This window comes from Tachyglossus aculeatus, chromosome 12, assembly GCF_015852505.1.
Source record: "Tachyglossus aculeatus isolate mTacAcu1 chromosome 12, mTacAcu1.pri, whole genome shotgun sequence".
NCBI lineage: Eukaryota > Metazoa > Chordata > Mammalia > Monotremata > Tachyglossidae > Tachyglossus > Tachyglossus aculeatus.
In genome coordinates this window covers 36579089-36651177 of record NC_052077.1, presented here as the reverse complement: position 1 = coordinate 36651177, position 72089 = coordinate 36579089, and the positions used below count along the sequence as shown (strand labels likewise).

General features: G+C 46.4%; 1 protein-coding gene, 1 long non-coding RNA gene and 1 other non-coding gene across 4 annotated transcripts; 1 reads left to right on the top strand and 2 right to left on the bottom strand.

Annotated features, from left to right (window-relative positions):
• Positions 1-35211: 35211 nt before the first annotated feature.
• Positions 35212-35349, bottom strand: LOC119935916. Its single transcript, XR_005453513.1, has one exon. It is a non-coding gene; the product is annotated as a small nucleolar RNA SNORA7 (small nucleolar RNA).
• A 13362-nt stretch (positions 35350-48711) lies between these two features.
• Positions 48712-56082, bottom strand: LOC119935538. 2 transcript variants are annotated; one of them, XR_005453368.1, is made up of 4 exons: positions 55974-56082; positions 54645-54730; positions 52836-52896; positions 48712-49162 (listed from the first exon to the last, which is right to left on the bottom strand). It is a non-coding gene; the product is annotated as an uncharacterized LOC119935538 (long non-coding RNA). The 2 variants fall into 2 exon arrangements; XR_005453370.1 differs by having other exon boundaries at positions 48712-49154.
• A 1892-nt stretch (positions 56083-57974) lies between these two features.
• On the top strand, positions 57975-62702 carry HAND2 (heart and neural crest derivatives expressed 2). The gene is given in 3 exon segments (XM_038755162.1): positions 57975-58299; positions 58301-58738; positions 61875-62702. Coding segments are annotated over 3 exon segments (723 nt in total). The 5' UTR covers positions 57975-58113; the 3' UTR covers positions 61974-62702.
• The last annotated feature ends 9387 nt before the right edge of the window (positions 62703-72089 follow it).

The following is a 72089-nucleotide window of genomic DNA, read 5'->3' as shown; positions in this document are numbered from 1 at the left end:
TGCTTAGTAAAATGCCTGGCACATAGTAAGCTCTTACATACCATAGCAAACAAACAAAAGGTATGGTTCAAATTCCTCAGAAATGGAAGTTAAGTTTCTGGAGAACTCCTTAGGGGAGAGAAGCCCACAGATTGCCCTCCATGACCCATAAAACTGCCAGAGAATTCAGTAGGATATGGAATTTTTGCTCCTTCAATGATTCCTTGCATGCTCATCAACAAGACATCTCATCACAATAGAAATCAGCTTTGCCATTTTCACATTTCTGCCTGCCGCTGCCTGTGTTAAAAATAAGCTGCAATCTGCCTGCTAGCTATTTGCATAATACATTTCACTTACCAGTATTGAAGAACTCTCAGAATGCTTTGCCAATGGTGTTTATTGGCCCCAATCTTTCCATGCTTACCTCAGCACTTAGAACATTGTTCAGTGCTTAGAACAGTGCTTGGCACATAGTAAGTGCTTAAATACCATTATTATTATTACCTCCTGTTTGTAGGTTATTGCTCATCTATCAATCTATCACTGTGAGCCTGTTTTTGGGTAGGGACTGTATCTGTTGCCAAATTGTACTTTCCAAGTGTTTAGTACAGTGCTCTGCACACAGTAAGCGCTCAATAAATACGATTGAATGAATGAATGAATGCTTACTATGTGTAGAGCACTGAACCAAGTGCTTGGGAGACTGAAATTCTACAGAGTTGGTAGACACGTTCCCTGCCCATAAGGAGCTTCCAATCTAGAAGGGGAGACATACCTTAATATAAATAAATTACAGCTATGTACATAAATGCCATGGACATAAATGCTGCGAGTCATATAGCAGCACTTGCCTGCTGTGTAACCTTGGGCAAATCACTTCTCTGTGCCTCAGTTTCCTCATCTGTAACATGTGGACTCAATACCTGTTCTCCCTCCCCGATAGACTTTGAGTCCCATGTAGGAAAGAGACTGTGTCTGACCTGTTTATGCTGGGAATTTGGTATTCACCCCACCTTCAGCCCCACAGCACTTATGTACATAGCTGTAAAATATGTATTTATATTAATATCTGTCTCTCCCTATAGACTGCAGGCTCGTTGTGGGCAGGGAACATTGTACTGTATTGTACTCTCCCAAGAACTTAATACAGTGCTCTGACCACAGTTAGTGTTCTGCACACAGTAAGTGCTCAGTAAATGCCACTGATTGATTAATTATCTACTCAGTCCCAATCCAGTGCAGCTAGTGGGCTGAAGCAGTGAGGCAGGATGCCTAAAAGCTGCTTAATAAATTCCTGCTTCACTGTTGAAAATACCACCATGGTCTAGTTGTCAGCAAGATCACGTTGACCCAGAAATCCCAACGAAAGGCATGACGATTTATCCCAGTTTCTCCAGCTATGCAAACTTTTCCAACTCTGGTAGAAGTGTGGAAACATTGGAAAAGTGCCCTAGTCAGGGAAAATAGGTATGAAACCAATGGGCCGGTGAATTCTGGGCTGCACCTGGATTCCAGTGGCCTTAATCACTGAAACCTCTGCAGCAACAGAGTTCAGAGCCAGGTAGGGCAGTAACAGGCTGAAGTTCGGATGCTTCTGCTCCTCAAACACCTTCCCCCATCCCTGACTGGAAACATTCCCCAGATCATTATGCCAGTGTATGGACAACTCTGCTGACCCAGACAAGCCTTAGAAACTTAGAAACGAAACTTAGAAAACTAAGTTTTCCCTGAGCACCTTCAGAGAATAAAACACTACCCTCATAATAATAACTCTCTGCTGATCCAGACAAGCCTAGGAAACTTAGAAACAAAACTTAGAAAACTAAGTTTTCCCTGAGCACCTTCAGAGAATAAAACACTACCCTCATAATAATAACTGTGGCATTTCTTAAGCATTTACTCTGAGCCAAGCACTATACTCAGTCCAACTAGATAATCAGGTTGAACACAGCTTCTGTCCCCCGTGGGACTCACAGTCTAAGTAGGAGGGACAACAGGCATTTAATCCCCATTTTATAGATGAGGAAACAGAGGCACAGAGAAGCAAGGTGACTTTCCCAAGTCATACAGCACACAAGTAGTGGAAACAGAATTAGAACCCAGGACCTCTGGCTCCCTGGCCCACACTCTTTCCACTAGACAACACTGCCTGCACTTAGGGTTGGAAAGTTGGAATAGTTTAACAGCAGCAAGACCCATTTCCTGCCTCAAAGGAGGTTATTCTCTAATGGAGAGACAGACAGAGCTCATTAAAAATCGTTGTGGCAGGTAGACGAACAAAGAAATGACAGAGTAGAAAGAAAATCTTGGATATCACTGAACAAATAATTGACTAAACATATGTACACTGGTGCTGAGAATGGCGATAAAATACATGAAGTGAAAAAGGTGGCTATTTGGCTGACCCAGTTTGGGGTACGCAAAGTTAATATGCACAAAGCACCAACCTGCTCATTGTATCTGGATCTTGTCTATCTCGCCACGGACTCCTCACCCATGCTCTGCCTCTGGTCTGGACCTCCCTCCCCTTTCATGTCTGACAAACCACCTGTTCCCCCATCTTCAAAACCTTATTAAAATCATATCTCTTCCAAAAGCACTTCCCCGACTAAGCCTTCACTTCCCCTACTTCCTCTACCTTCTTCATCCCCCTTGCACTTGGATTTGTACCATTCATTCACTCCACCCTCAGCTCCCAAGCACTTATATACACATCAGCAGTTCATTTTAAACTATTTTAAACTGTGGAGGTGAAAAGCAAAGACACTACTCATTGTGCTTCCCCGACTCTTTCACCGTTGCAACTTTTCAAGTCGCAGAATTACCCACCAGACCTTAAGCTCCTTGTGGAACGGAAACATGACCACCAACCCTGTTATACTGTACTCTCCCAAGTGCTTAGTACAGTGCTCTGCAGGAAAACCTCAAAAAATGGCATTGATTGGGATTAAGTACCTGAGAATGTGAGTCCAATGTGGGACAAAGATTGTGTCTGATCTGATTATTTGATAATAATTATTATTATTATTATTATGTTACTAACACTTACTATGTGTCAGGCACTGTTCTAAGCACTGGGGTAGTTACAAGATAATTGGGTAGGATGCAGTCCCTGTCCCACATAGGGCTCACAGTCTTAATCCCCATTTTACAGATGAGGGAACTGAGGCACAGAGGAGCTAAATGACTTGTCCAAGGTCATACAGCATTCATTCGGATTTACTGAGTATTTACTTGTGCAAAGCACTGTACTAAGCGCTTGGGAGACTGTAACAACAACCAGATGCATTCCTGCCCATATGCTCACAATCTAGAGGGAGAAACAGACAAGTGGCAGCACTTAGTAAAGTCACATAATAAGCACCTAATTCCACAATATGATTAAGTTCATAAATTTTCCAAAAGGACATAGCTCGCATTCAGGGAGAAGTGTAGACTTGGGAAAATCCGACTGTCAGAGCACCACCTGGGGGATAACCGAGGTCTTCGGTCTTTGGCCGATGGAAGGGTCAGTTTAATGGAATTCTCCCAAACAGTCTCAAACAACCGCAGAAGGATTTAGAAGGCCAACCGAACAGCACTGTAGGGCCAAGCAATTACCGAAAAGGTTTCCAGACACACATGAAGGCTATCAGACCCTGTTCCAAACTAGAACTTCCTCTACCAATTAGCTCTGCTCATTTGTGTCACTGAGGCTACAAGTCAAAACAACTAGTACAAAAACGAAGTTTACATTTTACTAGTGCTTTACATTCACTGAAACATCTTAGTTGTTATTTGCGTAGTCGGGTGGCATGCTTACCGTGAAATTTCATGTTATTTCTGGGCAAACACTTCTCTAAAAGCAGGCCTGAGTTCAAATGAGTTGTGAAAATGTCACAGACAATAAAATGCACTTAATCAAACGTTGATCTCAAGACTTGAAGCCCAGGGAGAAAGCTTGTAGGAGTAACAAATGAGAGCCCTGAGCCGACCAGGTTTGAAGAGTCTCCTCACTTTCAAACCCGCCTTTAAAAGAAAAGCTTCCCAATCTCACTGGTGGAAATTCTGCGACTTGAAAGGTTGCAAAAGCGAAAGAGTCTGGGAAGCACAATGAGTAGTGTCTTTGCTTTTCACCTCCATAGACTGGAGTTCAAATTCTTGCACAAGTCCCAACCAGACGGCTTTATTTTGTTTCCATTCCATTTAATAATCCCTATTAAAAAACAATCTCTGTTTCATACGATTCATCAGGACCAGAGGTCTCTAGCTACCCCAGGCTGGCAGAGCTGGGGTCAGGCAGGTCAGGACTAAATTTGGATGGAAATATTAAAAAAAAAGTGAGGGGGTAGGAGGAGAATTTGAAGGGGGGAAAAAAATTAAACAAGGCCTTAGACTTGTTCTCCCTCTTTCGAACCCTCTCTCCCTCCATCTACTTCATGCCAGTTGTTTCCTGCAATGTGTCAGAAGCAAAGGAGACATTCTGAAAAAAAAAAAAAATCAACCCGTTGTGCTACTTGGTATTTTTTGAGTGCTTAGCTGCTGGGATCTAAGTTGGTTGTACATCTAAAAGATTTTCAGAGCATAGAACGGAGGTAGATGTTCTGGCCTAGTGGATAGAACACCAGTTTGGGAGTCAGAAGGTTGCAGTTTCTAATCTCCGCTCCACCACTTGTTTGCTATGTGACCTTGGGCAAGTCACTTCACTTCTCTATACCTAGGTTTCCTCAAATGTAAAAAAAAAAGGGATCGAGAATGTGAGCCCCATGTAGGACAGGGACTGTGTCCAACCCTATTTGCTTGTACCCACCACAGCACTTAGTACAGTGCCTGGCACATAGTAAGCACTTAAATACCACAATTATTATTATTATTACTACAAAGTCAGTTTTCCTACCTGAGAATGGGATATCACAGTTCCAGAGCCTGCCACAGACTGGTATTGTAAAGATCAATCATATTAGTGCTTTGAAAGGACTTTGAAGATGAGAAGGACTAATTATTATTAAACCGTGAAGTGGCAGCCAAGACATCCATAATCATTAGAACAAAACAGGAAGAAGGCACCACTCGAAAACTTGGAAGCCATACAGCAACGTATTTATTTCCGAGGAAACCTTTTAATAAGCCTCTAAGCTAATCTTCAGATGAAAAGAGGTTCATATATGTCTTTAATTAGATCATGCTATTGGAACACAATATAGTGATAAAGAAGATTTAATAAAGCATTTGTCCTTTTATTACTTTGATTTTATGCAACATATCTGCTTATCCCTGCAAGATGTTTTACTTCAAAAGAAGTTCTGTATACCCTCCCTCTGCCCAATAAATAACTCCAGGAGGAATAGGAGGAATAAAAAACAATATATTTGTAGCTTTTTTCTTCTTCTGTGGAGGGATGAAATGACCCAATCATTCTCCTCCAACTGGAAATTTGGAGACCGAAATGGGTCCTTCCTTTTATCCTATAAGGAAGTGGCTCTTGAATGCTTGAAAAGTCTCTTGTGGATCAGAAATTATTGAAAACGCAGAATCTTTTGAAAACATTCAAATCACCAAGGACTATTTAAGGAGCCCTTTTTCACCATGATTCTAGGTATACACAGTAGACTTGGGGGATTAAAAGGGAGCCTCAGCTCTGCCCTTGGGACTGTACAACATGAACAGCTTTCAGAGAAAAACTACTACAGAGTTTTAGATCCTGGGTTCTAATCTCACCACATGTCTGCTGTGTGACCTTGGACAAGTCACTTCTCTGGGCCTCAGTCACCTCATCTGTAAAATGGGGATTAAGACTGAGCCCCAGGTGGGACAGGGACTGTGTGCAACCTGATTAGTTTATATTTACCCCAGCTTTTGCACTCTCCTAATCAATCATATTTATTGAGCGCTTACTGTGTGCAGAGCACTCAACTAAGTGCTCGGGAGTGTACAAAGCAACATTCCCTCCCAAGCACTCAGTGGAATATTCTGCCCACAGTAGGCATTCAGTAAATAGTCATGATAAATTGATAGGGTGCCATGGAGTAAGTGAACTTCCACTCCCTGAATGAAATAGAGATGACTTGTTTTCTTCCTCTTCCATTTCCCACACAAATAATTAAGAGCTAGACACAGTAGGGCCAATTTTGCACTAACAAATCTTTACATTACATGATTTGGGTATAATCTGGAGGAGGAAATGGGCAACCTTCTCCAATCGACTCGGTTCTGGGAATAATATAACTTGGCCCAAGTAGACTCAGTGTATGAAGAAATCACTGGGTGCTTGAGTGTGGAATTAGTCAAGGAGTGATACTGCTAAACTTTGTGTTTGCCTCAGCCTCACTACAGTACAGTGCACTTCCTGCAACTTAACAATACTTAAATCAGTAAAAAAATTATGACTGTCCGTCTCTTCACGGACGACAAAATGTGATAGGCATTTCTGCTGAAAAATGTCAGTCACAGAGGTATCTTCAAACCATTTAGTAAGTGAGAATTACTGGGTTACTATAACCCGATTTTCCCATCACATAATATTATTCAAGAATGCAACCCCTGCGTTATAGGAGAGCTAAGTTTGTTTAGATAACTATTTTCATCCCTTGTCTGGCGCCTTTTGCTGTGTCTCTAATTATCTGTTGGCTTACTATAAGCAATTCAGCCCTGACTTTGGCTCTTAAATTGTAAGCTGCTGGAGTAGAGACACCTTGATCATTATCAAGAATTAGAAAGGGTCCATTGGTGTAGAACGCTGGACTGTAAAACATCTTGATTAACAAACCTGAAGGATCATATATGAGAGAACATTCTTTTATGGGAGTTATTTGCACAGAGATATTTTTAAAATATGCAATATTGCATTACTTGTAGACTTCGAGGGTCAACCAAATAATTCCTTGCGTGAGGATCTGGGTTAGAAAGGAGTTTGTGATCAAGAACTAAACATTGGGAAAGTTATAAGGAGCAATAAAAATATGGTTCCTGCCCCAGAGGAGCTCACAAAGAAGCAAACAATGTCTTCAGAGTTTGTGAAACACATATCTAATCAATCGATGCTATTTACTGAGTACTTACTGTGTACAGAGCACTGTACTGGGTGCTGGAGAGAGTTCAACACAATAGTTAGTAAACAGTTTCCCTGCCCACAATGAGTTTACAGACTAGAAGATCTAACTGTTCTTTGTTTAAACTCCCTGAGAGCATGGATTTTATCTACTGCATTGGACTCTCAGCACTTAGGACAGTATTCTACACCCAGTAAGCACTCATAATATACTTTTGTTTTTACAGGTTGACATTTCTGACATTGAGAGTATCCAAGTGTAGGAGTGAGACCAAGAAGATTGATGTGTGATGAACTCTGCCCTTCATTGTGCAGAGAAACATAGTTCTTTGCTAAGCTAATGGGTTTGTACTAGCAGCTAATGGATTTCTACTAGAAGCAGCATGGCGTAGTGAACAGAGGACGGGCCTGAGAGTAAGAAGATCATGAGTTCTAATCCTGGCTCTGCCACTTGTCTGCTTTTTGACCTTGAGGAAGTCACTTCACTTCTCTGTGCCTCAGTTCCCTCATCTGTAAAGTGGGGATTGAGATTGTGAGCCCCAAGACTGTGAACTCATTGCAGGCAGGGAATGTGCCTGTTATATTGTGTCCTCCCAAGCTCTTGATGAAGTTGGTGCTCAATAAACATGATTGACTTAGCACTTACTATGTTCTAGGGACTGTGCTAAGCACTGGGGTAGATGCAGGCTAATCAGGTTGGACACAGTCTGTGTCCCAAATGGGGTTCACAGTCTTCATCCCCATTTTACAGAGGCAGTAACTGAGACACAGAGAACTGAAGCATCATGTCCTAGTGGATGAATCACTGGCCTAGGAGTCAGAAGAATGTGAGTTCTAATCCTGGCTCCACCACTTTTCTGCTGTGTGACCTTGGGCAAACCCCTTCACTTCTCTGTGTCTCAGTTACTGCCTCTGTAAAATGGGGATGAAGACTATGAGCCCCATGTGGGACAGGGACTGTGTCCAACTTGATTAGCTTGTATATACTCCAGTGCTTAGAACAGTGCTTGACACATAGTAAGTGCTTAGCAAATACCATCATCATTACTAGCACTGCCTCAGTGCTTGGGAGCTGACTGCATTCCAGGACAGCTCTGTTGGGCATTTTGGCTTGACTTTTGAGTTCAGCTTAGTTCATGGTTGACAGCGGTGAAATCACTCAAAAAGCTGGAGAGGTCTTCCCTGCTGTGAGGTACGTATCTCTAAGTGTCCTCTTTCCCTAATCAGGTCTTTAAAAAAAAATGATTCCCTATCTTATGAAAATGTTTCTTAACATTCTTCAACAGATGCCTAATTTCTGCTTAATCTGAACATCTATTGCCCAAACCAACCCAACCCCAAAAGGCCAAAGACTAGTGGAAAGAGCCCGGCCCTGGGAGTCAAGGACCTGAGTTCTAATTCTGACTCGGACGCTTGTCTGCTGGGTAACCCTGGGCAAGTCACTTTACTTCTCTGTGTCTTAGTTCCCGCATGTGCAAAATGAGGATTCAGTACCTGTTCTCCCTCCTACTTAGATTGAGAGCCTCCCCAAGGGACCTGATTATCTGGTACCTACCCCGGCGCTTAGTACAGTGTTTGGCAGTATGGTAAGTGCTAAACAAGATTCCTTTTCAGCTGGGAGCAGACTGGCTAAAAAAACAGAAGGAGGAATTAGGCTTAGAGAAGCAGCATGGATAGAGCAAAGGCCTGGCAATCAGAACGTCATGGGTTCTAATCCTAGCTCTACCACCTGTCTGCCATGTGACCTTAGGCAAGTCATTTCACTTCTCTGTCCCTCAGTTACCTAATCTGTAAAATGGGGATTCATTCACTCATTCAGTTGTATTTATTGAGCACTTAGTGTGCACAGCACAGTACTAAGCGTTTGGGAGAGTACAATATGACAACAAAGAGACACATGAGCTCACTCTTCTAGACTGTGAGCCCACTGTTGGGTAGGGGCCGTCTCTATATGTTGCCAACTTGTACTTCCCAAGTGCTTAGTACAGTGCTCTGCACACAGTAAGTGCTCGATAAATATGATTGAATGAATGAATTCCCTGCCCACAATGAGCTCACAATGTAGATAGGGAGATACATTAATATACATAAATAAATAAATTACAGATATATATATAGATATAGATATATGTGTGTATATATTAAGATTGAGACTGTGAGCCCCACGTAGGACAGGAACTGTGTCCAACCCGATTTGCTTGTATCCACCCCAGTGATTAGTACAGTGCCTGCTACATAGTAAGTGCTTAACAAATACCATATTTTTTTTAAGGGAAAGATAGGGGAGGCTTGTGCCCTATTGTAAACCCATGAATTAATGCCCTGGATTTCCCTCCTTGTTTACAACAGCACTCCCTTTCCTTCAGATGGCTATGCCCAAAATTTAATTAAAAATAATATAAAGGTGACTCTTCTATTATGCCCGCTTAGATTGTCTGTCTATAACCAGGTCCATAAACAAGGGTGTGGGAAGAGTTGATGCAATTTTCCATTCAAGCCAATAAAAGGGTGACTTTTACCCACAGTGATATAGACTGATCAAACTCATCCAGTATTTCACTAGATGCTCCAGTGATCTCAGCTCTACCCGGTATTTTAACCTCATTAATTATCCTAGAGAGGAATTATTACACATAATTCTCCTTTCTCACTTCTTCCTTATAAATCAAGAGCTCTCCAAAGGGAGGAAATGACTTTCCCACAATTTCACCCAGTCCCATACTAACCCAGTACCTTCTCAGGGCCCAGTCTGAAGGAAGCAAACATCTTTGTTGCTGACTCTCAACATTGAGATGATGTCTACTGTGGATTATCCCACTAATTGATCCCTCAGAGGAAAATAAAGTTTCTTTCAAGCCAGATTTCAATTCCTTATTTTAAAGGCCTCATTTTCAACCTGATACCCATCGGAATTACTTAGTCAGAAAACATCGACTCTCAAGCATGTTATTTCCCCACTGAAAACTTCTGTTGTACAAAATTTCACCCTTCCCAGAATATTTCATGACCAATTGATATTAAAGAGTGAATACATACTGTGTCCGAGTGGTAATTTAACTGAAGAAAAGCAGAAAAGCGGGAACACTGGGAAAGGGGGGTGGGGGGGATAAAGTTCAGAAAAAAATACGTTTTGTATTACTAAAAAGAGCTTTTCAGCTTGTAACAAAAATCCAATTCAACTTACAAATTAACCTTTTCTGGGTTCACTAATGATCTGAAAATAATGTCTACATTAAGCTAGGAAGCAAAACCATTCTATTAAGGAATAAAAAAAATGTCAACATGAACTGAGTGAACTTTTTTTGATGGTAACTGCATAATAGCCCTTTTGATCATTTATAAAATAAACCCAGGAAGTATTTTGATAGATTAATACTCACTCAGATGAATAGCAAGGGAAATTTCCCCAACACAGTAGCGCAATACATTTTACTGCTCACCGAACCAAAAGCAGCAAACAGGCGAGTTTATTAACAATCTCCACACTGTTCGCTCAGAGCAGGTGGCACACCAGCCTATCAGAGGGTCATCAATGGTATTTATTGAGCGCCTACTGGTGCAGAGCACTGAACTGAGCAAACCGGGAATGATTACTCCAGCTGTTTCCAAGCTGGCAAAGCCTTAATCGGGCCAATTTACAGAGGGTCTCTTTAGCTGTGTGATTATACAATGGGCTTACTCTTTGTTTCTCTTTTGGGTAAATGAGCTCTTCACGTGGGACCAAATAAACCAATCGTGGAAATCAGTGACTGAAGATAAACCAATGCATACCGAGCTCTATTCTTCTGTGACAGGAATGACTGTCGCAGTTTGGTCAAGTCGATTTTCCCCTGTACCCTAAAGACCCAGAAAAGAAAAGAACCTCTTCCTGTCAGTCAGTCGAATGTATTAATTCATTCATTCAATTGTAGTTATTAAGCACTTACTATGTGCAGAGCACTGTACTAAGCACTTGGGAAAGTCCAATACAACAATAAAAGTCCAATGCAAGAATAAACCATGGCATTCCCTGCCCACAATAAGCTCACAGCCTAGAGGGGCTCACAGTCCTAAGTGCTTGGGAGAGTACAATATAACAATAAGCAGGCACGTTCCCTGCCCATGAAGAGCTATGCCAGCTTTACACCCCAAGAACGAATCAGCACCCCATGATTAACTCACCCAGTGCCTTTCAGGGGCAGGCACTTAGACTTCCTTCACACACACACACACACACACACACACACACACACACACACACACACACACACACACTCCCTCCCTCACACCCCCACCCAGGTGCACCCAGACAAGACTTGGACCTTAGAATTGTGCCCGTTTGTGATGATGATGATGATAATGGCATTTATTAAGCACTTACTATGTACAAAGCACTGTTTTAAGTGCTAGGGAGGTTACAAGGTGATCAGGTTATCCCACGGGGGGCTCATAGTCTTAATCCCCATTTTACAGATGAGGTAACTGAGGCACAGAAAAGTGAAGTGACTTGCCCAAAGTCAGCTGACAATTGGCAGAGTCGGGATATGAACCTATGACCTCTAACTCCAAAGCCCGTGCCCTTTCCACTGAGCCACGCTGCTTCTTTGTGCTTTCCCACCTACACTCGACTGGCCCCGGGGAAGTCCTGGATGGGTCACAGTACACAGAATAATAATAGTAATAATAATAATTAAGTGCTTAGTACAGTGCTCTGCACACTAAGTGCTCAAATACAATTGAATGAATGAATAATGATACTTGATAAGCACTTACCATGTGCCAAGCACTGTTCTAAGATCCCTTCTAGACTGTGAGCCCATTGTTTGGTAGGGACTGTCTCTATATGTTGCCAACTTGTACTTCCCAAGCGCTTAGTACAGTGCTCTGCACACAGTAAGTGCTCAATAAATACAATTGAATGAATGAATGAATGAGTAGATACAAATTCATCAGGGTGGACACAGGCCCTGTCCTACATTAGGGCTCACTGCCTAAGTAGAAGGGAGTAGGATTAAAACTCCACTTTACAGATTGGGTAACTGACGCACAGAGAACTTAAGTGACTTGCCCAAAGTCACACAGAAGACATGTGGCAAAGACAGGATAAGGACGTAGGTCGTCTGATTTCTGGACCTGAGCTCTTTCCACTAGACCACATTGCTTCTCTGCATGAGGAATGAACATCTTCATGTTGCAATTGAGAGTACTGTCAGGGGGGAGGTAGTGAAGGCTAGTGGAAGGGACAGAGCAGAGGGAGATTCAGGAGAACTGGGTTCTTAGTCCCAGCTCTGCTACTGCCCTGCTGTGTAAACTTGGGAAAGCTACTTCATCTCTCTGAGTCTATTTCCTCACTTGTAAAATGGAGATAAAATAGATTGTGAATGCCTCCATCATGGGCACAGTCTGTGTCAGATCTTATAACCTTGTGTCTACCTCAGTGGTTGGCTTGTTAAAGACATTTAATAAATGCAATAAGAACTGTGGTGTGTCCAGAGATGTAGGGAATAGGAGCTGTTCCCAAGCCCCATCAATCAAAGGTATTTATTGAGCACTTACTATGTGCAGACCATTGTTCTAAGTGCTCGGAAGAGTAAAATATTGGTAGATATGTCCCCTGCCCAAAAGCTTACAGACTAGATACTGAGTTTAAATCCCTGAGGAACACATGCTAACACTTTCCCCCAAGCCCAATCCCCTCTTCGAGGGACAGAGGAGACAGAATCTTAACTCTTTCAAACCACTAAGTTATCAATGAGGGAAGCAGCATGACCTAGTGGATAGGGCATGGATCTAGGAATCAGAAGGACCTGCGTTCTAATCCCCACCCCACCACTTGTCTGATGTATGAGCTTGAGCAAGTCATTTCACTTCTCTGTGCCTCAGTTACCTCATCTGTAAAATGGGGATTAAGACTGTGAGCCTCACGTGGGACAGGGGCTGTGTCCAACCCAATATGCTTGTATCCATTCCAGCAATTTGTATAGTGCCTGGTAAATAGTAAAAGCTTAATACCGCAATTATTATCATTATTAAATTCATATTTTTACAACCAAATAAATCCATTGATCCCCTAACTTGATAGTCATTCATTCATTCAATCAATCATATTTATACGATTGAATGAATTGAGCCCTTACTGTGTGCAAAGCACTGTACTAAGTGCTTGGAAGACTACAATATAAAACAACGGATATATTCCTGCCCTCATTCATTCATTCATTCAATCATATTTATTGAGCTCTTACTGTGTGCAGAGCACTGTACTAAGCACTTGGGAAGTACAAGTTGGCAACATATAGAGACAGTCCCTACCCAACAGTGGGCTCACTGTCTCAGGGGGAGACAGACAACAAAACAAAACATATTAACAAAATAAAATAAATAGAATAAATATGTACAAGTAAAATAAACAAATAGAGCAATAAATATGTACAAACATATATACATATATATACAATCTCACAGTCCAAAGGGACTGGAGACTCTACTCTAGGGAGAATCTAGTTCTAGGAGAACGAGTGCATGAAGGTTGAATTTGGTCCATGGAAGCAACCTTTCTTGATTTCCCTAATTAACCTGACTAGAAATGGATATCTTTGTCCAGGAGAAAGGAATGCACTTAATAAAATAAACTCAGTCATCTGTCATCTACTAAATTGGGCGAATTCACTCTTTGAAACGGTGAAAAGTGGGGTTTTTTTTACTTTTATTTAAATTTCGACACCATTATCTACAGTTTGCTTTCTTCTTGGGCACAGAAATTCTCACAAGTGTTATCAGTCTAATGCAGTGAGCCTTAAAGAGGCTCTGCTGTAAGGTTTTAAAAATAGTACCTCTACAGTTATTCACAGCCGAATAATGAATTGCATGTCACTCGATGTATGATAGTTATCTTAGAGAAAGTTACAGCTGTGGAGTTATTGGTCTCGCTTATCTAAAAGGCTCAAGGAAGATGACGCAGATTTGGATACACGGTGCAAGATCAAAGACTGCAATAATGGTGCAGGAAACATTTGAAATAAAAAGCTCTATATACATGAGGGCCGGGTTGGTAAAGGTCAAGATTTTTCAAAATGGGGTCCTCTTTTCAGTTGTCTTAAAAAACATGAGACCCAGCTTAAATCAGATCATCAAATCAATTGTATTTATTGAGCAGTTATTGTGTGCAGAGAACTATACTAAGCTCTTGATTGAGTACAATGTAACAGAATCAGTAGGCATGTTCCCTGCCCACAAGGAGCTTATAGTCTCAAGGGAAAGATGTTGAAATAAATTACAGATATGTTCATAAGTGTTGTGGGTCTGAGGATAGTACACATCCAAGTGCAAGGATGACTTAGAAGGGTGAGGGAGGGCTTAGTCAGGGAAGGCCTCTAGGAGGAAATGTGATTTTAATAAGGCCCTGAAGGTGGGGAGTGTGATGGTCTGTTGGATTTGAAGAGGAAGCATGTTCGAGGCCAGAGTCAAGTAGTGGGCAAGAGTTCAGTGGAAAGACAGACAAGAGTGAGGTACAGTGAGTAGGTTGGCATCAGAGGAACAAAGTGAGCAGGCTGAAATGTAGTAGGAAATCAGTAAGTTGTAGGGGTCAAGTTGACAGTGATTTAAAACCAGTAGCAAGGAGTTTCTGTTTGAGGCAGAGGTGGATGGGCAACCTCTGGAAGTTCTTGAGTGGGGAAATATGGAATGAACTTTTTTTCAGAAAAGCAATTCGGGCAGCAGAGTGAAGTATGAACTGGAGGGAGGGAGGGAGAGACAGGAGGCAGGGAGGTCAGCAAAGAGGCTGATGCAGTTGTTAAGGTAGGATATTTTAGGGGACTGTATCAGCATAGTAGTAGTTTAGATGGATAGGAAAGGGCAGATTTTACCGACGTGAAGGTTGAATTGACAGGACTTCGTGATAGATTGGACATGCGGGCAGAATGAGAGGGATGATTTGAGGATAATGTCAAGGTTACAGGCTTGTGAGATGGGAGAATGGTGGTGCTGGCTACAGTGAGGAGAAAGTCACGGGGAGGAGAGGGTTTGGGTGGGAAGAGAAGGAGGTCTACTTTGAATACGTTAAGTTTAAGGTTTTGACGGGACATCCAAGTAGCGATGTCCTGAAGGCAGAAGGAAATATACTACTGAAGAAAAGGAGAAAGATCAGGGATAGAGACGTACAGTTGGGAATCATCCACAGAGAGATGGCAGTTGAAGCCATGGTAGTGATACTAACAATACTAATAACTGTGGTATTTGTTAAGTGCTTACTATGTGCCAAGCACTGGAGTAGGTACAAGATAATTAGATCCCACATGAGGCACACAGTCTAAGTAGGAGGGAAAGCAATTATTGAATCCCCATTTTTCAGATGAGAGAACTGAGGAACAAAGAAATTAAATGATTTGCCCAGGTCACACTGCAGGCAAGTTGAGAATAGAATTCAGGTCCTCTCACTTCCAGGCCCGTGCTCTTTCCACTAGACCATGCTCCTTCTCAATGAGCTCTCCAAAGGAATGAATATAGATGGAAAAATAGAAGGGGACCCAAACCTCAGCCTTAAGGGACACCCACAATTAGGGAATCCCTAATTGTGGGAGTGGAAGGCTGAAGAGGAGCCCACAGAAGAGACAGTGAATGAGTGGCAAGAGAGATAGGAGGAGAACCATGAGTGTGCAATGTCAGTGAAGCCAATGTTGGATAATGTTTCCAGAAGAAGTGGGTGGTCCACAGTGTCAAAGGGAGCTGAGACTTTGAGGAGAATTAGGATGGAGTGGGGGCCATTGGAAGTGGAAAGAAGGAGATCACTGGTGACCTTTGAGAGGGCAGTTTCCATAGAGTGAAGGGAATGAACATTTCCAGACAACAGAATTACAAGTAAACCAGATTTAACTGGCCACCAGGCAACCATGTTTACTGAGTGTCCTTTGCACTATGGAGTAACACCTGTATCAACTCTTGACAGAGTGCAATAGAGTTAGAAGACCTGATCCTTGCTGTCAAAACTGTAAATTCATTGTGGGCAGGGAACATAACTCAATAAATATGAGCCCCAACACGGGACAGGGACTGTGTTCAACCCAATTTGTTTGTATCCACCCCAGCACTTAGTACAGTGCCTGGCACATAGTTAAGCACTTTATACCGCAATTATTATTATTGATTGATTAAGGAGCTAACCCCCTGGTAGGGGAAACAGAAGCAAAACAATTGACAGATTGAAGAAAATGGTATATGTAGATGTGTGGCTGTTTGAATAATCGAATTTAAATAGTAGAGAACCCTGAAAGGTCTTACAACTTCTTAGGGTTCTAAGAGTAATTCATTCAGAAGTAAGCTTATTTTGAATTTAGACCCTTGCAGGAATGAAGCAACCTGGGAGAACACCACTATTTTCTGTGTGAATCATGTCAAATCATATAAAGAAGGCCCTTCAAGTCCTCCCAGTCACACCCCTTGCACAAAGATCTCATTTGTATGTACTACTTCAACTACATCTTTTGATTTAGAAACAAGATATCTCCACCCAGTCCCACATATCCCCTTCAGTGTCACAGGCGGAAAATCACATGGTTTCTGAGTACCTTATTCCAAGCAGGTGTGAGGGAGAAGGTGCACATCAGAGGAACAGATAAGATGAAGTAAGTAGGCACCGGTTTTTTGTTGGGTTTTTTTTTTATGACATTTGTTAAACACTTACTACATGCCAGACACTGTATTAAGCAGCCCAGGTACCACATGGGGCTCACAGTCTTAATTACCATTTTACAGTTGAGACAATTGAGGCACAGAAAAGTTAAGTGATTTGCCCAAGGTCAGGCAGCAGACAACCTCCACTGGTTTTTACCAACTCCTTTATGTTGTACTCTCCCAAGTACTTAATACAGTCAGCTTGCAATAAATTCAATTGATTGGATGTGGGGGTGGAATCACCTGTAGCAATGGAAATCACACCACCTTCCTCACCACTCTATATCAATAAGGAGACTGCTTAGTCATGTTCACATGGCAGCAAGCAAATCTTTGAAGAAGGAGTCAACCAACTTAATATGTGTGAACAAAAGATTCTTAAGATGGAACCAGAGCCAGCCATTTGAAGGAATATTGCACTCTAGCATATTCTGCCACAGCGATTAAGATTGCCATCCAAGTCAGGTGATTAGGAACTAATGAAGACAATCCAACAACCCACTGAGGCTCTGCCCTCAGAATGGCAACAAGCTGAGAGTTCTAGGCCACCAGATACAGCAGGAAAAACCTACCTCAACTGGTAGACACTTTTGTAATCCAAGAAAATGGGAGCTAAGGTGGGTTTAGCAGATGTGTGTCAAGGAATCATTTGGAAAATAGGACAAACTTACTCATGCAAACCATCTTTCAGTCTGCTTATTCCGTTTTGTTACATGCCAAGTGGAAACAGAGCAGGGGAAAATGATTCAGTGAGGCTGGTGAAGTGTTTACATACTCTGGATACTCTTAAAATTCTGCTTATCATAGTCCCACACCCCAGACTCTCAACTACAATCAAGATAGCGCTTTGTGAAAGCAGGTCGGTCACAGCTAACGGTGGGAAAAGTCGGGGTTAAAATCAACACCAGACACTCCGAAATCATCAAAGTCGTACCATTGGCTTAATACCACAATAGAGCAAAAGAGATGAACTCAAATTCTTACACTTCTATAATGTCATTTGCGTTCCTAGGTTGGCTCTAAATACTTACAGGTCAGCTTCACAGAAGAGAAGAGTAGCAAGAGGAAGAGGAAAAAAGCAGAGAAGCCTCTCCTCTCTTGAATTTAAAAGTTCTGCCTGATTTACTGATTGGCTGAGCTCCTCCTAAACTCCTATTAGCCAGTCCTACTTCCTTCTGAAGGTGCTAATTTCCCAGAGGACTGTAAGGGAAGCAGCATGGCTCAGTGGAAAGAGCATGGGCTTTGGAGTCAGAGGTCATGGATTCAAATCCCGGCTCCGCCACCTGTCAGCTGTGTGACTTTGGGCAAGTCACTTCACTTCTCTGGGCCTCAGTTCCCTCATCTATTAAATGGGGATGAAGACTGTGAGCCCCACGTGGGACAACCTGATCACCTTGTATCCTCCCCAGCGCTTAGAACAGTGCTTTGCACATAGTAAGCACTTAATAAATGCCATTATTACTATTAAATGTAGTTCCTCAGCATTCTGAGCAGTAGCAACCTCAGGAAGGAGAGGATTGCAAGAACAGCCTTTCTACTCATTCTTCTGTCTCTCTTGGCCACAGTCCCACCTCCAAAAGGAGCCTAAACATTTTTTTGAGATTCATTTCCTGCCTGGAGAACTCTTAGGCTTTCTGTGGTTATGATGTTGTCAATTCAGATTACCTTCCACCTAGAGAAGAAAGGTGTAGGACAGTAGAATATGGCCTTTGGAGTGGTTCACTCTTCAGTTTTCAAACTCCTTCAATCACCATACTTTTCACGTGGATTACTCATCTTAGTAGACATTCAAAGTCCTTGAAAGGCTAGTGAAGAATTGCATCTAGTGAAGAATTACAAATGAAAGAAGGATGTCCAGATATTTCTTTGTTGAAGCCTATTTTTTGGAGTCCTGGGCAAAATTTCTAATAGCCGAAGTCATCTGATGATTCAAATAATGTTTCCAGGATAATCAACTCAGTGCTTCTTTAGCTTGCAGTGCCTGGAGAAGGTTAGAGAGGATGGCAGGAAAGATAAAAGAATGAAAATGAAAACCAGCTAAAGCCTTCTGCTTGTTCTAAGGGTAAAGCACACTCACTCTGCTAAGATCTAGGAGAAAAGAGTAGCATGCATTACTTAACTCACCGACAGACAGAACAAGGGGCTCAGAATCAGAGACATGGGTTCTAGCACCAATTTAGCCACTGCCCTGTTATATGACATTAAGAAAATATTTTAGCCTCACTTTTCCCATCTGTTAAATGGGGATAAGATACCTGCTCTCCCTCTTAAATCACAAGATCTATATGGAACAAGGACTGAGTACAGTTAGATTATTTGGCATCTAACCCAGTGCTTAGCACATAATAAGCACTTCATAATCTCATCACTATTAATCCAATTTCTCCACGTCCTAGAGATGTTATCACTGACCTGTTTCCTTTTTCCTATTTTTAAGGTGATGGCAGAAGTTGATTGAACTGAATAACCAAGTAGGTGAGATTAATACTGACAATTTTTTAAATCATTTTTGGAATGGAAACTTCCCTAAACTTCCCCTAAACCTGAAATAAGTCAGGGTTAAACATTCTATCTCCCTGGTTATTAAGAGGACTTGAAAACTAAGTTTGAAGCACCAAGAATTTCCCAGATTGATAATCCCTTCAAATATCATAACCTTTAATTTCAAACTTTGTTCTAGTAGACCCAATTAGTCAACAAGGCTAGTTCAATTAAGTCCAATTAAGTGTAATTCTACCCTGTCACTTCATTGCACTATTCATCATTTCTGTTATCATAATTGATTATCCACGGAGGCAAGGGGAGTGTAATTAGATGATTTCACTCCCGTAAATGGCCCCCTTAAAAGAGTTAGGGTGACATGAGAGGGGTAGGATAAACTGAGTCAGTAGGCTGAAGGTTCCATTTCCCACTTCCCTCTGTCAGCTGGAAGACCTGAGAGGCAAGTCTCTTTCCATGGGCCCAACTCAAAGGATCTTCAGCTGCTACCTGGACAAGTTCCTTTCTGACATCTCCCTGATAGAGAAGCATGAAAGGGTTGTTGTGAAACATTTGGACGGAGCCGAGGATCCTAGAGAAAATCTGCTTCAAGGGTGGGGGTCGCCTCTGGAAGACAGCATCCCTTTACTTCAAACAAAAACTCCTCACCACTAGCTTTAAAGCAGTCAATCACCTTACCCCTTCCTACCTCACCTCTCTACTCTCCTACTATAATTCAGCCCACACACTTTGTTCCTTTAATGCTAACCTTCACCTATCTCACCGCCAGCCTCTCTCCCACATCCTACCTCGGGCCTGGAATGCCCTCCCTCCTCATATCAGACAGATAATTGCTCTCTCCCACTTCAAAGCCTTATTGAAGGCACATCTCCTCCAAGAAGCCTTCCCTGACTAAGCCCTCCTCTCCTCTTCTCCCTCTCCCTTCGGCATCACCCTGACTTTTTAGACTGTGAGCCCAATGTTGGGTAGGGACTGTCTCTATATGTTGCCAACTTGTACTTCCCAAGTGCTTAGTACAGTGCTCTGCACACAGTAAGTGCTCAATAAATACGATTGATTGATTGATTGCTCCCTTCATTCATCCTCCCTCCCTTCCGCACAACACATATTTGTGTATACATGTGTGTGTGTGTAATAATAATAATAACAATAATAATGGCATTTATTAAGTGCTTCCTATGTGCAAAGCACTGTTCTAAGCGCTGGGGAGGTTACAAGATAATCAGATTGTCCCACGGGGGGCTCACAGTCTTAATCCTCATTTTACAGATGAGGTAACTGAGGCACAGAGAAGTTAAGTGACTTGCCCAAAGTCACACAGCTGACAATTGGCAGAGTCGGGATTTGAACCCATGACCTCTGACTCCGTAATTTATTTATTTATGTGTATTAATGTCCATCTCCCCCTCTAGACTGTGAGCTCGTTGTGAGCAGGAAATGTGTGTTTGTTGATGTGTTGTACTCTCCCAAGCACTTAGTACAGGGCTTTGCACACAGTAAGCACTCAATACAATTGAATGAATTAATTAATTTTCCATTTCTTAGACTGTAGATTATCATCTGTCACAAACACAAAATTACTTCAGTTCCCTAGAAAAAGAAATGTATCATATGCCCTAGGCACACCAATTTTTTTAATTGTGATAGTATAAACTACAACCTAAAAAAACAAACTGAACTCTAGGATCTCTCTTCTTCATAAAATTGGAAACTTCTGAAGGACAGGGACCAAATTGTTTAATTCTTTTGAATGTTCCCCAAGCCCCTAGCACAGTGTTCTGCACATGGTAGAGGCTGAATCAATATTGTTGATTAATGATGATACTTACTAAGCACTTACTGTAGGGATAAACACAATGCTAAACACTGGGGTAGATACAAGATCATCAGACCCTGTCCCACACAGGTTCACAGTCTAAGAGGAAAGGAGACGATGATACTAATAATAATAATACTTGCTAAGAGCCAAGCACTGTTCTAAGCTCTGGGGTAGATACAAATTAATTAGGTTGGACGCAGTCCCTGCTCCACATGGTGATGATGATGATGGATGAAGATAAGACTATTGATGATGATGATACTGATGAGAATGATGATGACTTTCAGGTGAGATTTATAACAGCTTCCATACCAGGAGAGCTTTACTTCTCCTAAAGCTATTGAAAAGCTTCTGGAAAATTTGTACATGTCTAAGGATATCCAAGAAGACTGACTGCACCTTGTTCTAATTAATATTCCTAATGGTCAGCCTAATCCCCATAATGCTTAATGCTTGAATCAATCCATCAGTGGTATTTATCGAGTGCTTACCATGTGCAGAGCACTGTACTAAGCACTTGAGAGTACAATATAATAACAAAGTTGGTAGACACATTTCCTGCCCACAGGGAGGTTACAGTCTAGAGGAGGGGTGTATTGTCTAGAGGTATACTGATTGAATACTGATTTATCATATCGCTTATCAATTATTTATTATCAATCAACTATTATTATTATTGAAATGGGAAGTCATGTGGGACATGATATTCATCCATTTATCATTAGTGATCATTTTCCAGAATTAGTGTTTCACATGTTTATGTAGAAAACTCCGAAGAAGCTGATGGAATACCTCAGTGGGAACCATAGATTTTCACCCTGAAGTTTCAGGACTGAGACTTTATGCAGATGGATTAAGTTATAGTGCTGGTGATTTGAGCAGCATCATTTACATTCTTCCCTTCCTGCCAGTCATATTCCCAGGAAGACACTGACTGCAACAAGCGAGTAGGCAGGGAGGGTTGCAGAACATCACAAAAAGCATGTGCGGTCTTTACCCACATCAGCCAGCTGCATGCAGAACTGAGACTCGAATCCAGGTCTCCTGATTGTCAGAGTAGTGCTCTTTCTGCTAGCCCAACAGTGAGTTTAAACCATTCTACAAAGGGTAGCAAAGTAACTACGGTTAAACCAAACTTCTTGGTAGTAGGAGTAGCCATAATAACAGTAATAGTAGTAGTAATGGCGTTTATTGAGCAAAGGAGGGAAGTGTGGTCTATTGGAAAGAGCACGGACTTTGGAGTCAGAGGTCATGGGTTCAAATCCCGGCTCCGCCACATGTCAGCTGTGTGACTTTGGGCAAGTCACTTAACTTCTCTGGACCTCAGTTACCTCATCTGTAAAATGGGGATTAAGACTGTGAGCCCCACGTGGGACAACCTGAACACCTTGTAACATCCCCAGCGCTTAGAACAGTGCTTTGCATATAGTAAGCACTTAATAAATGCCATCATCATTGTCATCATCATCAGCAGAGCCCTGGGAGTCAGAGGACCGGGGTTGTAATTCTGGTCTGCCATTTGTCTGCTGTGTGGCCATGAGCAAGTCACTTAACTTATCTATCTGTGCCTCAGTGACCTCATCTGTAAAATGGAGATTGAGACTGTGAGCCCTATGTGGGACAGGGACTGTGTCCAACCCAATTTGCTTGTATCCACCTCAGCACTTAGCCTGGCACATAGTAAGTGCTCAACAAATTCCGCAATTATTATTATTATTATTATTAATAAAATGGGAATTTATGTGGTACATGAACTGTGTTCAACCTGATTATCTTGTATCTAGCCCAGTAATTAGTACAGTGCCTGGCATATACTAAACGCTTAACAAATGCCATTTAAAAAACTACAGAGTGCAATGCATAGAAAGTAAAGAATAGATCTTTGAGGTGGCAGTTCTCAGACTTCCCAGGGGTCCAAGTAAAGAGTCCTTAGTTGCAAACTCCTGCTGCCTCCGCCCATTCATTCATTCATTCAGTCATATTTATTGAGCGCTTACTGTGTGCAGAGCACTGTACTAAGCACTTGGAAGAGTCAGTATAACAATAAACAGACACAATCCCTGTCCACAATGAGCTTATAGTCCAGGGGGGATATATATAAAAAATATGGCTAAAGATATGTATATAAGTGACATGGGCCTGGGATGGACAGCTAGTTTATGCCCAAAAGTCACAGTTGAACATGGGCTTGAGAGTCAGAGGTCGTGGGTTCTAATCCCGGCTCTGCCACTTAGCAGCTGTGTGACGGAGCAAGTCATTTAACTTCTCTGTGCCTCAGTTACCTCATCTGGAAAATGGGGATTAAGACTGTGAGCCCCACGTGGGACAACCTGATAACCTTGTATCTATCCCAGCACTTAACAAATGTGGGACAACCTGATAACCTTGTATCTATCCCAGCACTTAACAAATACCGTCATTATTATCCAAGTGCTTAGAAGAGACGGAAAGGAGACAGGGAAAAGAGGACTTAGAAGGGTGAGCCCACATGGAGGAGCTGTGACCTCAGTGAGGCTTTGAAGGTGGCAGTCTGGTGTCTATAAGGGGGAAGCAGTGTGGCTCAGTGGAAAGAGCATGGGCTTTGGAGTCAGAGGTCAGGGGTTCAAATCCAGGCTCCTCCAATTGTCAGCTGTGTGACTTTGGGCAAGTCACAACTTCTCTGGGCCTCAGTTACCTCATCTGTAAACTGGGGATTAAAACTGTGAGCCCCCTGTTGGACAACCTGATCACCTTGTAACTTACCCAGCACTTAGAACCGTGCTTTGCACATCGTAAGCACTTAACAAATACCATTATTATTATTATTATTATAGAGGGGGAAGGATCTAAGGGACCTATCTCAAAGCCCCAGCTGCCAATCAGGTAAAAGAAGTGGGGCTTTAGAGGCCTGAAATCACTGCCTCAGGGTACACTGGCGCCTTCAGGAAATAGTATAGGACCTGATGGACTTTCAGACCAGGCAGAGCTGAGCTCCTTGTCCACTACAGAGCTGCTCTTGAGGTCATCCAGTCCACCAGAAGCCACTAGTCCCACACACGATGCTACATCCTGTTTTCACAGAACAACTCTGGCTCCGCCTCCACCCAACACCAATTTGTTGCAGCTGTAAGACACCATCTCTGATCCCAGGAGTCTTTAACAAAGCATCTATTTCATGACATTCCTACTGGGAAGAAAAAATGCTTTTGAATAGCTATTTTTTAAAAAAAACACACCTTAGGTGGACTTCCTGGCATCGTTCTTCAGGCCTTTGTTTTAGAGAAAAGTCTATTTCCCCCACCACCCCCAACCAATGTTGGGGAGAACCTTCCTCGTTTCCAGAGGTTAATTACCTGGTTGTAAAATTGCACTCCAGAATGAAATTTGACCTACAAGGTCCCCAACTTTGAGCGAATATTTTTAGCAGTTTCAGAAAGAAAACCATCTGTTTAACCAATTCTAAAATATATACGGGAATAAAAATTAAGGCTGAAGTTCATGGGCTTCGAGCACCTTTGTGCATTTGTAAAACACATCAGGGCTTTGATGCTCAGAAAAAAGACTACGGTGGTAACCCGCTTATAAATCAATGCAGCAAATAAAGGCAAGTTACCAGCAAGGAGAGTCAAAGAAGAACAAGTGTTATTTGATGACCATCAGAAATGTTGATCATTTGTGTGCCACGGAAATAAAGGATTTATTCTTTTCGAAAAGCCTGATTCTTAGAAAGATAAAGCACAAATAATTTAAGAGAACATCAAAAGGATGTTAAGAATGTGTTTCCCATTAATATCACATAACCTTTCCTATAAAACTTTTCCCTTCTCCGCTCTTGCTCCCAACAGGACTATTCTGAGGATGCTGACAGCTCAATGGGAGTAAAGTGTCAGGTCTCCCCTTTTAAGAAACCAGGGCATTCATTCGGTATTATTTTCTCATTTCTCTTCTTGAACCCAATGGATTTAGACAGTCATTATTTGCAGGCATTCTGCGATCATTATTTGCAGACAAATGGCTTCCACCAGGATGGAACCCATAACATAAGGATCCCTGGAATCTGGACTCACCTTTATGGGAATATGAGACTCCTGTTTCCGTTGATATGAATAAGCCAGACTCTCCTCAGATCCCTCCCTGACAGTAAAGTAGGTCAACAAGGAGGACACGTGCCTTGTTTCAGACCTCTCCAGGGTCTTTCTTCAGCAGTTCCTTCCTGTTCACTCCATCGGTGGTATTTATTGAGCACTTAGCATGTGCTTAGCACTGTACTAAGTGCCTGGTAATAATAATTGTGGTAATAATAATAATAACTGTGGTATTTGTAAGGCACATACTAAGTGCCAGACACTGTACAAAGCACTGGGATGGATACAAGCAAGGGACACAGTCCCTTGTCCCACATGGGGCTCACAGTTTCAATGCCCATTTTACAGATGAGGTAATTGAGGCACAGAGAAGGAAATGACTTGCCCAAGGTCACATAGCAGACAAGTGGCAGAGCGAGGATTAGAACCTATGATCTTCTGAATCCCAGGCCTGTGCTCTAACCACTACAATTCCTGCCCTTCAGGAATTAAATGGTCCCCTAGAAGACTGAACAGGTTAGTGATAGGAGTGGATTCCTTGTCCACCAAAGAATCTCCTGAACTTCATGCATTCATTTATTCATTCAATCATATTTACTGAGCACTTACTATGTGCAGAGTATTGTACTAAGCACTTGGAAAGCACAATTTGGCAACACATAGAGACAATCCCTACCCAACAACGGGCTCACAGTCTAGAAAGTGGGAGACAGACAACAAAACAAAACAAGTAGACAGGCCTCAATAGCATCAAAATAGATAAATAGAATTATAGATATACACACATCAGTAATAAAATAAATAGATTAATAAATATGTAAAAATATACACAAGTTCTGTGGGGCAGGGTAGAGCAGAAGGAGGGAGTAGGGGTGATGGGGAGGGGAGGAGGAGCAGACGAAAAGGGGGGCTCAGTCTGAGAAGGCCTTCTGGAGGAGGTGACCTTTCAGTAGGGCTTTGAAGGGGGAAAGAGAGCTAGTTTGGCAGATGTGAGGAGGGAGGGCATTCCAGGCCAGAGGTAGGATGTGGGCTGGGGGTTGACGGCGGGACAGGCAAGGACTAGGCACAGTGAAGAGGTTAGCAGCAGAGGAGCAGAGGGTGTGCGCTGGGCTGTAGAAGGAGAGAAGGGAGGTGAGATAAGAGGGGGAGAGGTGATGGAGAGCTTTAAATGGCTTTAGCCCAACTCTCCGAGTCATTTCTCCTGTAACGCAGTGGCGATGTTCCAGATGAATCCTGTGGTAAGGAAAACTCACAACAGAGTAAACTCATTCTGGAGTACCCACCTTGACTGAGGCTACAGTCATTATCACAATGTGTGCAAACATTTAATCTGATACCTCACTGTGTAATTCCCAGATAGATGTGCATTGTGGGAAGACATTTTCTAACAAATCAGGTAACAGATGAATTGAGTGCATTCTTTATCCATTCATGAGAGAGCCAGTTCCAGGTTTGTAAATGGTACAAACTTACTCTGTGTGGTCCAGGTTTGTACATGGTATTCATTGAGTGCTTACTCTGTGTGGAGCACTATACTAAGTGCTTGGAAGAGGACAGTATAACTGAGTTGGTAGACATGTTCCCTGCCCACAAAGAGCTTACAGTCTAGAGTGGGAGACAGACACGTAAATAAATTACGGATATGTACATGAGTGCTGGGGGTCTGGAGGGGGCAGGTAAGTAAAGGGTACAAATCCAAATACAAGAGCAATGCAGAAGGGAAAGGGAGAAGGGGAAATGAGGGCTTAGGAAGGCCTCCTGGAGGAGATATGATTCTAATAAGGCTTTGAAGGTGGTGAGAGTGATGGACTGTCAGATATGAAGAAAGAGGGCATTCCAGACCAGAAGCAGGATGTGGGCGAGGGATTGGCAGCAAGATAGACAAGACCAAGGTACAGTGAATGGGTTTGGATTAGGGGAGTGAAGTGTGTCGGGTGGGTTGTAGTAGGAAAACAGCAAGTTAAGATAGGAGGGGGCAAGGTGATGGCATAATAAAAAGAGCACAGATCTGGGAGTTCTAATCCCAGCTCCACCACTTCTCTGCTGTGTGACCTTGGCCAAGTCACTTCACGTCTCTGTGCCTCAGTTACCTCATCTATAAAATGGGGATTGAGACTGTGGGACACGGACTGTGCCCAACCTGATTTATCTGTGTTCACCCCAGTGCTTAGAGTAGTGCCTAACACATAGTAAGTGCTTAACAAATACCACAGTTATTATTCTTATTATTTCCATGGCATCAGCCCAGTCCCTTCAATCACTCCAATAACTCCATCCTGCTCCTGATTTTCATCCCCTCCCTCTTTTAGCACTTGAATAGGCATATCTCTGGCTAGCTGTTGTATAGATGTTTAGAAGTTGTTAAGCACTTACTACATGCCAGGCACTGAACTAAGTGCTGGGTAGATACAAGATCATAAAGTTCATTCATTCAATTGTATTTATTGAGCGCTTACTGTGTGCAGAGCACTGTACTAAGCACTTGGGAAGTACAAGTTGGCAACATATAGAGACGGTCCCTACCCAACAACGGGCTCACAGTCTAGAAGGGAGTGACAGACAACAAAACAAACCAAGTGGACAGGTGTCAAGTCCTCAGAATAAATGGAAGTAAAGCTAAAGTTGGACACAGTCCCTGTCCCACATAGCGTTCACAGTCTTGATCCTCATTTTACAGATGAAGTACCTGAGGCATAGAGACACTAAGTGACTTGCCCAAGGTTACACAGCAGACAAGTGGCAGAACAGGGATTAGAACCCAGATCCTCTGAGTTCCAGGCTTGTTCTCTTTCCACTAGGCAATGCTGCTTCTCAATACAGTTATACTTATTTCCTCTGTTTCCATCATGATGTGGTACTGTATGTTTTCTTGTGGTTCTGTCCCTTGGGTTTTCGTGTATGTATTTGTCCTTGTCCCTCTTGTGCTTGCCTCCACTACTGAGAGAGATAGAAAGAAAAGAGGTGGAAGGAGAAGAAAGAGAAGGAGAGTGGAGTGGGGTTGAAGAGCCCCTTTTAGAAGGGGAACAGTTTCCCCCTAGTCCTTCCCTCTTCTTCCACTACAATCCACCCACCCAGATAGGGAGGTGATTTCTTCTTCTCCAGTCAATCATGTTTATTTAGCGCTTATTATGTGCAGGGCACGGTAATAAGCATTTGAGAGAGTACAATATAACAATATAAGTCAGTCAGTGAGTCAATTGTATTTATTGAGCACTTTCTGTGAGCAGAGAACTGTACTAAGCGCTTGGGTGACTACACTATGACAATTTAACAGACACATTCCCTGCCCACAATGAGCGTACAGTCTACAGGACTGAGGAAGGTTAGGGGGATCTACTGAAGAGAGGGCCCGGGGGCCCCGGTCACAAACTACCCCACTGCCCTAAAGCAGCATAGTAGATAGAGCACGGGCCTGGGAATCAGAAGGACCTGGGTTCTAATCCTGCTCTGCCACTTGTCTGCTGTGTAACAGGCAAGTCACTTCACTTTTCTGGGTCTCAGTTACCTCATCTGTAAAATGAGGATTAAGAGTGTGAGCTCTAAGGGGGACAGGGACTGTGTCCAATCTGGTTAACTTGTATCAACCCCAGTGCTTAGAACAGTGTTTGGCACATAGTAAGCACTTAACATGTGCCATCATTATTATATCTAAATAAGCTTGTTATTGCTGCATCCTCTCTCTGACAATTCTTGATCAGCTTCTGAGCCTTTCCTTACCCACCTATTCAATGAGCCAACTATGCTACCTTCCACTTGAATAAATGGAGGCCAGAAACTCTGAAATCTTCAGCTGTCATTCATTCAATCATATTTATTGAGTGCTTACTGTGTGCCGAACACCGTACTAAACACTTATCAGGTTTTGTAAAGGAGTCTTTGTCAATATTAATGTCATTATTGTCATTATATCCTCACACTCCATTGTTTCTCCTAGCTGTGATGTATTTTGAAGTCTGTCTCCCCAACTAGACTGTAAACTCTCTGTGGTATACTCTTCTAAATTCTCTAAATTCTTAGTTCAGTGTTCTGTCTGACATAAGCACAGACTGTGAGTCCCTTTTAGACTGTGAGCCCACTCTTTTAGACTGTGAGCCCACTGTTGGGTAGGGACTGTCTCTATATGTTGCCAACTTGTACTTCCCAAGCACTTAGCACAGTGCTCTGCACACAGTAAGCGCTCAATAAATACGATTGATGATGATGATAAGCACTCAATATATACGACTGATTGATCAATTGATCTTCATCATCATTTTTTGTTGTTGTTGTCACTGTCATTTCTAGACTGTGAGCCCGTTGTTGGGTAGAGACCGTCTCTATAAATTGCCGATTTGTACTTCCCAAGCACTTAGTACAGTGCTCTGCTCACAGTGAGCACTCAATAAATACAATTGAATGAATGAATGAATGAATTGTCATCATCAACCTGGATCCAAATCCTACTGGGGAGGGGTAAGTTACATTCCTCAGGAAGCCGCACGACCTAATAGAAAGAACACAGGCCTGAGAGTCAGAGGACCTGGGTTCTCATCCCAGCTCTGCCTCTTGCCTGCTGTGTGACTTTGTTTAAGTCACTTAACTTCCCTGTACAGAGTTTCCTAATCTGTAAAATGAAAATTCAGTTCCTACTTTGACGGTGAGCTCCATGAGGGACAGGCTCTATGTCCAACTTGATTATCTTGTATCTACCCCAGAGCTTAGTACAGTGTTTGGCACACAAATACCACTCATCATTAAACAGCATGAGCATTTTCACACAATTGAGCATGCTGAAGATGTAGTTTACTAAAGAGTCCTCTACTGGCCTAACACTGTTTGTTCAACCTTCAAAAAGTCTAGCTCACTCCCCAGGAAAGAATGACATGAGGCTGCACTGTAATAATAATAAAAACTATTGTGGCATTGGTTGAGCATTTACTATATGCCAAGCACTCTACTAAGCGCTGAGGTAGATACAATGAAATCAGATATAGTCCTTGTCTTACAATGGGGTTCACAGTCTAAGAGGGAGGAGAACAGACTGTGAGCTCATTATGGGCAGGGAACATGTCTGTGAATTCTGTTGTACTCTCATTCATTGTCATTCAATCGTATTTATTGAGCACTTACTGTGTGCAGAGCACTGTACTGAGCGCTTGGGAAGTACGAGTCGGCAACATATACAGACGGTCCCTACCCAACAACGGGCTCACAGTCTAGAAGGGGGAGACAGACAACAAAACAAAACACGTAGACAGGTGCCAAAATCGTCAGAACAAATAGAATTAAAGCTATATGCACATCATTAACAAAATAAATAGAATAGTAAATATGTACAAGTAAAATAGAGTAATGAATCTGTACAAATATGTGCAAGTGCTGTGGGGTGGGGAAGGAGGTAGGGCAGGGGGGATGGGGAGGTGAGGGAAAAGGGGGCTCAGTCTGGGAAGGCCTCCTGGAGGAGGTGAGCTCTCAGTAGGGCTTTGAAGGGAAGAAGAGAGCTAGCTTGGAGGATGTATGGAGGGAGCGCATTCCAGGCCAGGGGAAGGACGTGGGCCGGGGGTCGACAGCGCGACAAGTGAGAACGAGATACAGTTAAGAGGTTAGCGGCAGAGGAGAGAAGGGTGCGGGCTGGGCTGTGGAAGGAGAGAAGAGAGGCGAGGTAGGAGGGGCAAGGTGATGGAGAGCCTTGAAGCCGAGAGTGAGGTGTTTTTGCTTGATTTGTAGGTTGAATCTCTCTCCCAAGCACTTAGTACAGTGCTCTACTCCAAGTAAGTGCTCAATAAAAACCACTGATTGATTAAAAATAGGTATTGTGAAACAACTATTTGACCGAGGTAACTCAACAGTCAAAAGAGGTTTACCCAATTATCCCTGCCAGTGGTGAGGCCATTTTACAAGCAAGCAGCATGGGCATGAATAGGTTAATTTTCTTCTTCTCCCTACCCTAGCTTTTGTAGATGTTTCCACCTTCCCTTCCTCAATCCCTATCAACCCCATCTCTGCACAAGGGAGGAAATGAGAGACGCCCCCGTGCCCTTCAAAAGTTTCCTACCACTCTCTGCCCTAATTGGACCTAAATGAAATCTGCCTCACCTAACTGTCACCTCCCCAAGTGCTCCCTCCCCCTTCCCCTTTTAGACTGTGAGCCCACTGTTGGGTAGGGACTGTCTCTATATGTTGCCAATTTGTACTTCCCAAGCGCTTAGTACAGTGCTCTGCACATAGTAAGCGCTCAATAAATACGATTGATGATGATGATGATAATAATAATTATTATATTTGTTGAGCCTTTTTTTATATGCTAAGCACTGTGATGAACTCTGGAGTAGGTACTGGTAATTAGGACAGACATAGTTCCTGTCTCACATGGAGTTCACCATCTAAATAGGAAGGAGAACAGGTATTGGATCCCCATTTTACAGATTAGGAAACTGAGGCAGAAAAATTAAGTGACTTGCCCAAGTCACAAAGCAGGCAAATGGAGAACCAGGATTAGAACACCAGTCTCCATTACACTATGCTGCTTCACAGCAGGCGACGTATCTCCCGGGAAAATTTTGCCCAAGAGCCTGTTGGCAGGAACTGTGCTTCACAAGGTCAAGGGTGAACATCAGTCTTCCTTTCCCCTGGGAATAATTTTCTCCTGGGAGCATTTACCTTATGATTAGTGCTATTACCGATGTTAATAAGAGTAAATATAAACCCAATGCTCCTGGTGAATCAATCAACCATTGGTATTTCTTGAGTCGTTACTGTGGGCAGAGAGCATTGTAAAGTATAATACGTTCATTCATTCAGTTGTATTTATTGAGCGCTCTGTGCAGAGCACTGTACTAAGCACTTGGGATGTACAAGTTGGCAACATAGAGACGGTCCCTACCCAACAGCGGGCTCACAGAGTTGGCAGACACCATCCCTACCCACAAGATACTTACAGTCTACCAGGGGAGGCAGACACTAAAATAAATTTCAGATAAGGGAAATAAGAGCATATAAGACTATGTACCTAAGTGCTGTGAGGGTGAGGTGAGTATTAAAATGCCTAAGGTTATACAGCTAAGTGCGTAGTCAATGCAGAGGGAGAGTAGATAGGGGAAATGACTTAGTCAGGGAAGGCCTCTTAGAAGAGATGTGATTTTAGGAAGGTTTTGAAGGTGGGGGGATTATAATGTTACTTAAATACTTCATATTTACTAGAACAAAGCATTATCTCCATCTCCTTGTTCAGAAATTAGTATTAGGGTCAAAGATAGCAAGATTTCCCCATTCTAACAAACCTTTCAGTCTAGGGTGACCAGTTATTTAATTTTTGCCAAAGAGTGTGGTCTTCATCTACCCTGCCCCAGCCTCCAACACTCTAGACTATTTTCATTCCAAATGTCTAGCCTCCCTCCTTCTTGATACCTGCTCAGTAGATCCATTTATTTATTGAGCATTTACTATGTGCAGAGCATTTGCTAAGTAAGCACTTGGAAGAGTACAATATAACAGAGTTGGTAGACACGTTCCCCGTCCACAACAAACTTACAGTCTAAAGGGAAGCAGCGATTGTATTTCCAGACACATGGGAGAACGCCATCACTCCACAGTCAGAGAGCGGTCCAAGGATCACCTTGCAACACATTCTGGATTCCACAGGAAATATTGCAGTGCATCCTTAATGACATCAAGTCACTTTGTTCCATAACCTAATTAGCAGATTTAGCGTAATGTGTGTCTGTTGCTTCTTTGTTGACAAAAGGGTGTCTAGTAACAATAATAATAATAATAATTTTGGTATTTGTGAAGTGCTTACTATGTGCCAGGCTCCACTAACCAGGGCCAAATATAATCCATGTCATATTTCTGTGGAACAACTTTCTACATTTTATACAAAAATAAATTTTCCCCTATATACATTGCATGTTTTCTTTTTAAAAAAAAAACCCCAAATCCCACAAAATTATTTCACAGGTTCATCTGTGTGGTTGGAGTGGGGTGGAGTCGGGGGGTGAAGATATAACTGACAGCCAGGTAACAATTAATTACTATCCTCTCTCCTGATGTTGCTAATTGTTCTTTAGACTTAACCTTACACAATGATTTGGCTAAATGTGATATTGAATTTCATCATTTCCATTTGAACTAGCCTCTGAGTGGTTCACTGAAGGGTTTATGGAGACCAGGAGTGACCAAAGTGCCTGGGTCTGTGGTCTTAGGTCAGGATGAAGGGGAAGAGGTCCGGGAGGGGCGGGGATTGGGTGAAACTCCTTAAAATGAAACAGCTGCCTGAGAAGTGGTCAAGGCATCGTAGGCAATATGATAGCTGCTATTAAGCTCCACTTTGAGATGCTTCTTTCAGCTTTGATGGGGGTTTTTTCTTCCTTCTTCCCAAAAGTTGTTATCATTTTTTACTGACCTTCAGTCAACCTCACAGAGCCAGGCTAATTTTCCATCCTGTTTGTTCTTTAGGGGCTTGGAAAATGTACCTGTGAGAAGAAAAAAATCTTTCCAGGGCTGTATTGTAATAGGATTAGAGGGCAGCGGGGAGAGAGGAAGGTGGGGAATCATGGCAGGATTCTCACACACCAATCTACAATATTAATTATGGCACTTATTAGGTGCTTACCTATGTGTTAATCACTAGGGTAGACAAAAGGCTGGGAGATCAGACACGGTCTCTGTCCCACCTGGGTGGGGGAGAAGGGTGAGGTCACAATCTAGATCATTCCCATTTTTCAGATGAGGAAAGTGACTTGCCCAATGGCATCCAGCAGGTCAATGGTGGAGATGAAACTCAAACCCTGGTCTATTGACTCACAGGCTCATGCTCTATGGTACACACAATTACCCTCCCCAGCTGCAAAGCCTTATTTAAGGCACATCTCCTCCAAGTGGCCTTCCCTGGCTAAGCCCTCCTTTCCTCTTCTCCCACTCTTTTCTGTGTCACCCTGACTTGCTCCCTTTTTTATCCCCCCTCCCAGCCCCATAGCAATTATGTACATATCTGTAATTCATTTATTTATATTAATGTTTGTCTCCCCCTTTAAACTGTAAGCTCATTGTGGGCAGGGATTTTGTATGTTTATTGTTGTACTGTACTCTCCCAAGCACTTAGTACAGTGCTTTGCACCCAGTAAGAGCTCGATAAATATAATCGAATAAATGAATGAATAAATTAAAGCCAAAGAGACACTAAGAGAAGGTGAGAGATAAACCACACTGCATTCAGTAGGTTGTTCCTACCTCCGGATCCAAATATTTTCCAGACAGCAATCATATGTACTGAGCTCTTACTGTTTGTAGAAGACTGTACTAAGCGCTTGGGGGAGCACAATATAAGAGTTGGTGAACACATTCCCTGCCCACAACAAGCTTACAGCCTAGAGTGGGGAGGTGGTCCTGGGAGACAGAGACAGTTGAGAATCCTGTGTATTCAGGATTCTCCAGGCACTCTGCAGCTCCTCCTTCACCTTTTTCAATATCCCTCTTACCTTCAATAATAATAATAATGATAATAATAATAATAATAATAATAATGGTAGTTGTTAAGCACTTACTATGTGCAAAGCACTGTTCTAACAGATATCCTCCCTCCGCTTTTGAAAAAAAGAGAGGAAGTCACTCTGCCAACAGTCACCAAATTCTGTGGCTCTGCAAGTAATGGTATTTACTGAACACCCACCCTGTACCCTGCACTGTACTAAGAACTTAGTAGGGTACAACAGAAGTACAAGACATGATCCCTTTCCACAATGACCTTCCAGGATAGGAGAGCAGTACTTCTCAGACTCATGACACTGTCTAGAAATCAATCAAGCAATCATTGGTATTTACCTGGTGCTTAACTATGTGTAGGGAGAGAGAAGCGAGACAGCTTCCTCTTCTCCATTAGATAATAGAGTACCCAGCCATGGGGAGAATTGAGTAGGTTGTGCTCTTTTTCTCTTTGAAATACACAATATTGTAGCATTAAACGAGTACTGGCCTTGTCTTGTGTTGTGAAGTCGTTTCTGAGCCAGAGCGACTCCATGGACTCATCTCTCCTAGAAACCCCACCTCCACCTGCAATCATTCTGGTAGTGTATTCATAGAGTTTTCTTGGTAAAAATATGTAAGGGGTTTACCATTGCCTTCTTTGGTGCAGTCAACTTGAGTTGAAACTCTCGACACTCTCCCGTGCCACTGCTGCCCAGCACAGGTGAATTTTGACCTGTAGCAGATTGCCTTCCATATGCTAGCTATGACCCAAGCTAGAAATGGAATGGGTATACCTCTACTTGACTCTCCCTCACATAACTGAGACTGGTAGAGTACCGGAAACTCTCCAGGTGCGGTCCTGAAAGGGGTAAATAATAATAATAACAATAATGGCATTTATTAAGTGCTTACTATGTGCAAAGCACTGTTCTAAGCACTGGGGGAGATACAAGGTGATTAGGTTGTCCCACGGGGGCCTCACAGTCCTAATCCTCATTTTGCAGATGAGGGAACTGAGGCCCAGAGAAGTTCAGTGACTTGCCCGAAGTCACACAGCTGACAAGTGGCGTCAATGAGTACAACAGCATGGTCATGGGGAGAATTGAGCAGGTGGTGCTATTTTTCTCCTTGGAATACAGGATTTTGTAGCAAGCAGCAAGGCAATGGGGAGAATTGAGCAGGTTGTGCCATTTTTCTCTTTAGAGCACTGAATGTTGTAGTAGTAATGGGCAGAGCAACACTGGATAAGGCACCCAGGGACAAAGAATCAGATGTTATGGGTGTACTTCCCAAGCGCTTAGTACAGTGCTCTGCACACAGTAAGTGCTCAATAAATGCGATTGAATGAATGAATGAATGTGTGGATGTCCACTATCAACCTAACAAATGGTTTTCATTTGTTAATGAGGCTGGGAGTCATTTTTCTTTGAATAAGAGGGGCACATTTATCCTACAAGCTCCACCGTTTAAGAAAAGTGGCCTAGGGCACGAGTCTGGAAGTCAGAGGCCCTGGGTTCTAATCCCACCTCTGTCACTTACCCACTGTGTGACCTAGAGTGAGCCACATAACTTCTCTGTACCTCAGTTTCCTCATCTGTAAAATGGGACTGTGCTCAACCTGATTATCTCATCCAACCCAGTGCTTAGTAATAATAATAATGATGATGACGATGGTATTTGTTAAGCGAATGATATTTGTTAAACACTTACTATGTGCAAAACACTGTTCTAAATGCCAGGGAGGTTACAAGATGATCAGGTTATCCCATGGGGGGCCCCACAGTCTTCATCCCCATTTTACAGATGAGGTCACTGAGGCACAGAGAAGTTAAGTGACTTGTCCAAAGTCACACAGCTGACAGTTGGCAGAGCCGGGATTTAAACCCATGACCACTGACTCCAAAGCCCAGACTCTTTCCACTAAGCCACGCTGCTTCTCCAGTATAGTATAGTGCTAGTATAGTGTTAGTGCTAGTATAATACTAATAATAATGATAGCATTTATTAAGCGCTTAGTATGTGCAAAGCACTGTTCTAAGTGCTTGGAAGATTACAAGGTGATCAGGTTGTCCCACGGCGGGCTCACAGTCTTAATCCCCATTTTACAGATGAGATAACTGAGGCCCAGAGAACTTAAATGACTTGCCCAAAGTCACACAGCTGACAATTGGTGGAGCCAGGATTTGAACCCATGACCTCTGACTCCAAAGCCCAGACTCTTTCCACTAAGCCACGCTGCTTCTCCAGTATAGTATAGTGCTAGTATAGTGTTAGTGCTAGTATAATGCTAATAATAATGATAGCATTTATTAAGCGCTTACTATGTGCAAAGCACTGTTCTAAGTGCTTGGGAGATTACAAGGTGATCAGGTTGTCCCACGGGGGGCTCACAGTCTTAATCCCCATTTTACAGATGAGGTAACTGAGGCCCAGAGAACTTAAGTGACTTGCCCAAAGTCACACAGCTGACAATTGGTGGAGCCAGGATTTGAACCCATGACCTCTGACTCCAAAGCCCGTGCTCTTTCCAATGAGCCACGCTGTATAGTGCTAGTATAGTGCTTTGCACATAGTAAGCACTTAATAAATTCCACAATTATTATTTAAGAGCATTCCAACAAACCGAGGACCTAGAATAAATAGTTACACGACTCCCCAAGCCTTCAAAGCCCTACTGAGAGTTCACCTCCTCCAGGAGGCCTTCCCAGACCGAGCCCCCTCTTTCCTCTCCCCCTCCTCCCCATCCCCCCCCACCTCCTTCCCCTCCCCACAGCACCTGTATGTATGTACATATGTTTGTACGTATTTATTACTCTATTTATTTTACTTGTACATATTTATTCTATTTATTTTATTTTGTTAATATGTTTTGTTTTGTTGTCTGTCTCCCCGTTCTAGACCGTGAGCCCGCTGTTGGGTAGGGACCGTCTCTATATGTTGCCAACTTGTACTTCCCAAGAGCTTAGTACAGTGCTCTGCACACAGTAAGCGCTCAATAAATACGATTGAATGAATGAATAAATGAATAAACATAATTTTTTATAATACTCTCCCCATGCCTAATCTGCTCCCTGGCTCCTCAAGGAGGGCATTGACGAGGGGTGGCATGCGGGAACCATTCTGACTAGACTGTAAACTCGTTGTGGGCAGTGAATGTATCTGTTTACTGTTGTAGTGTACTCTCCTAAACTCTTAGTACAGTGCTCTGTACACAGTAAGCGCTCAATAAATACGATTGATTGAATGAATGAATGAATGAATGAATGAATGAATGACTAAATTCTCTCTTCAGTGCACTAAATGCCCCCCTAGTGGCTGAAAAAGGAAATGTAGCTCTCGGGCCTCAATTACAATGAGTGACATTAAGCATAATAGAGAGTACTTTTCCACTGCGAAACTGGATTTAAAAAATAAAAATTCAACTGTAGCGGTTATGTACCTAAAGAATCCCTCTTTCCCTCTTTTCCGAAGACTCACGGTGTCTAATTCACGCCAGGTCCAACACGATGTGAATGAGCTAAACCGTTTCGATGTTGTATCGCAATGCAACCAGACAGCTGCAAGCCTCTCATCATCATCATTATTGTATTTCCTTAGTGATATTTATAAGCACTTACTATGGGCCAGGAACTGTACTAAACGCTGGGGTAAATAAACGCTAATCGGATTGGACACAGTCCACGTCCCACACGGTGTCACAGTATTAATCCCCATTTTACAAATGAGGTAACAGACACAGAGTAGTTCAGTGACTTGCCCAAGGTCACACAGCAGACAAGTGATGGAGCTGGGATTAGAATCCAAATCTTCTGACTCCCAGGCTCATGTTCTTCCCACTAGGCCATCCTTCTTCACCCCTACATTGGAACATCTCTCTCTCTCCCACTGGAGTAGAACAGGGGAAAGTTGCTTGGGCAAAGCTCAGTTCCAGACATTGAGGGAATTTAAGTGCAGGGAGACCCAATCTAGGCCAAGTGCTTTTGAGGAGTAGACAGAAAACATTAAGATACTCCATCTATCCCGGGGCTCAGCACTGGGCTTTGTTCATTATCATCGTTATTATTGTTGTTGTTATTATCAATAAATGAAATTTATTAAAAAATAATTAGCTGGCCCAGAAATTAGACTGATGCAGAGTTTCGCCAAAATTCCTCTGAGGAGAAAGCTTTTTTACCCTGTTTTCACATTCACTAGCAGCACTGAAGTCAGGGTGGGAATCTTTAAGACAGCTTCTTCTGCAGGACACTTCTGGATCTGTGACTTAGAAAGTTAAATATTATAAATTGGAAAATTACAGTCCACCTTATTCAGACCGAAGATCATTCTGTTGGGACAACTGCCTTCCATCTGATAAACTATCATATCTGTCTTTATAAACACTTTATTAAATATTACACTTATCTCCAAACCAAGAACGTGATATGAAAATAACCAAGCAGTTCAGCATCCAAATATCCAAATTGTCTCATAAAGAAATAGTCATTAGATAAGATTCTGTGAATATATAAAGGCTTTAACATAAACAAGATGATTCTCCCTTAAACAACCCAGGATATGTAAGGTACAAAAATATACGGATCCTGATAGAGCTGGTGGATTCAGTTGGAGGCAATTTTCTGCTTTGCTGATTCTGTTGCAATACTGTCCGTTGTAGATTTTCTAAATTACTGAAAGGAGGTTTCTGATTTAGTGGGGGGTGGGGAGGGCAAGGCATACTGCATGGAAAGAATTTCCCTGACCTTGAAAATTAAACATTCCCCGATTAAGCCCTTTTCCCCATGACTACCTTTCCCTTCTGCGTGGTCCATGTGCTTGGATCTATAACCTTTAGGCATTTGGTATTCACCCCTCTCTCAGCCGCACGATACTCACGTACACATCTGTAAATGACTAATTTACATCAATGTCTCTCGCCCTCTGGACTGTAAACTCGTTGTGGGCAAGAGAATGTGTCTACCAACTCTGCTGTATTGTCTTTTCCCAAGCACTTAGTACAGTGCTCTTCACCCAGTAAGCGCTCAATAAATGTCATTGATTTATTGAACGTTCTGATTCAAGGAAATGTACAGTTGCCCTTCGGACATAGACAGCAAAATTCACTACAGGTACGCGTGTGACAATCCAGGACTCTCAGTCTCTGCTCCACACAAAAACTGATCCTGGTTGTTTAATTCCATTTGGAGAAGTACGAGCCTTTCGTTCCACCTTGTAAAACACATTAAACAGAAGATTTATTTCATGAATAAAAGATGCTATCTTTACTGTTGCAATCAAAACCTCGCCTTTTTCCATGCCCCAATGAGTTATTTTGAAACGCATTTTCATTTTTTTTCTTTTATTGTTCTTTTTCATGTGTCATGAAATTAATAGAAATAACAGAACGGAGGCAAATGAAACACATTTCCATTGTTCGGCTCAGATGGGCGGAGCCAATCCTATCATTCCCCTGTGTTTACAGAAGGCTGGACCGGCAAAGATCAGACTTTCTCTTTCCTGCCCTGCATTTTGCATCTCTTTGTGTTTTCTTCGACCCCCACCGACCATCACTTATTAGCTGCAATTAGTGAAAGTGCTGGCTTGGCTTTGCCTTTAAAATAGCCGAACAGAACAAGGACCCAGTGAAACTTCCTTTTCAAACCCAAGCGACTCAGAAAGTTCTCTCTCGCATTCTCTCTACTTCGAGATGGTTTAACCCAAACCCGGGTTTCTCCTACGCACCTCATAGCCTGGGAACCCTATTACCTACAAAGGTATTAACAAAGTGCTCCCAGATGAAAGCATTTATCCAATTCCAATTGTTGTTTGAAAGGCTAAAACACTAAGGGCCGTATTGTTCCAGGAGCTACTGTTTAAAACAACGCGAGGCCTGTTTAGAATAAAAAATTGTCGCATAAAAAGACTTTTGAGTTCATTTTTGTAAAGAAAGGTACACCCAAAGCAGCGTTCCTGCAAAGCAGCGCTTACACACTCGACACATGGTTTTCATTTTAATAACATCGACCCACATAAATTAATATGTAAAATATAATGACCGTCGGGATCATTTGAGGAGCCGCTCTCTATTGCAGTGAGTTTGCAGGGGCAGTAATGACGAGTCAGGAAGAAAAATTGTGTAGCTGTCAGTAGAACGATACTGTGGTTTACGACATTGCTAAACAGAGTATTTATTGAGAGTTTTCTGTTAAAAAGTAATTGAAAACCTCTCAGTTTCAAACAGAATTAAAAAAAATGATGTCATTGCAGAGTAACTGCAGAAAATCGCCTCTTCTGCTACCGTGGAGTGATCATCGTCATCATTAATGGTATTTATTGAACGCCTACTATGTGTGGAGTACTGTACTGTGATCTTTTGGAACTGTCACAAAGAAAAGGAAACGCTTTGTACCCGTTGGTTTTCATCGTTCTCTTACATGTAATTGAAATCAAAAGCTGCATAATTAGCTGAAAACACCCATTTGAAAGTGGGATTGCGAAGCATTCTAATGGTTAGGAAAGGCTAGGAGTTTTAACACTAAACCGAATGGCATACATCAAAGCAACACTCCATTTTATTCATTTAATAATATGCCAGAACGGTTCTTTAGTAAAGACGTTATTCTTGTGAAACATCACTCTTTTACAGTTCCTGCTTCCCCTATAAGGGCTAAAATCCAAACACGACAGTTAACTAGGAAATGGCACGCAGAACGAGACGTGGGTTTGTGCATGCGTGTGTCTGTGTATTTGCATGATATTCCACAACTTTATACTGCCACAGCTTAATATATGTTATTCCATAACCTTATGACAGTTTTATGAATTCCTCATTTAGTGGTTTCCTTCAGGTGGCCAAGGATATAAACAGGAACCAAAAAGGGCTGAATTGAGAGGAAACAAATCCGGTCCATAATGAGGAGGAAGATAAGACGATTATTTTTTCTAATTTCAAATAAAAAATAAAACAGTCAAATGAACGTAATGCCGGTGACCAGCGTGTATGCGGATCCACCGTCTATATCCCGTTTTAGAAACCTCTTACCCAGGCTACACAGCTTCATCAGAACATTCACATTTAAACCGAAAGTTAATTTACAAATAGACATGAACCTAATTAGACTTCGCTTTTTAGAACGTCCTTCTCACCTTTTCTAGAGAGAAAGGCAATTAGAGAACTGGAAAAGCCAACTAGAAAACCATTTTGAAAAGTATAAGAATGGACGATTGTGTGAATAGTCTCTATATGATAGCCCTTACCTCTAGCAGGGCAGGAGGAGAAAGATAGGTCTTCCTTTAGTTTTACTATTTAAACAGGCGAAGCCTACCTGGATTGTTCAAAAAGCCCCCTCCAGAACGCAGACGCCTGGAGAAGCAGCGCGGCTCAGTGGAAAGAGCACGGGCTTGGGGGGTCAGAGGTCATGGGTTCTAATCCTGGCTCTGCCACTTGTCAGCTGTGTGACTTTGGGCAAGTCACTTAACTTCTCTGTGCCTCAGTTAACTCATCTGTAAAATGGGGGTTTAGACTGTGAGCCCCATGTGGGACAACCTGATTACCTTGTATCGCCCGCAGCGCTTAGAACAGTGCTTGGCACACAGTAAGCGCTTAATAAATGCCATTATTATTGTTATTATTATGAAGTCTCTGGCATACGCCTATTGAGCAATAAATCAATCAATCACAAGTATTGAACGCCTACTGTGGACAGAGCACTTTACTAAGAGTTTGGGATACTGTGAAAGGAGTAACTCTAAAGTCAATTCCTCTTCCTAATTCCTCCTCCACACCTCCTCTCCTCCCTGTTGGATTTAAATGAAAAACAAACTCCATCCCGGAGAAATGATCATTGGATGGACCTCACAATAGTCAGCTCCATCAACCTTAGATGTGCAATATAGACATATATAAACCAAATTTATTGTAGAGTACATGCAGGTACAAAGCACATACCCCCTCTATTCGAGCCAGGCCTGCGTGAATAGGCTAGCTGCCTGTACAACTTCAGCTCTGCCTGAAAAAAAAATGGCCAATTGTTTTGTTTTCCTCTTATGGGGAGGAAATCCATAAAAAGAGATTTATGGCCATATTTTCTTTTTGAAACGTCGTATTTGCTTTTGACTTTCAAAGTGCTCCTCGGAATACAGCAGAGTAAATATTAGAACTTGGGTCCATCGCAGCCAAAGTTTAATTGTCTGTGAAATACAAGGCTTAGGACATGATTGGAGTTAACTACTGTTTCTGCTGATACAAACTGGCCGATGCGGTCCACGGACCCAATCCCCCGAGATCTGATTTACACACAGAAGGCTATTAAGAAAGAACCCGGGACCGACCCAAGCCTTCAGGAAACAATCCAAAGAGCTCGGACTTTTATTCTTCCTGCAGCAGATTTAAAGTGGCTTTGTACAAAAAGTCAAACAAGCCTAAACAGCTGTGGAAAATATAACAAATCATACTAGCAGTTTAGCAGGGCGGAGGGCGGGGGGGGAGGAATTCCAGTAGAGACTAATCATGTAACCAAACCTTCGTCCCCCTCGCCCGCACACAACCCAAAAATTCAGAAAGGACCCCGTGTAAGGACGGAAAATGTATTTCTGCACGCGAAATGAAATTAGAAAATGACTCAGAAATATTATTATTACTAATCGTATTTATTGCGCGGCTCAATGGAAGGAGCACGGGTTTGGGAGTCAAAGGTCATGGGTTCAAATCCCGGCTCTGCCAATTGTCAGCTGTGTGACCTTGGGCAAGTCACTTAACTTCTCTGTGCTTCAGTTACCTCTTCTGGAAAATGGGGATTAAGTCTGTGAGCCCCCCGTGGAACAACCTGATCACCTTGTATCCTCCCCAGCGCTTAGAACAGTGCCTGTCACATAGTAAGTGCTTAACAAATGCCATTATTATCATTATTATTATTAAGCGCTTCCTGTGTGCAAAGCACTGTACTAAGCGCTTGAATAATAATGATGGTATATGTTAAGCGCTTACTATGTGACACACTGTTCTAAGCGCCGCCGGGTCACGAGAATATCGCTCCCTGTACACTTTGGACGATATCTGAGAATGGGTGCTTGCACACACACGTGTACACACGTACATGCACGTGTGTCCACAGAGACATGCTAGCACATACTTGTTCTCCCTCCTCTTTATATTGGGATCCCCGTGAAGCACAGGGATTGGGTCCGATCTGATTATCTTGCCCTCTTGCCCGATGTGACCTTCGGAAAGTCACTTCACTTCTCTGTGCCTCAGTTACCTCATCTGGAAAATGGGGATGAAGACTGTGAGCCCCACGTGGGATAACCGAATACCTTTGTGTCTACCCCAGGGCTTAGAAAAGTGCTTGGCACAGAGTAAGCGCTTAAAAAATATTATTATTATTATTATTATTATTATTATTATTATTATTATTATTATTATCTCTAGAGGAACACGGTGGCATCCATGGGCGGGGGGAGGCGGGGTTTAACCCTTTGCTCGCCACCTCCCTCTGCCCGCCCTCCTGGATCAGCAGATGGGAAAGGTGTGTCCCTGGGAGGGAAGAGGATTTTTCCCTCCGCCTTGCGAGGGGTCTCAGGTTTTCTTCTGACTTGGGGCGGGGGTTGGGGGGTGCACCAGGCCAAGGGAAGGAGGAGAAGAAATAATTAATAATAATAATAATAATGGTACTTGTTAATGGTACTTGTTAAGCGCTTACTATGTGCCAAGCTTTGGAGTCAGAGGTCATGGGTTCAAATCCCGGCTCCGCCACTTGTCAGATGTGTGACTTTGGGCAAGTCACTTAACTTCTCTGGGCCTCAGTTCCCTCAACTGTAAAATGGGGATAAAGACTGTGAGCCCCCCGTGGGACAATCTGATCACCTTGTAACCTCCCCAGCGCTTCGAACAGTGCTTGGCACATAGTAAGCGCTTAATAAATGCTATCATTATTATTATAAAAGCGCTAGGGTAAACACAAGGTAATCAGGTTTTCCCACGTGAGGCTCATAGTCTCAATCCCCATTTTACAGGTGAGGGAACTGAGGCACAGAGAAGTGAAGTGACTTTCCGAAGGTCACACAGCAGACAAGCAGCGGAGTCGGGATTAGAAACCACAACCCCGACTCCCAAACCTGTGTTCTTACCACTAGACCATGCTGTAGGGGGGTGGGGAGGGCATTAGAGTTTGGTCTAGAGTCAAGAGCCCGGGCTTGGGACTCAGAGGTCGTGGGTTCTAATCCCGGCTCCGCCACTTGTCTGCTGGGTGACCTCGGACGAGTCACTTCACTTCTCTGTGACTCTGTTACTTCATCTGGAAAATGGGGGTCTAAGACTTTCAGTCTTAATTACCTGATTTCTGATTACTTTATATCTACCCCAGCGCTTAGAACAGTGCCTGGCACATAGTAAGCGCTTAACAAATACTATTATCATTATTTTATTATATTACCTATTATTATTATTATTACAGATTTGATGAAGGGGGGCGGGGGATATAGCCCGGGAGAGGCAGGGAGGGAATCAAGATAATAATAATAATGATATTTGATAAGCGCTTACTACGTGCCAAGCACTGTTCTAAGCTCTGGGGTAAATACAAAGTAGGGAATAGAGACCCAATCCTCCTCATCCACGCCCCCTACCCAGCTCCGCCTGGACCTTGCTAGGAAAGTGAGGAGAGTGGAGGAAGGAGGGCTTTCTTTTCATTCATTCAATAGTATTTATTGAGCGCTTACTGTGTGCAGAGCACTGTACTAAGCGCTTGGGAAAGAAAGTACAGTGCAACAATAAACACATTTCCTACCCACAATGAGTTTAAAGTCTTGGGGGAAGGGGAGGAAGAGGGAGGGAGACAGGCAGTAATATAAATAAATTACAGAAAAGTACATCATGGTGTAGTGAATAGAACCCGGGCCTGGGAGGTAGAAGGTTGTGGGTTCTAATCCCGCTCTGTCTGCTGTGTGCAAGTCACTTGCTGGGGCAAGTCACTTCACTTATCTGGGCCTCAATTACTGCATCTGGAAAATGGGGATTGAGACTGTGAGCCCCATGTGGGACAAGGACTGTGTCCACCCCGACTTGCCCAGCGCTTAGTACAGTGTCTGGTACATAGTAAGAGCTTAACAAGTACCACAATTATTATTATTATTCTTTTATTATTTCATAAATCTTTTCATATGGACTAAAGTTCTGTTGTGTCGTGTGAGGCTGTTAGGCCTACCCTATTTTCCTCTCCACACCAGACCCCTTCCCCGACCTGATCAGGCAGAAGGGGTCCCGCCACTATCTCTCCTCCGTGAGAGAAGGTCTTCCTGACAGAGCAGAGAGGAATTCACCTTAAGCAAGAGCTTAACAGAGGAATTGTTGTCAGCAGGCGGGATGAGCACAAACGAGAGAAGATAATAATAATGTTGGTATTTGTTAAGCGCTCACAATGTGCCAAGCACTGTTCTAAGCGCTGGGGTAAATACCGGGTAATCAGGTTGTCCCACATGGAGCTTGCAGTTTTCATCCCCATTTTACCGATGATGGAACTGAGGCACAGAGAAGTCAAGTGACTTGCCCAAAGTCACACAGCAGACAAGTGGAAGAGCCGGGATTAGAACTCACGACCTCTGACTCCCAAGCCCGGGCTCTTTCCACTGAGCCACGCTGCTTCAGAAATCTCCCTGGCCTGGTTGTAACGGGGGGATCAAAAGGGGGCTGATTTCAGTGAACTGATATAAGAGGAGAGTGTGTGTGCCAATGTGTACTGTGACTATATGTGTGTTTGTGTGCTGTCATTGCATTGACTATGTGTATGTATTGTGACTACGTGAGTAGGCTGTCACTGCCTTATGTGTGCGCGTGTGGGGGTTGTATGCGTGTGTGTATGCTGTCATTGCGTTGATTACGTGCCCCATTGTTGGGTAGGAACCTCTCTATATGTTGCCAACTTGTACTTCCCAAGCGCTTAGTACAGTGCTCTGCACACAGTAAGTGCTCAATAAATGCGATTGAATGAATGAATGTGTGTGTTGTGATAACGTGGGTAGATTGTCACTGCATTGTGCGACAGTATGTGTGCAAGGGGTGTGTGTGCTGTCATTGCATCAGAGCTTAGAAAATAGTAAGCACTTAACAAATACTATAATTATTATTATCATTGACTACGCGTGTGTGTGTGCGTATTGTGACTATTTGGGTAGGCTGTCACTGCATTGCTCGACTGTATGTGCGCATGGGGTATGTGTGCGTGGTGTGTGGGTGTATATGGGTGTGTGTGTGTGTGGCCCGGGGCGAGGGGCTTATAACAGAGCTCTCTCATTAGCGAACTGGGCGGGATGGGGACTCTGGTCTTCACCTCCTCCCCTCGACCTTTAGGAGAAAGCGTTAGATTTCAGAATGCAGCCCGGCATTCTCTAAACGGGTGGGGGAGTGGAGAAAGGAGGAGGAGGAGAAGGAGGAAGAGGAGAAGGAAGAGGAAAAGGGGATGCCAGTAACCTGGGGCGAGGGGGCGATCCCACCCAGTGAAACTTGTCCCACTGCATTGCCCTGGTGGGCTGCCCCTGTTACCCACGGCCCCGATACCCTGGTTACCTCCCGGAGAGGAAGCCAAACTGATGGATGGAACCGGGAAAATCATGGGAGGGAAAAAAAGAAGAAAAACGCAGAAAATATTTCGACGACGGCAGGACCGTCTGGATAAGAACTGTGGAGGGGGCGAGGGGGCGGGGGTTGCTATGAGCTCGCCCACACCAGAGCCGTTACCAATTCTTTCGTTTCCAATGAACGCCTTTGGGACACCGGGACGTTTCGATGGTTCGCTCTTCGAGGTATTTGGCCTATACGCTCTTTCACGCACACCCCCGTCTTAAAACGAAAACCGTTCTCTTTCTGGAAAATGAGGCCTAGCCCCGTCTCGCCAATCACATTTCAGATCCATAATCTGCAACAACAAATTACCCTTCTAGTGCGCATTTCCAGTAAGCATCCTGCCTTTTCTGTTTATATTATGACTTTTCTGTTTGCAATTATTTTTATTTTAATTTTCTGTCACTTAAACATAAGCCAGAACATTTTCTTTTAATGTTTCGTACACAATATGCTCTTTTTTGATAAGATGTTCCTAGTCTCTAAATTTTCCTTTCCGTGTTTAGAGTTCTGGAGCAGAAGTTTCTAATATTTCCTCTCTCTCTCTCTCTCTCTCTCTCTCTCTCTCTCTCTCTCTCTCTCTCTCTCTCCCTCTCTCTCTCTCTCTCTCTCTCTCTTGTTAAGGAATTGTTCCTGTCTTGCTTTATTTGTTTGTGTGAAATTTAGTTTGAAAGGAGATCAGAGAGAGCAGGAGGGGGGTTGTAATAAGAGAATGACCAAGTGACCCATAGGCTGATTATATGTCATTAACTGGCGACTCGGTGTATCCAAATTACGGGAAGGACTCCACTCAACCAGCGGCTATTATCTTTCGGTTCATGCGGGGCTAGCGATTCAGTAAATGAGAAGTCCCAACGCAGTCTCTCCGTTAGACGATTTATTGAAAATAAATCAAATTCTGGGGCCCAGAGAAATGGTGTAGGAGACTGTGACTGCGACCTGAGAGACAGGTCGCTCGACTGCGGTAAGAACGACATTCGCATTTACAGAATGAACGTTTTGGGATCATGTCGTCGGGAGCCAAATTATACTTAATTGTCTGAGCTTCAGAGGAGATTTGGAAATCAAACGAGGTTGCTTTTGATCTACGCTCACCGCTCAGCCCAGCCCTTGTAAAATCGAGGTTTCCATTAAAATTGACAATAAAAGTGTTTCTTTTTGTTAACTTGAAACCTAACCGTTCTGGCGAGGATGCCTCTCCCACAGGCAAAAGCCCCACTAACCCGGAGGAAAATCGTGGTTTGGGGGAGAGAGAGAGAGGTGGGGTACGGGTGGGCGGGTAAAAGCAAGCTCATCCTCGAGAAGGTGCCAAGAAGATCGCAAAAACGCGATTTCAGGAATGCAGGCAACTCTGGCGTTATAAACGGGAAGCCCGGTCCTTGGACTATCAGTCCCCACTCTTACCGCTTTTCCAGAGACTGCCCTTCCTAGCCTCCAGTTTTCAAGTTCTATTTTTCTGACATTTTTCCGAAATGGAAACTGCATGGCAATCGAACCGAAAAACTTGAGCTTTGCGGCGGACTCTGTGTTGTCAAAATGATCCCAGATTTTGCATCTCTGTGCATTTCACTTCAACCTAGGCAGCAGACTTATATAAACGAGCGATATTAAGTAAATCCAGTGAAAGACACTGAGGCGAACATAGGGTGGAAGAACGGGTGAACATTTGTTGGCGAATTTATTGATACACATATTTAACAAAGGTTTATGGACAATGAAGTCAAGTGTGCTTCCACTTTATAGATTTTTTAATAAAGATTCCTCTTCCCTCTTAGCAGAACCCCCCTCCCACGTGTAAATATGTTCTATTTCTCAGAAAAATATAATTCTTGAGCATGCAAACTGGCAGATCTCGGTGCCTTCTAATAACGGGTTGTCTTCACTGTCTTCAAAACGTCCAGCCCGGTTGAAATGTTGGCTTTAGGGATTCGTTTATGGACGGCTCGCTGGGAATTTGGGTGGGGCCGAACTGATAGACTGTGGGAGGGTGTATTCTCTCCCTCTCTGTCTGTCTCTGTCGTCGAATTCATCCCATCTTCTCTCTCTGACTGGAGGTCTCGGGCCTGGGTCCTCTGAATCGGAGCTCTGTCGCCCTCGGGAGGGAGGGATTAGGAGGGAGAAGACGTTAGAAAATTCAAGAAGCTACTGAGACTGAGCTGCAGAGCTCAAAACCGGAGTTGGGGTGTTGGAGGAATTCACTCTTCCCCTTTGCGGCCTCCCAGCATTCCCCAAAACCTCGTCTCTTCCCTGATCGCCCCCCCCCCCACCCATCCGAACCCACCCTATCTGCCATCTGAATGGCTTGAGGCCCACTCCTCTCAAAGAGGGAGAGCGAGTTGGGGAAGATAATTTGGAGAAGAGAGAGTCGGAGACCGAGTAGCGGTGGTAATAGTATTTATTAAGTGCTTACTGTGAGCAGAGCACTGTACTAAGCATTGGAAACGTGTACAGAAGTGGGAATTGGACACGGCCCCTGACCCTCAAAGGACTCACAGTCTAAGGGGGCATTCATTCATTCAATCGTATTTATTGAGCGCTTACTGTGTGCAGAGCACTGTACTAAGCGCTTGGGAAGTACAAGTTGGACAGAAACAGAGACAGAAGGTGCAGCAAGAAGTCCAGTCTGTAGGGCCTGGTCCAGCTCAGAATGTTTTGACTAGGGAAAAAAAAAAAAACCCAATAAATCTCCATCCCCACTTCAGTAGCCAAAATTTTCCAAATCACAGACGCTGGAAGGTGCTCCCTCCTTAGGACAATTAATTTATCTGGAGAATTTATTCGAAGAAAAATTCTAAGAGACTTCGAACTATGCAAGAGAAGGCCCTGGACAGGGTAAAGGTGTTGGAGAGGGAGTTGGAGGTGGAGAGGGAAGGGGATGGAGAGAGGGCATTGAAGAAGCAGCGTGGCTAGAGAAGCAGCGTGGCTCAGTGGAAAGAGCCCGGGCTTGGGAGTCAGAGGTCATGGGTTCGAATGCCGGCTCTGCCACATGTCTGCTGTGTGACCTTGGGCAAGTCACTTAACTTCTCTGAGCCTCAGTTCCCTCATCTGTAAAATGGGGTTTAAGACTGTGAGCCCCACGTGGGACAACCTGATCACTTTGTATCCTCCCCAGCGCTTAGAACAGTGCTTTGCACATAGTAAGCGCTTAACAAATGCCAACATCATTATTCTCTGAGCCTCAGTTCCCTCATCTGTAAAATGGGGATTAAGATTGTGAGCCCCACGTGGGACAACCTGATCACCTTGTATCCCCCCAGAGCTTAGAACAGTGCTTTGCACATAGTAAGCGCTTAACAAACGCCATTATTACATATTATTCTATTTATTTTATTTTGTTAATATGTGTTGTTTTGTTATCTGTCTCCCCCTTCTAGACTGTGAGCCCGCTGTTAGGCAGGGACCGTCTCTATATGTTGCCAACTTGTACTTCCCAAGCGCTTAGTACAGTGCTCTGCACACAGTAAGCGCTCAATAAACACGATTGAATGAATGAATGAATGAATGAGAAGTAATTGGGCTTCGGAGCGGGGGGTAAGGAGAAAGAGGAGAGGGCGTTGGGCCGGGGAAGAAAGGCTGTTGGAGAAGGATCACCTTGTATCCACCCCAGCGCTTACAACAGTGCTTCGCACGTAGTAAGCGCTTAACAAATGCCATTATTATTATTAAGGAGAGGGTGTTGGGGAGGGCGAGAAGGCCTTGAAGGGAAAGAGGGTGTTGGAGGAAGAAGGGGTGTTGGAGGGTGAGAAGGACCTGCTAGAAGAAATGTCAGTGCCGACCGGGTCCGCATTTCCACCCACCCCCCGACCCTGCCCCTAGGCACGGTGTCCACACCCGGCATCTCCTGCAAGGCCCAGGCCGCCTGGCCTCTGGTTTCCTGCTCTTTCTCTGGCCCTCCGCATCCTGGACCCCTGTGGAGACTAAAGATGTGTTCAAAGTCTCTTCTCATGTGTCCTTAGAGAAAAGAACGTGAAATTTGATTTGAGGCCCGACTGTAAGCCTCGGCCTACCCGGGATTCTCGGGTGTGTGGCACAAACCAGAAACGGGGCTTTCTTTCCAAAGAATGCATAGATCGCAGAGATCTGGATTCTTCGGAAAAGCAGACTCTAGCATAATCGGTTTGGTTTAAAAAAATCAGGCAAGGATGAGCTTTAAAAAGCCAAAATAAAGGGGTGATGATTTGGTGGGGGGGCGGTTGGGGAAGACTGGGGAGCTAGATAATAAAAATAGTCATCGTAATAATTATTACGGGATGGTAGGGATGGCAGGTCATGGGGCCTAGAGATTGGGGATTAGGAATCTAGAACCAATTAGATGCTCCAAAGGAGGGTGGCTGTCTCCTCTGAGTCAGGGTTGGAGTTTGGGGAGGGAGGGTCCGTGGCAAGTGCAATCCCAAAACTCGGGTGGGTCCTGTTCTGGTGGAGGACCAGGGGAGGCGGAGGAGGGGATTATGTAGTCGCAGTTGTGTAAGAGAGATTGACACGCCGGTGAGGGCAATTGAAGATTGGGTGCTCCTTCTCGTGGCTCAGTGGAAAGAGCCTGGGCTTGGGAGTCAGAGGTCATGGGTTCTGATCCCGGCTCCGCCACATGTCTGCTGTGTGACCCTGGGCAAGTCACTTAACTTCTCTGAGCCTCAGTTACCTCGTCCGTAAAATGGGGACTAAGACTGTGAGCCCCCCGTGGGACATCCTGATCACCTTGTATCCCCCCAGGGCTTAGAACAGTGCTTCGCCCATAGTAAGCGCTTAACAAATGCCGTCATTATTATTATTATTATTATTATTTCTCCCCGGTTCGATGGTTTTCACAGAAGAGCGCGGAGCGGAGTGGGAATCTAAAAAAAAAAAAAATACAAACAAACCGCAACCAAAAAACAAAAAAAAAAAAAAAACGAGAAATGCGAGCGAGCAGAGAATTTGGTCTTGATATTGGGAGGACCTGGGAGGAAGGGTGGGGAGGGAGAGCTGTGGGGCGAGGGAGGAGAGAAGATAGGGAGGGAGGGAGGGAAGAAAACTTTGCAGCTTGGCATCCATCGTAAAAGCTTCAGGCTGGGCCCTCTCGCCATCGGGGAACGAGCTCCGGTGGAGGGAGATTGTATTGACCTTCCATCCTGACCCGCCTTTTAGCGGGTTCTGAATTAGGGGTTCAGTCCCTGTTGTCACCGTCGCAATACAACGCTATGGCCGCGGCCCTGGCACACGGATGGTCAGATTATCATCGCCAGCGGTTTTTATTGCCCCCTCTCTGCCTCGTGCTTTCCGTTTCTTTCATCAGTTGAGATGCTATCTGCCCCGCTGTTGTGGTTTACCACGGGTCCTCTCAATTAAAGGAAAATCAAAAGTGCAGAAGAAAGCCTCTGTCTTCGCGAAAAAAAACCCCACCTCGTGCCTCGCAAATCTCTTCCTCTCCTCTTCTCGTCGTCCTCCTCCTCTTGTTTTCCTTCTCCTCTTCTTGTCCTCCTCTTCCTCTCCTCCTTTCCCACTCCTCCACGTCCTTCTCTTATCTCTTTCCTCCTCCTTCTCTTCCTCCTCCTCCTCTTTCACCTCTTCCTCCTCCTTCTCTTTCTCCTCCTCCCCCCGGCTCCATCCAACCTGTAACCTATTCAGGAGCCGATTTTCCCGACTTGTCCTCAGTTCTCCGTCCAACATAAGCAACATCCTATTTCACTTTCCTGCTCCCACCCAAGTGCCAGTCGGCTGGATTCGGTCTATTTATTTCTGCGTCTTTGCCCTCCGGCCGCAAATGACAACGCACGTTCACTTCATTACCTGCGCTGCTTCCTTAAATAAACTCGGCGGCGATGTTTTCTTCCTTGCGGGCGTTTTAAACCTTTGTAAAAAAAAAACTAGTCTTTGCTTGGAAAACCAAATTGCGGTTCTGACTAGCTTGGGAGGAGAAACACTGGGCAGTCAGATTGGACGGAGGCTCTCCACTCTCTGCCCAGACTCAGAGAGGTCAGATTGGACGGAGGGTCTCCACCCTTTCTCCAGACTGAGAGAGACTTCGCTTAAGGGTGGGGGGGACTGTCTGTATGCCCCCGACCTGCCTCCCCCATGCCCGCCCTGCTCCCCCCGACTCCCGCCCTCGTGGGTCGGAGAGGAACCGGGGACCCCATGGAGAAGCAGTACGGCCTCGTGAATAGAGCATGGGCCTGGAAATCAGAAGGTCATGGGTTCTAATCCCGACTTTGCCACTTGTCCGCTGTGTGGTCTTAGCCACGTCACTTCACTTCTCTGGGCCTCAACTCCCTCATCTGTAAAATGGGGATTAAGACTGTGAGCCCTACGTGGGACAGAGACTGTGAAGCCACCCGATTACCCTACCCCAGCACTCAGAACAGCGCCTGGTACATAGTATGCGCTTATGAATAATAATAATAAAATAATAATAATAATAATGGTATTTATTAAGTGCTTACTATATGCCAAGCACTATTCTAAGCGCTGGGGTAGATACAAGGTAATCAGGTTGTCCCAGCTCGTAGTCTTCATCCCCATTTTAACAAATACCATTATCATTATTATTATTGTTATGACACCTCCTCGGTGACCGACGCTGCAGTTGAAATCCGGTCAGCTCGAGGCGAAGGGACACGGTAGCCTCGAACAAAGGGGTCAGTCCCGCGTCCCGCGATGTCTCCCTTTGGGGGCACCAGGCTGGGCAACCTACGGCTCTCCGAGGAACACCACCGCCGAGCGCTCAGGAATGCCAATCCTGGTGCGGGAGGCCAGGCCGGCTTTACTGCTTAGGTGGCTCCAACCTCCAGGGTCTCTGATCCCCTTCGCCTCCAACCTCCAGGGTCTCTGATCCCCTTCGCCTCCAAACTCCAGGGTCTCTGATCCCCCAGAGCTTTCTCCTGGGCCCTTCCCTCTTTCCTGGGGCGCGCTCTCCCGTGCCCCTCTCGGCTCCGAGGCCTTCTCTTTGGGGGTCACTCGCCCCCCTTCCCCTTCTTCCCCTGGACGGATAGAGCCAGTCCCTTTTCTCCAGCACCTCCCGAATTCTTGTCCCAAGCGGGACAATAATAATAATAATAACGATAACAATAACGGTATTTGTTAAGCGCTTACTATGTGCCAAGCACTGTTCTTCTAAACACTGGGGTAGATACGAGGTAATCAAGTTGTCCCACGTGGGGCTCACAGTCTTAGTCCCCATTTTTCCAGATAAGGTAGCTGAGGCCCAGAGAAGTGAAGTGGCTTGCCAAGGTCACCCAGCAGACAAGTGGGGGAGACGGGATTAGAACCCACGTCCCCCGACTCCGAAGCCCGGGTTCCTGCCACTGAGCCACGCTGACAAGACCGAGACATCCCCACGTCCCCGACCAGAGAGGCCGATGGCAATGCCCGTCTGGGCAGATGGGCACTGCCCTTCCCGAGGCCCTGAACCCTCCGTCTCTCCTGGACACCCGGCCCGTCCCTTCGGTCTTTAACGATTCCCCTTCCCTTACTAAACCTGGCTTCTCCCAGATGCCTGCTTTTTACGGGGGAGGTAGGAATGCGGAGATCTATTTATATGTTTGTTCATAAAACCCGGAACGTAAACCCGGAACACGCTGTAAAAAATATTCGGTTACTTACCCAACGGTCTAGTTAAACGGACATCCGACTGATCCCAAGCGGTTCCCAGGATGGAGGAGCCGGTGACACGGTCAGAGGCAAGCGAGCTGGAAGAGGAATTGTTTGGGGGTAGTTACCCCGAGGGCGATGGTCCGCAGTAGCCCAGGAACGTGGGGTCTCGTCGACCCTTTTAAAGACCCTTCTTGCCTCTCCCCCTCCCCTATTTCTCGGGGAGCCAAGATCTTCGGCCACGCAGGAGCCCCAAGCCCCCGAAAAAGATCCACCCATTCCTCCGCCGCTCCAGAGGACCCCAAAACCTCAGGCTGCGGGAGAGATGCGGGAGAAAGTGTGTGGATGTGTGTGGATGTCGGGGGGGAGAGGGGGAGAAATAGTGCTCCGAACCCTCTTCTTTTGGGGACCCTCCCCCGCTCACCTAGAAAACCCTTGGAAAAAGCAATATTAATTCATTCATTCATTCAATCAGTCCTATTTATTGAGCGCTTATTGAGTGGAGAGCATTGTACTAAGATCTCGGAAGGTACAATACAGCAATAGAGACGAACCCTGCCCACAACGGAGCAGCCAATTATATATAGATATAGATGTAGATATATAGATAAATATAGATATGGATAGATAGATTGATGTATACATATATGTGTGCATATATATTATATATATATAATATATTCCAGCGCTTAGAACAGTGCTTTGCACATAGTAAGCGCTTAATAAGTGCCATCAAAAAGAAAAAACTAAGCGCTTGGAAAGTACAGTACAGCAATAAAGAGAGACGATCCCTGTCCACAACGGAGCAGCCAATTATATATATATACATACATATATATGCATATACATATGTGTGTGTATATATTATATATATATGTATATATATATATATATATGTATTTATATAATATATTAGCGCTTGGAAAGTACAATATAGCAGTAAAGAGAGACGATCCCTGCCCACAACGGAGCAGCCAATTATATATATATATATATGTGTGTGTGTGTATATCATATATATATATATATATAATACACACACACACGCGCGCGCACACACACACACACACACACACACACATATATACATAATCTATTACTTAGCGCTTGGAAAGTACAATACAGCAGTAAAGAGAGGCGATCCCTGCCCACAACGGGGCAGCCAATTATGTCTATAGCTCTGTATCTCTATGTCTAGATAGATAGATAGATTAGATAGATAGATAGATAGATAGATAGATAGATAGATAGATAGACCTAGAGACACAGAGCTATAGATACATGTATTAAATTAGGACCAAGAAAAAAGAAAACCAGAAACCGTAAAGAGCGGTACCGTACCTGGTTTAGGATGATCCGATATTTCTAGTGGCGTAAGGGGGGAGGGGGGGATGTTTTATAGCAAAGCATCTGCTAAACACTTGCATTAACCTCCGCTGATAGAAAAAAAGTATTAAAAAGCCCCTCTGTCCCCCTCCCCCCGCCGCCGCGGGCCCCCCCCTCCCACCCCCCGGGCCCGGGCCCCCCTCCCGCCCCCCCACCCCCCGGTCCGCCTGCTGTTCTGGATCCTCGGGGGGCAGCCAATCGAGAGAGAGGAGCCCAGCAATTAGCCACGGGCACATCAAACAGGGGGTTCTTGCGAAGGGAGGCAGGCGCCGCCCCTGCCCGGCCGGGATTGGCGTGGCGAGGCTCTGACGGCCGTATATTAACCCAGGGGGCCCAAACATGTAGCTGGACGCGCAGCCCGGGGCTGGGGGGGACGGCGGGCACCGACAGGAAGGAGACCAGGAGGCCCGGAGGAGGCCCGGAGGCCCGGAGGCCCGGAGGCCCGGAGCCTCGAGGCCCGGACGGATGGATGCCCCGGCCCGCTCCTGACGGACAGACACACGACGCCTGGGCCAGGACACCGTCTCCCCCCACCCCTACAAGAGCCTCATTAGACCCCACCTGCCCCCTCTCTCCCCCCCAACAACCGAAGGAGGAGGAGGAGGAGGGGGGAGCATGGAGGGGGACCGGCTGGGGGAGACCCCCCTCTGCCCGTGAGCCCCGGTGCCCCCGGAGACTCGTGGAGGGGGCGAGTAGAGGCCCGGAGGCCGGAGACTTGGGGAGGTGTCTGCAGGACCGGAGGCCGGAGACTCGGGGCGGGGGGCGAGTAGAGGCCCGGAGGCCAGAGACTTGGTCGGGGGGGTCTAGAGGACCGGAGGCCGGACACTCCGAGGGTGTCGCCTAAGGGTCCGGAGGCCGGAGACTGGGGGGTGGGGGGGTCTAGAGGACCGGAGGCCGGACACTCCGAGGGTGTCGCCCAAGGGTCCGGAGGCCGGAGACTGGAGGGGGTGTCTAGTAGAGTCCGGGAGGACGGAGATTCGGGGGTTGTCGTCCAGTAGAGGACCGGAGCCCGGAGACTCGGGGGGTGTCGAGTAAGGGTCCGGAGGCCGGAGACTGGAGGGGGGGTCTAGGAGAGTCCGGGAGTCCGGGAGGTCCGGAGGACGGAGACTCGGGGGTTGTCGTCGAGTAGAGGCCCGGAGCCTGGAGACTCGGGGGGCGTCGAGTAGAAACCCGGAGCTCGGAGACTTGAGGGGTGTCGAGTAAGGGTCCGGAGGCCGGAGACTTGGGTGTCGAGTAAGGGTCCGGAGGCCGGAGACTCGGGGGGTGTCGAGTAAGGGTCCGGAGACTCGGGGGGTGTCGAGTACGGGTCCGGAGCCCGGAGACTCATCCATTCATTCAGTCGTATTTATTGAGCGCTTACCGTGTGCAGAGCACTGTACTAAGCGCTTGGGAAGTACGAGTAGAGAGACGGTCCCTACCCACCAACGGGCTCACAGACTCGAGGCGGGGTGTCGAGTACGGGTCCGGAGCCCGGAGCCTCATCCATTCATTCAGTCGTATTTATTGAGCGCTTACCGTGTGCAGAGCACTGTACTAAGCGCTTGGGAAGTACGAGCAGAGAGGCGGTCCCTACCCACCAACGGGCTCACAGGCTCGGGAGGGGAAGGGTGTGTGAGCCCGGACCCTCATCCATTCATTCAGCCGTATTTACTGAGCGCTCACCGTGCGCAGGGCACTGTACTAAGCGCTTGGGAAGTGCGAGCGGAGAGACGGTCCCTACCCAACAACGGACTCGGGAAGGGGGGGGTGGAGGCGGTGTCTATCCCGGAGACTTGGGGGGGCGGGGGTCGAGTCGGGGGCCGTCGCGCGGATCGCATCGTATTTACTGAGCGCTTACTGTGTGCTGAGCGCCGGACTGAGCGTTGCATGAGCATCCGGGGAGCCCCGGTGCGGCGGGGGGCGGCGGGGGGCGGCGGGGGCGGGGCGGCTGATCGTCCTCCCTCCCTCCCTCCGTCCGGTCCGTCCGTCCGTCCCGCGTCCCGCGCTGCAGGGAGCGCTCAGTAAGTAGGAGCGAATGAAGGAGGCGGATGGAGCGCTGAGCGCGCGCGGGGGGGCAGCGGACTGAGCGGTGGGGAGGCGGGCCGGGGCCTCCGCCATGAGCCTGGTGGGGGGCTTCCCCCCGGGCCCGGTGGTCCACCACGAGGGCTACCCTTTCGCCGCCGCCGCCGCCGCCGCCGCCGCCGCCGCCGCAGCCGCCGCAGCCGCCGCGGCGGCCGGGCGGTGCGGCCCCGAGGAGAGCCCCTACTTCCACGGCTGGCTGCTGGGGCACCCGGACGTGTCCCCCCCCCGACTACGGCATGGCCCTGTCCTACAGCCCCGAGTACGGCAGCGCGGCCGGGCTGGACCACTCCCACTACGGGGGGGGCGGAGCGGGCGGCGGCGGCGGCGGCGCGGGCTGCGGGCCGGCCGGAGGGGGCGCTGCGGCGGGCCCGGCGGTCCCCGGCGGGCCCCGGCCGGTGAAGAGGCGCGGCACCGCCAACCGCAAGGAGCGGCGCAGGACTCAGAGCATCAACAGCGCCTTCGCCGAGCTGCGGGAGTGCATCCCCAACGTGCCCGCCGACACCAAGCTCTCCAAGATCAAGACCCTGCGCCTGGCCACCAGCTACATCGCCTACCTCATGGACCTGCTGGCCAAGGATGACCAGAACGGGGAGGCGGAGGCCTTCAAGGCCGAGATCAAGAAGACCGACGTGAAGGAGGAGAAGAGGAAGAAGGAGCTGGTCAGTGACGGAGGGAGGGGGAGTGGGGGGGGGGGGTGCGTGTGTCTGTGGGTGTGGATCTGCCGGTGTGGGTGTGCGCGTTGCTGCGGATGGATGGGTGCATTTGTGTGTGTAGTGTGTGTGTGTGTGGATTTGTTGGGGGGGGTGTATGCATTTGCGTGGGGGGGTTATTTGTGTGGGTGTATTTGTGTGGGGAGCTGTATTTGTGTGTGTATTTGTGTCGGGGGTGGGTGTATTTGTGCGGGGGGTCATTTGTGTATGTGTATTTGTGTGGGGGGGATGTATTTGTGCGGGGGTTCATTTGCGTGTGTGTGTATTTGTGTGGGGGGGTGGGTGTATTTGTGCGGGGGGTTATTTGTGTATGTGTATCTGGGTGGGTGCATTTGTGGGGGTGGGGGTGTTTGTGTGGGGGGGTGTATTTGTGTGGGGGGGTGTATTTGTGTGGGGGAGTGTATTTGTGTGGGTGGGTGTATTTGTGTGTGTGTTTGTGTGTGTATTTGTGTGGGTGGGTGTATTTGTGTGGGGGAGTGTATTTGTGTGTGTGTGTGTGTGTATTTGTGTGGGTGGGTGCATTTGTGTGTGTGTGTGTGTGTGTGATTTGTGTGGGGGTGTATGCATTTGTGTGGGTGTATTTGTGTGGGTTTATTCGTGTGTGTGTGCGTGTGTGTGTGTAGTATGTGCTCGCCCGTTACCATTTATTTCCCAAATCCCCCTGCCCCCTGGACCCAGGGCCTAGCGTTCTGAGGGTTTGGAAGAGACCTAGGGCTTCAACGGGGACTCTCGATTGACAGTGCTCTGCACACAGTAAGCGCTCAATAAATACGATTGATTGAATGAATGAATGAACGAAACTCTCCGAGCCTCCACACTCCCTGCCGGGGGCGGGGGATGCCTGGGTCTGCCGGCAGCCTCACCTCCTTCCTTGGCTGACTCTGCTCCCTCCCTGTTCCTCTTGCAAGAATCAGGCCCCCTCCTCCTCCTCCTCCTCCTCTTCTCCTTCACCCCAATTTGGGGAGGGATGAAGGGCCTCTGGCCCGCTAATAAAAATAACAGTCACGACGATGGCATTTGTTAAGCGCTTACTAAGTGCCAAGCACTGTTCTAAGCACCGGAATAGATACAAGACAGCCAGGTTGTCCCCCGTGGGGCTCACGCTCTTCATCCCCATTTTCCAGATGAGGGACCTGAGGGAACAGAGAGGTGAAGTGACTTCACCAAGGTCACAGAGCAGACCAGCGGCGGAGCCGGGATTAAAACCCATGAGCTTCCGACTCCCAGGCCCGTGCTCCAGCCACTCCGCCCTGCTGCTTCCCCAGGAGAAAGGACCTGGAGCTGGGGGAGGGATGCCTAAGACTGCCGACAGTCTCTCCTCCTTTCCTCCCTCTAACTATCCCTCCTGCAATAATAATAATAATGGCATTTATTAAGCGCTTACTCTGTGCAAAGCACTGTTCTAAGCGCTGGAATCAGGCCTCCTTCTCCTCTTATTCGCCCTAATTTGGGGAGGGAGGGGACGAAGGGCCTTCTTCTGGCCCTCTGGACAGGCCGTCGAGACCATCGCCACCTGGAAAGGATTTTAGAGCTGGAAAGCTTTCTAGCTAAAGTCAGTATGTTTGAGATAAGATTGGGGTCCCCAGAGAGGCAGGCAAGAGAGATTTTTGGTTTGGTTTGGTTTTTACCCTCAGGGACCCTCAAGAATCCCCCCCCCCCACACACTCCAACCCCCCAACCCGAAGCCTCCTCCGACTCGGAGCGAAGCTGGTTGCCCGGGGAGGGGGAGTTCTCCACCTCCGAGGCTCGTTATAAAGCGCACAGACTCCCCTATTCCCGAGCTGGTTTTCGCCCTTTGCCCCGGGCACGGATCTCTTCGGAAGCCTAGGAATTCCCAGATTACCCATTTGGGCCTATTCGCGTGGCATCGGTTTCCCTCCTACGATAGTCTCTTCCCACGCTTGCGGGGTCTCGGGATGGTCCGATTTAAAATAGGCATGCCAAAATAGCAAAATACAATCCCGGCGGCGTTTTGGATGCACCGAAAAGATGCATTTCCTAGGGGTGGAATCATCTCTGGGGTCAGCGTGTGTGTTTAAAGGAGAACGAGAGTTTATGGTTCCCAAGTGAGAGCCTCTTTGGTGGGCATTTAACTCCAATAGCAGCTCGGATAAAGAACCACTCGGGCGCGTGTGTGGGTGTGTGTATGTATGTGTAGTATGTGTGTAGTATGTGTGTAGTATGTGCTCGCCCGTGATCATTTTCTAAATCACCCTGTCCCCTGGACCCGGGGACCATCCATTTCCCAAATCACCCTGTCCCCTGGACCCAGGGCCTAGCGTTCAAAGGGTTTGGGGGAGACCTAGGGCTTCATCGGAGACTCTCATTTGAACTCTCCGAGCCTCCACACCCCCTCGCTTAGACAGGGGACGGAGTTTCGAGGAGAGCCAGAAAAAAATCACTAGGCTCTTTCCCTCCGGTACAAAACAGATCTCGGAGTCCAAGGCCCGGGCCCTGGCTCTATCTCCCCTCCCGAGAGGAGAGGACACAAGTACTGAATTGTACTTTCTAAGCGCTTGGTATAATGCTCTGCACACAGTTGAGCGCTCAATAAATACGATTTTCACTTCAATCCTTCCTGCCCGCCAGGATTCCGGACCAAAAGAAAGCGGAGGGGAAAAGACGCCCCCCCCACCCCCGATTCCTTTAGAACTGTGCTTGGCACATAGTAAGCGCTTAATAAAAGCCTTTATTATTCTACTTAGATGTTCCCGGGGCCGTGGGGACAAGGGGAGGGGGCTCAGCCTGGCTCTCCAAGACGTTGAACAGGAGAGAATTTTAGAAACTTTCCGACTCAGGAGGGAAAGAGCCGCAGGCGGGAGAGGTTTCTTATCCCCGTTTCCCGATCTCTGCTCCAGTGGGAGCGAACGACACAGAGCCGGGGAGGAACACGGCTTTTCCTCTCCTTCCTCATCTCGGAATTCTCTCTCCCCCGTCGCTCTCCTTCCTTACGACTTTCCTTCTCTCCCTCCCTCGCCGTTGAGACCGCGTCCGGGGACGGGCCAGGAAAGGGGGAGAAAGAGAGGGGGAAAGTTGCGCTCCTCTCTGAATGTCTCCTCTCGCTTCTCTCTCCCTCTCTGCCCAGAACGAAATCTTGAAAACCACAGTGAGCAGCAACGATAAGAAAACGAAAGGCAGGACTGGCTGGCCGCAGCATGTGTGGGCCCTGGAACTCAAGCAATGAGAAGAGAGAGAGAGGAGAGAGGGAGAGAGAAAGAAAAAGCGAGAGGGAGAGAGTGTGTGCGGATCCGGGCTTCCCGGTTGGATGAAGGACTCGAGAAACCCTCTCTCTCTCTCTCTCTCCGAAGCTCTGCGGCCGTCTCCTCCGAGGACTTTATGTTTGGGGAATCGTCCAGTTTATTTATGTGCAATTTTCCCTTACCTCTTTCCTTCCCCTTCGAAGCTCCCTCCGCCCTCTCCACCCACCCCCCGACCTTAAAAAATGTGGATATTTGAAGAAAAGCATTCCGTGTTTTACTATGAAGAGGAGACTCCAGCGTGGTAAGGGGTTCTGTCGCCTCGGTTTTATTTTTTATTTCTTGTGAATGTTCTCTCTCTGTCTGTATAGGACACGCGGCAACAGCAATCCAACATGTCCAACCTAACCCAGCTAAAAAAAAAAAAAGACACCTGGCATTAGTGTGTATGTGAAGTGTATCTTTAATCCTTGGGCCTTTTGGATATAAATAATCCTGGGGAGTATAAAGTCCTATTGCAAAAATAGATAAAGGAGGGGGTTGTCCGCCTCCGTCGCAGATATGGTATCTAGCGATTTGTGGTCGTTCCGTATTTGAAGATGTTTTCAGCGGCTATTGTTCTGTGCACTTCCGTCCTCTAAAAAAAAAGTGGAGTTTAATTAATATTGAAGGTGTAAACGTTGTAAGTATTCAATAAACCACTGAGTGTTTTTTTACAAAAAAAAAATCTTTTTATGTTTTATACCTCAGAAAGTGTTTTGAAAACGAAGCTGTTATCCTTGTTTTCATAATATTTAAGATATTCAAAAGTAAACTAAATTATAAAGATTGCCTCTAAAGTCAATGATTTAAAGCATCTTCCACCGGGACAGGACAGAAGAAGAGGAATGCCGCGTTTCCCTTGGAAACCCCGGGGGTTGTTGGAGAGGAAAGATTTTCCTCTTCGGGATAAGGGACTGCTCGGCTCGGAAGTAGAGCCTCTTCCCGTTGGCCAGAAAAAACTGAACGGTTTTTAAGGGCCGCGCTAGGGTGATGAACTTTTTTTTAATGCCTTCCTCGCTCGTTAATAAGGAGATGGTGTGAGTCAAATTGCTTAATCGAACAACCGGAGCCGGTTGAGAGAATAGATTCGGGGGATTCGGATCCTCCTGAGGAAGGGGAGACGGGAAAAGGAGGAGGAGGAGGAGGAGGAGGAGGATGGGGAGAGCGCCCCGAAAGGCAGAGGGAGAGCAGTTTGGGGGCCGGAATTCCCACCAGACACCGTCTTAAGGACCCGAAAATTCCGCCCGCAACGAAATGGAGTCCAAGGCCGGGGAGAGGAGGAGAAAGGGGGAGCAGAAAGGAAAGATTTTCCGGGAAAAGCAACAGGAACTCGGCGGTTCAGCATGTTTCCCGGGGTGCCCTCTCTGCACCCCTTTCCTGGCTGGCACCTCCGGGGTTGCACCTCTCTTGTTTGGGGGTTCGGGGGAGCCGGAGGGCTGCATCAGGTCGGAGGGGAGATTTCAGCTTCAGAAAGGACAGGGTGGACCACGAGTAAAGGGAAAGCCACAAAGAAGCGGTTTGGTCCGGGGCAGGGCGAGGGCCGGGGAAGGGGTGACCGCAGGCCCCTAGTTCGAGGCTCCTAGAACTGGTCCTGGGGAAAGGTGAGACAGGATTCCCCTGCCGCTCCCGGCTCTTCCGAGGGCCGGGGTGAAGGGTTACAATAACTGGGCCAAGCGATCTGGCCTTTGTCCGCTCGGGTCAGTGGCGCCGGGCCGGCCGGGCCGCGGTGTCCAGGCACTTGCCTTTGTTTATAAAACTTGGAAGGGGAAGGATTCACCGCTCCTCTCCGGCCTGGTCCTCTCGGTCCAGCGACCCCCAGACCCCTCTTCCCTCTCCTTCCCCGGTTGGCGACCGCTGGGGGGTCATTCGGGCCGCTGGGGGTGAGGAGGGAGGTGGACAAAGGGGGGAGACGGGACCGGGTCGGTGGGATAATAATAATAATGATGGTATTTGTTGAGCGCTTACTATGTGCCAAGCACTGTCCGAAGCGCTGGTGGGATGAGGGGTGGTCGTCACTAACTTGGAATGCCCCCCCCCCCCCGGCTCAGCTCCAGGAATTCATTCATTCATTCAATCGTATTTATTGAGCGCTTATTGTATGCAGAGCACTGTACTAGGCGCTTGGGAAGTACAATTTGGCAACATATAAAGACGGTCCCTACACAACAACGGGCTCACAGCCTAGAAGGGGGAGACAGGCAACAAATCATTGGCCAGGGCCCTCTGTGTGTGTGTGTGTGTGTGTGTGTGTGTGTGTGTGAGAGAGAGAGAGAGAGAGAGAGAGAGAGAGAGAGAGAGAGTGATGTGTCCTAGCTGTGCCACCCCAGAGCAGCGCTAGAAGCTCCAAAGAACCTGCGTGGGTTTCTGGCTCTTTCCTTCCCGCAGGAGCACTCGCGAACCCGGAGTTCGCAAACATCCAGCCGGGTTGCCAAGGAGGCCGAAAAGCCCGGAAAAAGCGGCCCTTGGAGCTCTGAGACTGATCAGCCTTGAGACCCCCCTGTCCCTGGGGGCATCCAGCCCTGGCACCCTCACCCAGGCCCCGCCGGGAGGGAGGAGCACGCGAGGAGGTGGACAGGCTGGGTGACCAGAGTCCAGAACCATTGACACCCAAAGCCGCAGAGCCCTCCCCTCTCTTCATCTCTCCCCCTCCCCCACCAGCTCGCCCCCTCCCAAATTTAATTTTCCTGTTTGTTTTTTTTTTGTTTAAATTTCTCTAAACGGCCGCCCTCCGGACCGGCTAAGAGGAATCTGTTTCGGTTGCTCGGGGAATGTGGATGCTGCCATTTTTTAAAGAGCAATCACTCCTGGAGCGAAATCACAAGAGCTCTAGACAGGCCGGAGCCGACAAAAATGTAGGTTTTGACGTTAAAAGCTAAATGGAGAAGCGGGCGGGAGAGGTAAATGGATGGAGAAGCGTCGTGTCAGACCCCCGGCCCCGGCTTCATCCTCATCCCCAGCTCTGACCCCGGCCCAGATCCCAGATCCCAGATCCCAGGGCCCCGAGGAGCGTGGGGAAAACGGGCTGGATGAACCGGGAGTCGAGGGCCCGGGGTTGCGGTTGTGGCCTACGTCTCGTTTTTTCCCCCTCCCTTCTGGGGACCGAGAAGGGGAGACTCTAGGGCCGTGTTCACAGTGGGCCGGGTTGAGTTATTCCAGATTATTCCAAGACCGCCATCTCAGGCTCTCACACGGACACACACACACACACACACACACACACACACACACACACACACACACACACACACACACTTACCAAACGCATATTCGCTTACAGACACACCAACGCGCCTTCACTCAATCCCGGCTCCGCCACTTGTCCGCTGTGTGACCTTGGGCAACTCATTTTACTTCTCTGGGCTTCGGTTCCCTCATCTGTCAAAGGGGGATTGAGATTGTGAACCCCCTGTGGGACAGGGACTTTGTCCGACCCGATTTGCTTGGATCCACCCCAGCGCTTGGGACAGTACTTGGCACATGAGAAACGCTTAACAAATACTTCAATTATTGTTGTTTCAGCTACACAAATACGCATCACTCACAGATACGCATTTTTACACATGCATTCACAGAAAGATACTCTCACGCCCACTCCCATTCACCTATAGTCACACTCAAATATAGACACGTTCACACATGTCCACGCTAACCCATATGTATATGCACTCACGAACATACACTCACCGCCCCCCCATAGTCACGCCCACAGATTTATATTCACACTCACACACTCGCACTGATGTACGGTCCCTCAATTTACAAACACTCACATTCATATTCAGCGAGCCCGCCTATCGAATGCGGTGTGGGCCCATCCTTCAATCGACGGTATTTATTGAGCGTTTACGGTGCGCAGAGCACTGTACTAACCGCTAAGAAGAGTACAGTATAGTTAAGGGGGTAGACATGATCTCTGCTTTTCCAGGAGTCTTTCCTTGCACCAAAGGACTTCTCAGCCCTCGAGGTCGCCGTTGCTTGGCCGAAGGTTTGACCAGATGCGACTGATCCAATGTGGGGGCTAGAAGAGGTGTGTGAAGGAGGAAAGTGAAGGCGTGGGGGTGGGGTCCCCGGATCAGAGCCGCCCACAACTGTCTCTGCCAGCGGCTACTGCATCGGGAAGTGATGGGGCGAAGGGAGCTGCAGTGTGAGCGGCGGTTGGGGGGTGAGAAAGAATAAATCAAGCAGGGGAAGTGCCCCGTGGGCTGGGTTCGGGCCTGCAGAGGCCTCTGCCTCCCACCAAAGGGATCCGAGGAGGAGGAGGAGGAGGACGAGGACGAGGACGAAGAAGAGGAGGAAAAGGAGGAAGAAGAGGAAGAGAAGGAGGAAGAAGAGGAAGAGAAGGAGGAAGAGGTAGAAGTGGAGGAGGAGGAAGAAGAGGAAGAGAAGGAGGAAAAGGAAGAAGAGTAGAAGGAAGGGGGAGGAAGAGGAGGAAGAGGAGGAGGAGGAGGAAGAAGAGGAGAAGGAGGAGAGTAGGGGGAGGAGGAGGAGGGGTCTCTCCCTACGACCCTTTCAGGAATCACAGTGTGCTAAGAGCAGAGGGTTCCGGCCAGTCCTGGTCTGGGCTGGATCCGGGGGAAGGAGAGGGAGGGAGAGAGGACTCTGAGGGTCTCGGTCCCCCCGAAACGAGTCTGAGTATTTATTCAACCCTGGGGAGACCGCGGGGCCTCAGGGGAGGGAGGGGTGGGGGCCGCGATGCTTTGGGAACCTCATTCCTCCTCCTGGAGCTTTAAAATTAGGGTGGTAGATGGGGGAGCTTCCCACCATTTTGACGCCTGCAGGGAAGAGTTTCCAAGCCGGCAAGAGGCTCCGGGCTTCGGGGAGAAGAAGAGGCTCCGGGGCGGATTTCGTTGCTGCGAAAATAAAAGAAGACCAAAGGAGGTGGGAGGCGGAGGATCCTGGAGGGGAAGCGAATCCTCCGGTTCTGTGGTCACTGCCCCTTATCCTTCCCTGCCCTTCCCTGAGGAGAAACAGCCTTCTCCCTTTTAATTGGCCAATTACGGGGCAGTTGTCTCAGCTTGCGCAATATAACGGAGATTAGAGCGCGAGTTATCTGAATTACAAGTTCTATCATTTCTCCCTTCTCGCGCTCCCCGCAGTCGGAAGGATTGTGTTCCATACACCCCCAAATAATAATAATAATGATAATAAAAAAATCCCAGTGACCCTTCTGCAACACAAGTTTCCAGTTTCCCCAAGCCAGTCTTCTCCCTCTTTGAATCCTCTCCGAGTTGAGGGCCGCTCTGATGATCAGATGGGAGAGTCCTGATTACAAATTTATTCTTAGGCACTATATAAGTCTTTATATCTGCTATTAGAGACATCTGGGAATGATTAGGGTCCCGAGCGCGCTCGCCCGCCCTCTATCTCGCAGTCCGGGCCTAGAGACACGCTGACGTCAGATCAGACGGCTCGGAGCCATCCTGGGCCTCCAAGTTGGGTGTAATCATCGCCCGGCTTTCCAGCTCCGTCTAAAGAGCAGCCCGGCAGCTGGAATGCGGATGCTAGAGGATGAGGATGCAATGTGTGTGTCTGTGTGTGTATGTGTGTGTGTGTGGGGGGGTGTCTATGCATGGAACGGGAGAACGTGTCCATCAAACCCCTTTAAAAAACATTCCAATTTCACAAGACATTCATTCATTTATTCAATCGCATTTATCGAGCGCTTACTGTGTGCAGGGCACTGTACTAAGCGCTTAACATGAGTGTCAGAAAATAAGCCTTCCCCTCCTCCCTTCCCTCTGAGCTAGTACTAACCTTTCCACCTGGGCTTCCCCCCCTCCCATCCTCCTCCTACCCCTCCTGAAGGAGACAGGGCCAGGAAGAGAAGGGGAGAAGGGGGACGATCCTGGAACAAGGATGTTTGTCGCCGGGATCACCGGCCGGTCGGGTTGCCGCGCTCCCTGCACCTGTTGTTAACGCTAATGATTCGGGATGGGCCGAAGAGGGAAAGGAGGGGGCGGTGGGGGGCGGTTCTCCACCACTGTCTCCTAAATATTATGGGAAGTGACGCCCCTCTGAGTAAGAGGGGTGGAGACTCGAGGAAATTGGATGGACAATTTAAGGGGAAAAAAATAAAAACAACAGCCTCCAACCCCACTCTGCTACTGAGGCCAAGTAGGGATCATTTCTCCTGGAATTTTCCAGGTTAGCTATCTCTTCGCTGATCAAATCATCCGCTTGCTTCATCCCCCGCTCAATTTTGCCTGTGGAGAGACGTGCCTCCGTATTTATGGGCGGGCAAATCAATCATTTCGGAACCAGTGGAATCGGTTTGCCTAGTAAGAAAGCTCTTTGAGGATCGAATCGATCAATCAGTGAATTAGTCGATGGTATTTATTGAGCTCTTTCTGTGCGCAGAGCGCTGCACCTTATAAGCGCTTGGGAGAGAACAACGCAATAGAGTTGGTAGACACGTTCCGTGCCCGCAACGAGTTTACAGTCTAGATTAGAAGGATATGGGGGGAGGGGGCCTTGAGAACTGACGGTAAAGAAGATATCAGAATTTCTCCCTCACCCCGAACCACCCTCGAACTCCAAAAAAATAAGTGCTCCTCATTTCTCCGCGCTCCCTCCCGAGATATCACAGCGTCCCTCTGTGTCTCTCCGCAATCTCGAAAGGAAAGGGAACATTTCCGCGTTAAGTCAGTGAAAATGCCGTGTTATGCTCTTGGCTCCTTCCCCTAGTCAAAAGAAAGGAAACATGGGGCTTTGTGGCTTGGGCGGTGGGGGAAGGGGAGAGGAAATGATTTAAAACTTTTGGTCCCTTTTATCCCCAAGCTTCGCCCAGTCTCTGGACCCTGCTGCCATCTGTCGGGAAAGTTGTTACATCACAGCCAACCGCCCCGGGAGGATGGTCAGTGCGGTCTCTCTCGTGGACAACTCCGTTCGTCCATTCATTCCATCGGATTTATTGAGCGCTTACTGTGTGCAGAGCACTGGACTAAGCGCTTGGAAAGTACAGCTCAGCAACAGATAGAGGCAATCCTTACCCAACATTGGGTGTTGGGGTGGGGGTGGGGGAGCCGCTGTTTGCAGAAGATGACCCTTGGCTATCTTGAAGAGAGGATGGTGAGTTGTGTGTCTGGAATAACAGGATCCAGAAAGACCTCATGTTTTGTCCCGAACCCTCTGACACCAAAGAGAGGGTTGGGAGACCTTGAGGGTTCAGGATCCAGCGGCTAGGGCTTCGGAGGAATGAGGCTCCTGCCCCTGAAGGAGAGAAAGAACACTTAACAGTAATAATATTAATAATAATAATAATAATTAATAATAATAATAATGGCATTTGTTAAGCGCTTACTATGTGCCAAGAACTGTTCTAAGCGCTGGGGTGGATACAAGGTAATCAGGTGGCCCAGGCCAAGCTAGCTCTCTTCCTCCCTTCAAGGCCCTACTGAGAGTTCACTTCCTCCAAGAGGCCTTCCCAGACTGAGCCCCTTCCTTCTTCTCCCCCTCGTCCCCCTCTCCATCCCCCCATCTTACCTCCTTCCCTTCCCCACAGCACCTGTATATATGTATATATGTTTGTACATATTTATTACTCTATTTATTTATTCATCTTATACATATCTGTTCTATTTATTTTGTTTTGTTAGTGTGTTTGGTTTTGTTCTCTGTCTCCCCCTTCTAGACTGTGAGCCCGCTGTTGGGTACGGACTGTCTCTGTGTTGCCGACTTGTACTTCCCAAGCGCTTAGTACAGTGCTCTGCACACAGTAAGTGCTCAATAAATACGATTGATTGATTGATTGATAGGGATTCCGGGCTGGGACCGAATCTCAGCTCAAAATGCCTAGTGCATCTTCAAGTCAGGGAAAATCGCTCCCCGACTTAGACCCTCCCTCCCCCAATCCCACCCCTCTCCCTTCCCCAACCCCTTCTCCTTCGTAAAAAACGAAACAAAATAAAGCAAAAACAACTTCGTGCAACCCGCAGGCCCTCAACAGGGGAACTGAGAGTCTAAATAGATCAGACTTCGTTGGAGGGCCGAATCTGTCTTCGTTTCAGTGGTGGTGAATGAGAAGTAAGGAGTCGAACAGGGGAGCTGAAGATTCTCCCGAGTTTGGGCACTGGAGCGGCCTTCGCGGCTTCAACAGATGCAACGATTTTGTGGAATGAGGATGGGAAGAAAAGCAGCATGGCCTAGTGTCAAGATCCCGGGCTTGGGAGTCAGAGAACGTGGGTTCTAATCCCGCTCTGCCACTCGTCTACTGAGTGGCCTTGGACAAATCGCTTAGCTTCTCTGTGCCTCAGTTACCTCATCTGTAAAATGGGGATTGAGACTGTGAGCCCCACGTGGGATAACCTGATTACTTTGCATCTACCCCAGCACTTAGAACAGTGTTGGCACATAGTAAACGCTTAACAAATACCATTGTTAATCAGTTCATTAACTTCTCTGTGCCTCAGTTACCTCATCTGTAAAATGGGGTTAAGAGTGTGAGCCCTGCGCGGGGCAACCTGATTACCTTGTATGTACCCCTGCTCATAGAACAGTGCTTGGCACATAGTACGTGCTTAACAAATGTTTATGTTGCCAACTTGTACTTCCCAAGAGCTTAGTACAGTGCTCTGCACACAGTAAGTGCTCAATAAATACGATTGATTGATTGATTATAATTGATTATTATTATTAGGAAACACGGAAAACGAATATAATGGCTCTAGAAACGGGGAAGAGTTGAAAGAAGGACAGTTCTACATTGGAAAGTCGATCAGCCTGCGAGTCTTAGGAAAACGAGAGCAGCGTCCACGGACACTGGTGACCGTCGACCAATGATAGTGGAAGATTCATACTGTCAATCTGTTCTTCAAACGCCTTTGCACTGGGAAAAATAAGAAGCGGAGGGGGGCGGTGGGGGTAGGTGTAAGCATCTGGAAAAGATGCTGAATCTGAAATCACAGCCTGGGACAGAAAGGAAACGATGATGTGCTGCCATAAGCTCTTTGAGAGCAGGGATCGCGTGTACCAACTATGTTGAATACTTCCAAACTCTTAGTCCAGCTCTCTGCATAAGCGCTCAGTAAATACCATTGATTGGTGATTGGGAGCGGGGATGGCCGTTCACTCATCGTATTTATCGAGCGCTTCCTGTGTGCCTAGCACTGTACTAAGCGCTTGGGAGAGTACAATATAACAAGAAACAGACGTATTCTCGGCCCACAACGAGCTTACATTCTCCCTTCCGACTCCGCTTGGCAAATTTGATTTTCAGTTCATAGACGTACTCACCGAAAGCCTTAACTTCTGTGAAACTCATTAAAGACATTTTCAGGGAATCTTCCCGGTCGAAATGTTTCTGTGGAAGGTCTTTGGCGAGATAGGACAACAGCCCCCGTCCTCGCTCCGTTTTCCTTCCATCTCTTCCTGGGGGGGAGCAGGGGGGCTCGGGGGAAGGGGAGGCGGGGGGGAAAGAGGCTTTCCTCAGTTTCCTGGTGGAGGCCGAGGCGGGCTGCCGCCCGGAGCAGACGCCCTTTGATTAAGGAGGGTATTTGGGGGAGCTGCAGTCCTGTCTGTGCCCTATGGTGCTGTCAGCAGTGACAGATCCCAGATGGAGCCGCTACTGTATGGCAGATTGAGTTTCTCAGCAGAAAACTCTCCCACCCTCCTAAACGTCTTCAAATACCTTCTCCAGACCCACCGGGGTCACTGCGGCTGAAACCGAAAAGTCCATCCACCCTAAAGCCTTTCGTTTTATTTTTTTATTATTATTATCATCATTATTATTATTTCCGGTTGGTTGGGCCTGGTCCTCGCGCTCTCTCTGGTTGCTTATTTTCCCCCGCGCGTCCTTGCCGCAGCGGCCGGAGCCGGCCGTGGGACTCGTCTTGGAGTCGCCGCCGGAGCCAGATTTGGCCACCTCTGGGGGGTGGGTGGGCGACTCGACCTGCCCACCCCCTAGGCCTGGGGTAGGAGCCACCCCCCGCTGCCGCCGCCAGTAGCCCCAGGAGGAATGCGGCCAACCTTGGCCCTGGACACAAAACTTTACTGCAGGTTGGTGAGGTCGGGAGCGTTGGCGGGGGTGCACGGAAAGGGCATCTGCTCCGGACTATTAATCTGGG